At 32.3% G+C, this 52590-nt stretch overlaps 1 protein-coding gene across 3 annotated transcripts; it reads right to left on the bottom strand.

Moving 5' to 3' along the window:
* Positions 1–19359: 19359 nt before the first annotated feature.
* On the bottom strand, positions 19360–45648 carry LOC148626211 (uncharacterized). 3 transcript variants are annotated; one of them, XM_088570006.1, is made up of 15 exons: positions 45483–45648; positions 43831–43866; positions 42602–42664; positions 40782–40859; positions 38151–38207; positions 37514–37573; positions 35412–35495; positions 34488–34991; positions 33259–33298; positions 30278–30351; positions 27949–28260; positions 25489–25604; positions 24799–24958; positions 22175–22294; positions 19360–21523 (listed from the first exon to the last, which is right to left on the bottom strand). In XM_088570006.1, the coding sequence occupies exons 2-15, from the start codon at positions 43859–43861 to the stop codon at positions 21375–21377; spliced, it is 1848 nt and encodes a 615-aa protein (XP_088426132.1). In that variant the 5' UTR covers positions 43862–43866; positions 45483–45648; the 3' UTR covers positions 19360–21374. The 3 variants fall into 3 exon arrangements, with proteins under 3 accessions (XP_088426132.1, XP_088426133.1, XP_088426134.1); XM_088570007.1 differs by having other exon boundaries at positions 45479–45648; XM_088570008.1 differs by lacking the exons at positions 42602–42664; positions 43831–43866; positions 45483–45648 and adding an exon at positions 40021–40044 and having other exon boundaries at positions 40782–40841.
* Positions 45649–52590: the final 6942 nt, after the last annotated feature.

Here is a 52590-nt window from a genome sequence, read left to right on the forward strand (position 1 = left end):
TGGAAAAATGAATCACACTTTGTCCACACATATATGAAGGGGAGTGTTTTAGATGTATAACGGTCAATTGAGTTGTTCCACATATCCAAATGTATGGCATGGTTCAAGCTATAGCCAAAACTATCGGTACAATAGTGTATGGAACACTATGGAATCAAAAATTGAAGGGCTATGGAAATGTGTGAACAAAACCAGAATCACACTAAACCACATCTCTCTTCATTGCTCGATAAACCACAGTTCTTAGTTTCGCTGTCGTTGTGCGCTTCCTTTGATTGTTTTCAAATATCCCCTTCTTATTTTGATTTTGAAATCACCAATTCTGTCTCTGCAGTATGTCATTTTAAGAGGACTTCTTGGTGTAGCTCCTGTGCGAGAAAAAGAAATAATAACATACAATAAAAGCAATATCATAATAAAATATTTAAAAAAAGCATAGTAAAAGGTAAACTACTCACTGGTTTTCCGTTAGATACATTTTCTTGTTCATTGCAAAAAGAAACACGTAATTGTTTAATGTGGTCGCTTATAAGAACAGATATCACCCGCTTTTTTTGTGCAAATTTAAAAAACTTACTCATATATACTTTAAAATAATTTCCTGTAATAACGGCTTCAAGCCGCCCATCCATTTCAACTGGTTCTTAAAATAAACAAATAAAGACAATTGACTTCTTTTTTTCTATTTCTGTCTTTAATTAAATAATTTTGAAGAGAAGAAAATAGATGTAAATATTTCAGCTTGAGGGTACCGAATGGTTTTTAATGAACGACGAAGAAACCATCACTTCACTGGGCAGGGTGTCTGTGGCCCCATAACAATATTTATACACATGTTCAGCGAATAGTTGTCCCTATATACCCCAGCAACATAAAAGTGAGAGGCCAAATATTTCTTACTTCGGACAGGCGAAAAAAAATGCGGCAATGTTAAAGTTATTTGGCAGGATCACAATTCCCCTTCTAAATATGGCCACTGTGGAAAATTCTACCTATAACACACCAAAAAATCAGTAAAAAATGTTTTCAGTCACTTGCATTGTTAAACCAGAAAAAAAAAGAAATTGATTATACGTTACACAATTGCGCCAACAAAGGAATACTAGAAGTTAACTGACATGCCAGATCCAGACCAATTTAAACCTACACAAATCTATGTTCCCATGTATGTTACAGCAATCCAAATTCTTCCCATGCGGGGTTGAGAACCAGGTTACAGCGTAAGTAAAAAAAAACCACTCATGTCATGCTGAAAACTGTTTTAAAATATAGAGTGTTAGTTTCTTTGTAAAGACCATATAAACGAATCAATGTTTATACCAAACAAATGATATAGTTAACGATTTGACAACGATATCCCTTGCAAATTGTTTACAAGTACATTTGTATTTGAAAATGAGTTCTTGGCATGTGTTGAGAAAAAATTTGAAATTTTTAACGAGCCTGTGATATCAAAAACCTTGATGTAGTAATTTGTTGGTTTAATAAAGAATTATTTCGTTAAAATACGAAACATTGTTACAAAACCAAGCAAATCGAACCAATTGTGAGATGTTAACCTATATGATGTCGACAAGGGAACTTCATCATTTAAAAACAGTTAACATTATGGAATAATAAATCATTTCTTTTATCGTAAAATTTAGGATCAAGTTTACCATTATTGATATGAATATTAAGATCAAGAAGTTGAAATTCTTTATCATCGATCTTTGCCTTATTAAACAAAAAGTTCTGCAAGATATATACCTTAAATATATATTTAAAGAGCCAAATTTCGTCAAGATTTTTGAAGGTAATATTAAATATTTGTACCAAATATTATTTTGAATGATCTAATCTTATTCTAGCAATAAATTGCGATTCGTAACAATACAGTAAGAGGTTCGCAATAAGTGGTGCACAATTGGTCGCATGGAGATTCAGTTAACTTGACAATAAACGGTATCGCAAAAGCGAACGAAAACATCATCAAAAAGGAAGTTCAGTGTTATAAGCAGGTCTGTAGAAGTCAAATTAACATAGTTTTGTTATGTTTTTTCGTTACTTAAAATGATCTAAAAGAAATTTAGTGTAGGTGTAGTGAATAAGGTAGAACAATAAAAAATTGAACAGATTTGAAAGATCCCGGATGGACACATAATTTATCAAGCACTTCAAAAGAGTTTTTATCACTCCAAAAATAGTTAATTCAATTATTTTCAAACTCTTTGTTATTATCTAATACTTTAAAATTGAATTTTTAATGGTATCGAGCAAACTGGTAAGTACAATAAAAAGTCTGGTGGCAGGGCAATGATTTGAAAAGGAAACATTCATAATTGTAAGTTCGGGAAGCCATTACATAAACCACTGCAATGCTCGTTTATGAGAGAATAAAGATTAAAATCACTAAATTTCTAACTAGTAATGTCTATTGTATTTGTCATATTTCCTTGAGATGTAAACGAAAGATGGTCGAATCAGAAAATTAAAAAAAATGAAATAAAATAGTATTTCTACTCTTGTAAACAGATATTTACATCTACAAAGATAAAAACGACAAAAGCGATGCTACAAAAAAAATTGAAATACTACAAGAGTATAAAGTAAATTAGGATAGTAAAGAAGTTTAAGTGTGCTTTACTCACTTGCGTTTACGTGCACATTTTTCAATTTTTCTACAATTTCTAAACAATTTATTCAATGCTTTTTCTGTAAATGGATTAGCAAAATTATTTCATTTAACGCAATTCAATTAAAAAAAACACAGTCGTGAATTAATATATACGCATTACAAATAGAATTTGCTTACTGAGTTACTCTCCAATATGCCCTAACCCTGAAATTGAGCACATTAGATGTTGCTTTGAATCTATACGATCCTAGCGATTTACTGGACACACGCAAACTAACTTTTGGATATTTTGGGTAATTCAGTTTCTTCACATTTTGTCTGTAAAGAGGTATGAAAAGAGATAAAAATTATGTCGGATGGCAAAAGCGTCAACGAATTCGTAAAACGTTCATTTATAATCCGCGCATTGTTAATTTGTAACTTCTGAATTGTAAATTGTCAATTTGTGTCTTCTGAATTTGAAAATTGTCAATTTGTAACTTGTAAGTGTGTTACTTTCCTTTTCGTGTATTGAAAATCTGTATTTAAAACTTTAAAATACAACATTTCTAACTTCGAGATTCTTCATTTGCAACTTCTCAATTCGTGATTCATTTTTCGAAGTTTGTAAATCATCAAAATATTGTTTTTAACTTCACAGATTTCCAATTTACGAAGAGGAAAGTTACACACTAACAAGTTAAAACTTGACAATTGACGAATTTCAATTTGACAATTTACAAATCAAGAACTTACAAATTAATTTACTTATTAAAAATTAGTTTTATGACTTAAGAATTTAGACCCCGTTGCATTTCATACCAGACGGATCCGATTATGTATATCGTATAGTTCAGAAAATTAATATGATAATGTGTAAGTACAAGGATTTCAAACATGCAATGCAAACACTTCAAATAGGTTAATTATTTAAGCAGTCTTATATCGTAATGTAAATGTTCGTTAGGAAACTGATCTCCTATCAGATATGATTTGTTTCACGGAAACACTTCAGAGACGTACTTCATATTTTTTTTATTGAAATATATTTTTTACAAAAGGGACAAAAACATTTAATTCACACCAGTGAAACAAATTATTCAACTATCAGACTTAGACAATAGAACATATTTTTCAAGCTTCTGGTATCAATGACAATTCATCTTTATAAATATGGAAAATGTTCTGAATGAAATACTCAAAATAGTCATATCTGATACCAAACATACCGAAACTTAAAGTTTTTAGCGTTCAAATGTACTTACATTTTGATATAAGATCTAGCTGGCAGTGTTATATCGTCTATCGTCATAGATCTGTCTACATTTTTGCTTAGGACATATAAAGTTAGGTATTTTTTAATTCGGCTTGTAGCTAAATAACAAAAATATGCATTATCAAATCGTGAAGTACAATATTAACAACTTAAACGAATGAAGTTTCGAACGCACTCGAAAACTAATACATTAATGAATCGTTTTGAGAAAACATGCTGAAACAATTTACTCAAGTTCTTTTATATCATCAAATGAAAAAACAAGCAATATACTTCTAAAGTCTACCTACAGTATGACGTACAAAACTCATTAAATTATGAAGTATGAAATCAGTTGTTTCTGTTAATGGTATACATGTACAACTACATTAACCATTTTTGAAATTCAAATAGGAGTACAATACTTAAATTCCGTGTATACGAATTTTTCTCTTTTCCCCAATCCTTTTTATCCTGGTACCGGATTTTGACTAATATGTTATTTTTCTTCCATTATCCTTTATATTGACATCCGATTACTCATCGTCTAATCGTGTATACTGAGCCGAATAACATATTATTTTTTCATCATTTTCATTATATGAACACTTACTTTTAAAGTGGTTTCACATAAAACGCAAAAAAGACTTCGGTTTCGAATTCCGTGGCAATGCCGGTACAGTAAAAAACCATTCAGAAAAACAGTGTGTAATTTTATGACAAATATAGCCATGAATGTCAGAGCAGAGGTGTTCGAATTCCGTAAAGGGTGCGACCAAATTTGCATCGCAAATTTGCAGCCTTGCATCATTTTTTTGGAACTTTTTTCATTTACATTTATCCATGTCGAAAAAAAATTAACAAGTGCCATTTAAATTTCGATTCCCTTTATCCATATCCCATGCCTCAAACCACAATATCCATTACAATAAACCCAATTTCCTATTGCCCAATATTCCATAAAATGGGTTATTACAACATTTAGATATTGAATAGTGTATGATTATCAAAACAAATCTGGCAGCTGTTTAATGCACTCGCAACTTATTAAGAAATAGTTTTCTCTCTATCTTATACTTTGATAGAAAGTAGTAATTATTTATCTTTTCGCAATGATGCGTGGCAGCAATAGACGATAGCAAAAACACAGAAAACAAAATAGAACTTCTTATTCATGGTTCGAGATCAACTGCCTGTCCCTTACACTGAATTGAAATCCATAGAACATTTATTTTGTTTCTAAAAAGAAATGAAAAACATAATTTTGTAAAATTATACTTCTGTTAAAATCAATATATATATTGTAATAAAAATCACAGATGCTGTTCCAGGAAGCTAGTGTAGACTAGTCACATTTAAAGGTTGATCACGTCTACAAGAACTGTCTACTGAATTTTGATCTAGTTCACAGAAAAAGCGAATACTCTTTCGGGATAGATAAAGCTTGTTATTTTTGTCCTATTAGTTAAAGTGTTTGTATTCTGTATAGATCTCAAGAGTGAAATCAAAATTCGACATTTCCGTTTTACGTACCTGTCCCAAGCCAGGAACCTGTAGTCTAGTGGTTGTCGTAATGTTTCATGTTCATTATTATTAGTCTTGTGTTCTTTCCAGTAAATTAGGTAGATTGTTTTCATTTGTGAACAATTTCAAAACATTTGATTTGGGGCCTTTTGCAGCTCCTGGTGAGTTTTGTTCGTTGCATACTATAGCTATTTGGTGGTTGGCAATGATGCCACATCTTCTATTTTCTGTTTTAAATTGTATGTTTTTTAGAATTGTGGCTACTACTCTTTATTCTGGCGATAAAGTAAATATAACAATGAAAATATTAAAAACTATTGATTTTTAAATAGAAATTTGTATTTTTTTCCTAATCAATTCAAACATAATTAAATACATACTAGCTAGACCTTGGTTCCCTTAATTACTCTTTTAACCACAGTTCATATTTGGCATACCGATTGGCGAGTTCTTTGGAAACCCAATAACCGCATTCTTGAAAACTAATAACCATTGTATGGTATGGCATTTAGGAAGTGCAGTCTATGGGAAGCTTTATTTTGAACTTTTAATGCTAGTTGCAATGTACATAATCAAATATTGGTGCTTGCATATACTAAAATAGTAGAATGTAGGCAACAAATTGAACGAAGGATTTTTTATTATATCGTTTATTTATAGTAGGAACTGAAAACAAACAACAGTTTTAAATGCACGTGTATATTAAATAACGTGGCTGCAGTGAGCATACAAAGTTAATACAAATTTTTCGAATGTAGGTTTCTGCTATCATGAAAAAGATACTTACGTTTGTGCGGCATATAATTTGATAAACATTCAATGGCTTAATGATATACACATAATACAAAAGCAAAACCTTTCATGACACAATGATTGTGGTAAGCAGAATTTTATACCCGGGACTAAGTTGGCATGGTGAAAAAAGTGCAATAAAATATAGAGTTCATGCTAAGGTACTTAGTTGAACTCTGGCATGACCTTATTTACTTTCAATCTCTGAAAATCGTGTAAATATTTCCAAACTGGTATTGGTGACCATTGCAACGAAAAATTTTAATATTTACCTATTCTTATTCTTCACTACAAAATAGTGCAAAGGGAATTGATATTAAGACAAGTACAGTTATTTGTACCATGAAATGTACAAGTAGGAAAAACTTGTTAATTATGACTACAAAATTTCAAGTCTGAACATTTGCTTATTTTAATACCTAATTAAAACAAAATTGCCAACGGCTCTGAAATTAAAATTTATGTGTAAAATTATACCATTGATAAGACAACCAGGAGAAATGAAATAAAAAATAGCATTTACAATTTATTATTAGCACGGCAACAAAAACGACAAAATTTAAAAAAGGGTTATATTCGTTCATACCAGTTTTTGGCCTTGTCTTTCAATTAATGACTCATTATTAGGTTAATCAACAACTAACAAACTATGAAGTAGATAAAAGGGCCATAGCCGAATAAGGATGACGATATCTGACAAGAAAAAAAAACAGAATACCTAAATAGAACCGGCAATTAAGTATGTGCACCTTTGGTATCAAAGAATGCTCAAATACCTTTTGTTAAACAAAACCACCAAGAGAGAACGAGGGTAACGTTGGAAAGTCACTGACTTTGATATGATCCAACGTAGAATAGAGGAGAGAATTGGGGCTCTTATCTTGCTCAAAGCCGCATTTAAGCTGGTCCATACACATTCTCATAATCCCCACGACTTATGCACATATATCAACAAAAAACATCTTTAAACATTTAATATATACGAAAAATCTGTTTATCATATCACATGAAGGTTTCGAGAGCTCGTTGTACATTGTTTAGTCCCTTGCTGTGATATTCGGTTGACTCATTACGCAGTTACCTACCTTTTTTTACGAAATTCCGAATGACAGAGTTTCTCACCAATATCATTCGAACCAAGTTCAATCAATAAATAAGTGCGACAGGTGCATATCTTAAATACTTATCGACTGGTGATCGTGGGTCAATACCATGTCATTCTACGTATCCCTTTCCATCTGATATCGACCCTTTGTACTGTTTACCAAGATTTTGCCCCGTGTTCTGTAAGTCAGTTTGGGGTTGCTGGACTGTGTGAGACCTAGGTAATACTCTTGTGTTTAAGGGACGAACATTGTATATGATATTCAATTTAGAGCTCTCATCGTGCTGCGTTTGTCCTTCTGTTCGATATGATCTAACCGGATGGAAATGCCGGGACACAACTTCTTGCCTTGTTGACGCTTGCCGAGCTCGTTTACCTCCATTAACAATTTGTTGATACTTGTGAGATTCAGTGCCGGGGTATTTCTCTTTATGAATAATTGCTTTTTTGTGATTGGATAATTGCATTTTTTGTGATTGGATAATTGCATTTTTTGTGATTGGATAATTGCATTTTTTTGTGATTGGATAATTGTATTTTTTTGTTTATTGGTATGGATTATTTTGACAGTTCAGAATAATGTTATCCTGATCAAATCGTAATCGTTGAAAATAAAAGATAACACAATGAAGTCGCCAGACCAGTAAAATTTAAAAAAAAAACCGTTTGCTTGAATTAAATTGGTTTGCTTGAATTAAATTGGTTTATCGTTAGAAAAGGTGCAATATATCCTATTAATGAAAATTTCAGCTTACCCACTGAAATGAATATTTTGTTATTATGATCACATTATTATGTTAAAAAAATACTTAACCCGGACAAACAATTGCAAAATATACGAGATGTTTAAAATTTACATGTTATATAAATAACATCACCATATATAGTTTCATGCAGTTTTTTGGTCCGCACATTGTAGCTGCGTGATTCAGCGAACACAATATGTTGTCAAAATTTTTTAAAGGCTTTAATGGCAAGACTATTCAAGTAGCCGTCTTTTTCGCGAAGTTGGAAGGATTTACCCATTTTAGCTCATTACTGAACTTAAGTTTATGTTATACCTGGGTGAACAAGAGTTTTATTGGTGGAATAAGCACGCCTTTATCACTATATTTTGCAATATTCATTTTTATTTTACCAGTTTATTTTCAGGCCCGAATTCTATATAAACCGAATAAACTTGTTGCTTATTTGCTTATTGTAATGTATTCATTTCAAAAGTACTTTTTACTTATTACTTCGGATCTGTATATTTCAACTGCAAAACTGTAATTAAAAATCACAATTACACTAGACAATAAATTCATACTGCTTTTATTGATCGCTGTGTACTAAAACTAAATCTAATGTAAACAAAATGGTTTTCATCTGGACGAAGGCTGTGTAATTTAAAATAGAAAAAAAGGGAAACATGTCAAATGTTATTCTAAGCTAGTACTTCATGATAAAGATGCAACCAGTCAACGCTTTAACGTTCCGGTGAAACAACAAAAAATTAACATGCAATTATTATAGGAAACTCAAATAAAGGGTTACGTAGAAATGATGCCTTGAAAAGTCGCATTCCTCCATGTTAGCATTAGAGAAGACATTAACATCCTTGAATTTGTTGAACAAAAGCGTTTTTTTTCACCTCTATCAGAACAATCTGATAGTCCGAGACACCTCTACTGTTATATCTAGCAGGACAGTTATTGTACCCAACTTATTCAAACAATTATTTTAAGCTGGACCAACTTTGGCTTATGGTTGTTTCTTTGGCTCTTATTTGATTATGGCAAGACAACGAAGGACTTGCATTGTGTTACAACAAAAAAATAATAATTCCTTATGTATTGTAACCAAAACGATTTCTTTTGGACAAACGATGGCTTGAGCATGATTTATTGATGGTTTTGAATTTTAAGTATTTTTATACACTAAAAAGATAAAACGTTGTCCAACGTCACCTACACTGACTAATGAACTTAATCTACGAAGCTTTCCGTAAAGCTATCATTATTCTTTTTAGAGTAAAATGAGACCTTGATCGTTGAAAATCAAAACAATTTCTCATCGTCCATATTCCACATTTGTCCAACAAAGAGATATTATTGATCCAAACATTGACGGTCAAAATAATACTGGTAAGATATTTTAAGAGTAATCAAGGAAACCAAGGTTATAGCGGTAATCAAAAGAATGCAATCCAGGGACAAAGACCAGACATGGAAAACAGACATACACAACAAAGAACATAAAGTAAATAAAATCATACATACAAAGTAACAAAAGCTAATGAGCAACTCGGACTCCACTAAAAACTGGGAGCATGGACCAGGTGCACCGGTAGGGTAAGCGTCTTCTGCTTTTCTAGAAACATCCACCGAGTTGCTCATAAAAAGTCAAATCCGGAGTAGACAGACGAGAAAAGGAAAACTATGACGCTTTGAATAAATCAGTTTTCATGGTGAAGATGGATACACCATAACGATCCACGAGTTCATGATGACGACCATAAAACTTCTGTAGTGATGACTTCAGTCTTGTAGCAACATAACTCTGTTCCAGAAACCTATTTGTTAGAGTTCTAGTGCGATAAAAAAAGTCTGCGTAGTTTTGGCAAGCTCTGGCATAACGTATGAGTTGTGATATGAACACTCCATACGCAGGTGCTGAAAGGATGTTGCAACAGATGAAAGGAAAGTTGACAATTCTGAATGAAAAGTCATTACGTTTGTCATAAAGTTTGGTCAATAGTTTTCCCTTATCATCGATTTCTAAGTGTAGGTCAAGATATGAGGCTGACCTTACAGTGTCTGTAGTATCCTTCATCTCAAGTTCTTTGGGGTAGATGAGATGTATCAAATCCCCGAAATTAGGATTGTTTAAGGATAATACGTCATCTATATAGCGGAAACTGAGATTAAAGGATCTAGCCAAACGATATTCTTTCTTTCGGATCAAATCTTTTATAAAGTCAGCCTCATAAGAGTGAAGGAACAATTCAGCAAGTAAAGAAGCACAATTTGTTCCCATTAGAATGCCGACCGTTTGTTGAAAAACACGTCCACCACACTGGACAAATATGTTGTCGATTAAAAATTCCAGCATTTTGAAAACATCTTCCTCTGTATATTTAGAAAATGATTTGGAATTATTTCTTACAAAGTATGAGGAATCTCTACCAAGAACTATATATTTATATCTAGGTGTACCATCTTTTTGGAACAGCTGCACAACATTCTCTTAAACAAAATCATCAAAAAATAAAAAAAGCACATATTTATATTAATTGTATTCAAACCTTGATCCTCCGTCGGTCCTACATTGAGACCACTAGTATTCTTTCAGTATTTTAAATTAAACTCCATTCCTATATAATTTAATTTCAGAAGTAACATGCTTTCTGATTGGATAAAAAAATTTTGCCATCATCTCATAGACCAAATTTTGTAATGTATCTATTAGTTCATAAACTTTTTTAAGGATTTACTCGTTGCATTTTAATTTAAAATTAAATCATAAAGAATGACTTTTACATGTTTTGGCTTATTTGAAATAACCTCAATGTCCATGGTGCGAACTTAGTGAGCGCCATGTGATTGATGTTATTTTTTTATAGACCGAAAAATATAGAAGTCATTCCTTAAATATTATGGGTAGTACTATACGGCTTTTTAATATAGAAAACAGAAAAAGAAAAATCAAAATAAAATATGCAAATAATTTCCACGGTGTTTATTACAAGTTGGCTAAAGTGTATACTAGTAGGTAGTAAAGAAATTGTGCCAATATGACTTAAAAATCACCTTAGAATACTTTCATTTTTAAAATCTAAGTAAATATGCAACATTAACAGATATCGCAACATTGCATTGAATGTCAAATGTTTCCAAGTGTTTAGTATCTGCTTGTATTTAATTTCATAATTTTATTAAAATGTCCTTACTATAATAGTCATAACCGTCAGTGGAAGATTCGAAAGGGTATGCAAGGAGATTTGGAAACTCTTAATCAATAGTCATTTACTTTGTCATTAATCATTTTTATCTAGGTGTATCTGATTCGGGAAAAAATACGCTAGTGCATTTCGAAATGTTGTTTTTTAAATCAATGTTTGACCGCATGTTGAAATAAATATTCGATCAACTTTGGGCCAATCAATTTTCCATGTCCATCTTAGATAGACATTGGTATAATATACATGGTTTGTCTCTTTAATACCAATGTTGTCTCTTTTTGTATCTACAAAGCTTGGCCAACATTGGAAATCCAACGTTGGATCATCTTAGATATGTGTCCGGTTGAAGTTCAATCTTGTTGTGCGTTTTAAATGGAATCGAAACTTAGAAAATGGATTTATGGAATCAACCTAATTTAAAGATGGGCATAAATAAAATGTCATAAAGTTGATCACTATCAAACAAAAAATCTTAATTTACCCCAGGAGACATGTTTAATCTGTCGTGCTTTTTAACAATTAAAAAGTTTTAACAAACATGTCCAATGTTTATTGCCATTTTGAAACAGGTAAAACTATATCTAGCTTCAAGCATATCAAATATTGTTTCGTTCTGCAGGAACGCATATCTCATTTATAAAATTATCATTTTTAGCAAATTCGTAAACGAAGCCACAAAATTTATTACAGACATATTGAGGGGTCATGCATTTCATACTAAATATTGTGTATATAGATAGTACAATTGTCATTTCACTTCACTGATGGTAGAATATAATGTTTTATGTTTGCCCTGTGTAACTAAATGCAACAGATTGCATCGATCCAGTTTACCTCTCATGGCGTTGCCTCGGCTAAATACATCTATTATCATATTTTTTTACTGAAAACCAAATGTTTCTTCTATTCATACCTTTTTGATATTTATGATCTGTTTAAACCAATATAACTTTGATCGTTACTTAACATGTCCTTTGAAATATGTTTTTCGAAACAAAACAAAACTATACATTCCATTTTGTTTTAAAAAAAACTCTTTTTCATACACGCACATACATGAGAAAACTTCCTGAAATATTATCTATTGTAAACCTGTTTTATCTTGCTATATGATAAGAAAAAATTCAAATGAATAACAGGTTAAAAAATCAAATATGTAAAATATGCCTAAATTACTTTGGAACACATTGTGATATAAAACGTCTAGTTTCAAGTACTTTCATTATTTTTTTCGTTCTGCATGTCTCATTTATAAAATTATCTCTGTAGCCACAAAAAGTGCAGATAAATCAATGGGAAATACTTTACGAGACGTCAGAACTCAACGAACATACGACGTTATTTTTACGTAACAATTGTCATTTTTGTAAACAGATCTGTATTTTGGAGAAAACCTTATACTAATAATTGACCGACCAATTTAAGAAGCTTAAAGTAACATATAGTAACCAAAATACAAAGTAACAAAAGTAAATGAGCAAATACGGAGCTTGAACCAGGTGCACCGGAAGGGTAAGCATTCTCTGCTTTTCTGCATCCACCGAGTTGCTCATAAAAAGTCCAGTCCAGGGTAGAGGAAAGAGGAAAGGAAAATTATGATACGTTGAACAAATCAGTTATCATGGTGCAGATGTATATGTACCTCGATCCACAACTACCCGTAATTTTATGATGCAACATGACATAAAATGTGAATAAATATGCTATTATAAACAAAATCTGTGTATTTTTGCTTTTTTATAATGTGAGTTTTCAACATATATACATAATCCTTTTATATTGAGTGACAATAAAATCTTAATTTTACCATTTAAAAAAAAATTACTGTTTTGTTACATAGTTAAGTTAATACGAAATAATAAATATATAAATGTTAGTGTTTTTGTACTTAACATGAAATTCGTTTCATGTATATCTATTGAAGAAAAATATTACATTGTTTCGTGACTTAAACTCAATCCAAAGTAATTTTCATGATAATGTTCTATCTATGAATTTTAGTACATTGTACTTTACTCAGTATAGTTTTATTTTGAATGTCTTGTAGAAGTACAAAAATGGATGTGATGCATCATTGGAGATTCCAAATAAACCAGCAATATAGTGTTTCATATATTTAGACAATAACTCATTTTGTTTTGTTATTTTGTTTTGACTTGATTCACAACAAAGTATTTGGGAACCGTCTTTGATGTTTGTTTTCACGATCTTGCCAAGTATTTGTATTTTGGCATATTTAAATTGTCAACTGTTCACGCTTCTGACATGTTACTGATTTACGTAGCTACTAGCTAACTGTTTCCCTCACGATTGCATTATCCTGTTGTCTTTGTAGAAATTATACAAAAATTTAACCATCAAATTGGCGTTTGGTTGGTAAACTAAGTTGTTCATGTGTCCATTTAATCAGAGAAAACTACATTTTATTTAGAATTAATATGAAACTTTGTTTTCAATATGGACGGGAAGGCGCTAAAGCAACTTCAAAAACATTTTGGAGCATTTTCCAAGAGCTGTCCGATATGAGGAAAAAACACCCAAAGCAATTTCTATGTGCATACCTTAATATCAATAGCCTTAGAAATAAAACTTGCCTTATAAAAGAACTTCTTCAACGAGGTACTGTTGACATATTTACCTTGCAGAAACAAAAATTGATCATTCTTTTGTAGACTGTCAATTCAAAGTAGACGACTACACCTTGAGCTGACCGAAATGCCAATGGTGAAGGAGTGGCCGTGTATCTAAAATCAGACATTGCTGGTGATAGAAAGAAACACCTTGAATTTGAGCAAATAGTCAATAGGTATAGAACTTAACAACAGCAAATGGTATATTTGTGGCGCATATAAGCCACCGTCAATGAGTGATAGTGTTTTCTCAAATGACTTTACAAAATACATGGATAAAATTACTTGTAACTAAGATAATTTCATGATACTTGGAGATATGAACTGCGATATTCTAAACATAGAAAAGAGTTCACCACTGAAAGACATATGTGATATTTTTTTACCTTACTAACCTTATTAAAGAACCTACATGTTTTTGTAAAGGGACAACTTCAAGTTTGGTAGATGTTTTTCTTACAAATAGACATAAAAATTGTAGTAATACATGTAATTTTGGAACAGGCATTAGTGATGTCCTCAATCTAATTGCCTTTCAACTCAAAGTAGAAATTCAAACTTAAGTGAAAACTAGTAAATTTTATAAAAGTTTCAAAAATGTTGATAGTGAGCATTTTTGAAGAGACCTATAGCAGTCAGATGTCGACAATTTAGATTATACAAATGTAAATGAAGCATATGAAGTTTTTAATAACAATGTCATGGATGTATATAATAAGCATGTGCCATTGAAAAGGAGAAATATTGTAAGAGCACCAGCTCCTTTTATGAACCGCAAATTGCGGCAAGCTGTATTTAAGAAAAGAATGCTTCATAATGTGTTTAAAAGCAAAAGAGACTCTAAGTCGTGGGAAAATTATAGAGTAATTTGGTAAATAAGATCAAGCATGAATCTGTAAAAAAAGTATTTATTTTGGTGTACTACCAACCATCTCATCTTTATGAAAGAGCTATTGAATCTCAGATATGTGACTTTATTTACACCAGATTTAACATTTTCTTGTCTGCTTTTAGAGCTGGCTACAGTTGTCAAGAAATTTTGATCAAAATTATTATTGAAGACTGGCGTAAATCTTTAGATAAAAATAAGTTCACTGCTGCTATATTGATGGATTTGTCAAAAGCGTTTGATTGTCTAGCGTATGATCTGCTCCTTCTGAAATTGAAAAGCTATGAAAATGCCCTATCTTTATTAAATGGCTATCTTAAAAACAGGAAGCAGTGTGTTAAATTGGTTCCATATGCAGTCCTTTTTGGACATCTATAAAGGGGTTCCACACGGGTCAATTTTGGGGTTGGTCCTTTTTATTATCTTTATTAACGATATATTTCATTTTGTCTCGGAAAGTGACTTATATAACTATGCTGATGACAAGGCTTGACCTACGCTTAGAAATCGATGGTAAAGGAAAATTATTGACCAAACTTTACGACAAACGTGATGACTTTTCATTCAGAATTGTCAACTTTCCTTTCATCTGTTGCAACATCCTTTCGTCTCCTGCGTATGGAGTGTTTATATCACAACTCATACGTTATGCCAGAGCTTGCCGAAACTACGCAGACTTTTTGAATCGCACTAGAACTCTAACAAATAGGCTTCTGGAACAGAGTTATGTTGCTACAACATTGAAGTCATCACTACAGAAGTTTTATGGTCGTCATCATGAACTCGTAGATCGTTATGGTGTATCCAACAGCACCATGAAAACTGATTAATTCAACGGGTCATAGTTTTCCTTTCCTCGTTTACCTACCCCGGACTTGACTTTTTATGAGCAACTCGGCGGGTGTTTCTAGAAAAGCAGAGCACGATTACCCTACCGGTGCACCTGGTCCATGCTCCCAGTTTTTAGTGGAATCCGAGTTGCTCATTTACTTTTGTTACTTTGTTTGTATGATTTTAGTTACTTTATGTTCTTTGTTGTGTATGTCTGTTTTCCATGTCTGTTCTCTGTCCCTGGATTACATTCTTTTGATTACCGCTATAACCTTGGTTTCCTTGATTACTCTTGCAACTTAAGTCATCGTGACTTCGTGGATATTGGCTAACATCCTCCATCACAAAAACGTTACCAACAAAATTCCTCCATATTTCATAAACAAATCCATACCAATTATTTCATATTCCTATATTTCACCCATCGCATCCAAAATTTTCAATTATTTAAGGCTATTGCAGAACCTCGAGATTGAGGACTTCAAGGCTAAAACACCTGACTGTTCTTGCAAAACCTCTCCATTCAAATATAGTTCTTCTGGTCACGTCGTAACGGGAGATTTAACCATTTTCGAAAACGAATCTCTGTGTAATATCCTTTCTAAACGTCCCAAGTACCGTGAACCGCCCTCCATAAATTGGAATTATAACTTTAAAGTTCTAATGGATGCCGTCGAGGACTATGTAAAAAAAATGGATAAAACGAGAAGAAGAAGACATTGATTCTCTGTCAGAGTGATTAAAGGCCGTGAGGTCTTTAATTTTGAAACGAATGAAAGTTTTAAGTACGTCAATGAGTGCCACGGCTACATCAGTTTTCAAAGACCCCGATGTAGCAAAAACATTGTCTACTATACATGACAAATATGTTGTCGTACCAGCAGACAAAGCCCAAAACAACATTGTTTTTGTCTGCAAAACGTTTTATATCCAATGTGTATTATCAGAGGTAGACGTAGAAATAATAATAGCAGTGATAAGACCTATACTGCTACCACTCTCTCCAAAGAAGAGATAGTGGAAAACCGTAAATCTGTGCTATCCTCGTTTGGTCTCTCTACTTAGGACGATGACCGTGATTTACCGTCTATGTACTGGATTCCTAAACTTCACATGAATCCATACAAACAACGTTTCATAGCTGGATCTGCAAAATGTATCACCAAACCTCTTTCAAAACTTTTAACTTCCATACTCACAAATGTCAAAGAGGGTCTGCAGTCCTAGCACAACACTTGTTACTCCCGTAGTGGTATTAATTCAATGTGGATGCTGAAAATTCGAAAGATCTTTTGGAGACAATCAGTTCAAGACTATTATCTGAATATAATAGCATTAAAACCTATGATTTTTCAACACTGTATACTTCTATTCCCCACACTCAGTTAAAATCCAGACTTAAAAACATTACACATCGTTGTTTTTCCAAAAAGATGGTACACCTAGATACAAATATATAGTTCTTGGTAGAAATTCCTCATACTTTGTAAGAAATAATTCCAAATCATCTTCCAAATATACACAGGAAGATGTTTACAAAATGCTGGAATTTTTAATCGACAACATATTTGTCCAGTGTGGTGGACGTGTTTTTCAACAAACGGTCGGCATTCCAATGGGAACAAATTGTGCTCCTTTACTTGCTGTCTTGTTCCTTCAATATTATGAGGCTGACTTTATAGCTGGCCTGATCAGAAAGAAGGAATATCGATTGGCTAGATCCTTCACTCTTAGTTTTCGCTTTATAGATGACGTATTATCTTTAAACAATCCTAATTTCGGGGATTTGATACATCGCATCTACCCAAAAGAACTTGAGATAAAGGATACTACAGACACTGTGAAGTCAGCCTCATATCTTGACCTACACTTAGAAATCGATGGTAAAGGAAAACTATTGACCAAACTTTACGACAAACGTGATGACTTTTCATTCAGAATTGTCAACTTTCCTTTCATCTGTGGCAACATCCCTTCGTCTCCTGCGTATGGAGTGTTCATATCACAACTCATACGTTATGCCAGAGCTTGCCGAAACTACGCAGACTTTTAGTATCGCACTAGAACTCTAACAAATAGGCTTCTGGAACAGAGTTATGTTGCTACAACATTGAAGTCATCACTACAGAAGTTTTATGGTCGTCATTATGAACTCGTAGATCGTTATGGTGTATCCAACAGCACCATGAAAACTGATTAATTCAACGGGTCATAGTTTTCCTTTCCTCGTTTACCTACCCCGGACTTGACTTTTTATGAGCAACTCGGCGGGTGTTTCTAGAAAAGCAGAGCACGATTACCCTACCGGTGCACCTGGTCCATGCTCCCAGTTTTTAGTGGAATCCGAGTTGCTCATTTACTTTTGTTACTTTGTTTGTATGATTTTAGTTACTTTATGTTCTTTGTTGTGTATGTCTGTTTTCCATGCCTGGTCTTTGTCCCTGGATTACATTCTTTTGATTACCGCTATAACTTTGGTTCCCTTGATTACTCTTTATCATATAGCAGCAATGATCTACAAGATATTGCAGACACTCTGGAACAGGAGAGTATTATTTTATTCAAATGGTTTTCAGATAATCATATGAAAGCCAATCCTGAAAAGTTTCAGGCTATTGCGATTGGCAGTAAGACTCAAAAAGAGAACATAACTTTTAATTTAGACGGTAAAGATATCCTCTATGAGGTGAGGTAAATCTAATTTGTATAACATTTGATTTTAAATTGAACTTTAATAGCCATATCTATGTAAAAAGGCATCACAACAATTAAATGCATTTAAAAGAAATGGATATCATCCAAGTAAATTTGGTAAACTTACAATATATCATTCTTTTTAGCCAGCAAATTTCAAATGTAATGAAAGCTGTACAAGAAAGTTAGAAATGATTCAAGAAAGAGCTTTACGCTTTATATTATGATGCTAAAAGTACATATGAAGAGTTGTTAATAAAGTCTAAGATGCCATCCTTAAGAGTTAGACGATTGGGATTTTAAGCTATACATGTATATAAAATAATAAGCAAACTTACTCCTGTATACTTACATGATATGATAACTGTTAAAGAAAGTTCTTACTCTTTCAGGTATGCAAACTTGGCGAACACACCAAGAGTAAACACAACCAGGTTTGGCCTGCACTCTGTCAGCTATGGGGCAGCTAAACTGTGGAACCAACTTCAAAATGAATTAAGAGGGGAAATGGGACTTGATCAATTTAAAAGTTTGATAAATAAGTGGGAGGGAAAGGAATGTTCTTGTTCCTTTTGCCAATAGTTTGGCTTACTCAACTGAAAGGTGCAACATCATCTCCTTAAAATCTTTCAATTTATTATTTTAATCTTACTGGCATTTTAATTTTAATGCTTTTAGCTGCATAGTAGCATCTGCTTTTAAATTTAGTCTGCATTGATTTTATTATAGTGCTTTTTGTGTGTTTGATTACTTGCATGTTATTTATAATTTGTATGTAATGTTGCTTTAAGTTAATGTGTATGTCTTGTGTTTTATTTATGTCAATTTTAAAAGCTCTACAGAGCTTATATTTATTGTTTGATATATCGACTTCAAGTTTACTTGACTTGAATAATCAAGGCGTTACAGAAAATTAGAAAAAAAATTTAAATGAAATAAGACAAAAACTATTACAAGAATATATATTTTTGTATGCAAGTTTTAAGACAGCAAATGTTAAAATTATATGAACATTCATGTCTACTGACTACTTCTTAAATATTAAACACATGACTGTCTCTGTTTTAGTAAGACAATAACAAATAGAGTTGAAAACGATGTTCCAATCAGCATGTAATTTATTTTAAAAAAAATAATGCAAACTATCATTTACATACAAAGAAAGATAATTAACAATTAAAAAATCAGCTAAAAAGGAAGTAAGTTCCTTCAAAAAACAATCAGCCTTTAAAAAAGCCATTATAGAAGTACAATAAGTCATGATTTTGAAACTGATATAAGTATAAACATATGCATGACTGGGTGCAGAAAACCCTAAAAGTAATAAGGGTATGGTAATGAGTAAGCAATTTGTCATGCAAAATTATCAGACTTGTTAATGTGGGCAATTTTTCAGCAAATGATGCTAATCACACTTGCAGTACATGTAGAGCAATTTTATTTGCCAATAAAATAAGTTGGTAACGAAACTAATAAAAAAAACTGTTGTTTCACACCAAATTGGAAGACTGTTTTTAAACAAAATAATGAATACTATAAATTAAATTTAGACCTATAAATTTGGTGTTCTACCTGCCTCTTCATTAAACTGTTCCATATAGAACTGGTAATATTTTTGTTAGTTAATAACAAATAATGTTAAAAACAATATGCCAATCAAAATGTCATTTATCAAAAAATGATACTATTACTGACAAATGCAAAAACCAGTTAAAATTACAATTATCTCCCTCCAACACAGCTAGATGTACAGAATATAATTCAAGTAGAAGAATGAAAAGCGGTTTCATTTTTATTACTGGCATTCTGATTATCATAATGTTTTCAAGTTTGTTTATCCTTTAACAGTATTACTGCTGCCATGACAAACCTGTTCCACTTTTTTAGTTTTAAAAACAGTGAAACCTGTTTGAACCAAACTCTAAATGATCTGAAAACCGGTCTAAACAAGAACTTTTAAAAAGTTTATATTTCTTGAAAAGTATTTTGAACCTTGGTTAACCAAACACCTGTCCAAATCGGAAGTCCAAATGGGATTCAGTTTAAACAATTTTCATTGTAATACATGTTAATTACATATATGGTCATAAATTTAGCAGTAATAAGTTCTTGTAATTGTATAGGAATCATTTCATAATGAGGTATAAATAGTAATCAAGGAAACCCCAGATTCTAGTAGAAATCAAAAGAATGTAATCCAGGGACAAAGACCACACATAGAAAACAGACACACACAGCGAAGAGTATATTAAAATAATCAAAGTAATACATACAAAGCAATAAAAGTAAAGAAAATTTTCATTATTTAAGTGGAAGTTTCTGTAAGAATCAGGCAAAATAGAAAAAAAACTGAAACGTACATGTCAAAACCCACAGATTTGACAAGATGATTTCACTCTAGGATGCTTTCCATATTTGATAAGTCCATTTGATCTCTGCCTCAAAGGATCTGAATATTCATTTTCAGTGCATTTCAATGAAACCATAACTCAGTTTACCAACATAATGTAAAAAATCTTGCCTTTATTCTTTGATTCAGATGGGTCAACTAGTCAAATTAAACTTTAAAAACGGTGGGTTATTTCTTAACATGTTTAACCCACTACCTGATTCTTACAGAGACTGACAAGAATACTGACATGTGCGAGCATTTCGTAGATACTGCATTTATCTACATCTTGAATAGAATAGAACCAACACCATTTCAAATTACAGAATGGGCTCATAGCATGTGGACTTAAAATTACTTGTTGTTATGTCATGTGAATTTATTTTCTTTAGGTGTAAATGTAAATACATCTGTGCAAAATCATCATTTAGTTCTGTCTTCTTAACAAAAATCGAATTCCACATGTAATACACATTCAAAATAAAACAAACACATAATCCCCCCCCCAAAAAAAAGAAATAACAAAAAATATATATCCAATGAAGTTTACTACTGACAAGTTACATATACTACATGTACCACTGACTGTTTGTATTGTTACTGATCATATGTTAGTACAACGATGAGCTTCTATTTCTAAAATGCCAAATTTTATAGTAAGTTATCAGCAGATCAAACGATGTTGGCATTCCAGGAACAACTATGAGTGTATTTGATCTGCATTCATCAAAGCAAGCCTTCACCACTAAGGTGTGTCACTTGAGTGTGTCCGGGATTACACCGGGATTCAACTACACAAGTAATTAATTTATCTGTTTTTCCATCATTGATATTTTGTACTTGGTAATCTTTGTAGTTATCCTTGTCTTCATTTCCTATTTATGAAAGAAAATCAAACTTGAGTTTTTCATATTGAAATACATAATTTCCCTTCTTGAAAAGAGAAATAAAAAATTTGAAAATTGAGATTATTTTTCTTAATCTTACTAAAATTTAAATACAAATAAATACATTAAGCCACTTTAAAAACAAACAAACCAAAAACAAGTAAAAAACAAGTAAATTTTTTTACAAAACCATGCTAAGGCAATGCCATATTTACAAACGCAAACCATGGCAATCATGATGTTTTCAAACAAGCAAACTATGGCAAGGTTTTTTTAAAGGTATACCAAGGCAGTAATGTTTTTGCAAAGGTGAACCATGGCAATTATGTTTAATATGCAAAGGTGAACCATTGAACTGATGTTTTCAAAAAATGGAACCAAGGCAATAATAATTATTTAAAGGTGAACCATCGCGATGATGTTTATACAAAGGTGAATGAACCATGACAATCATGTTTGTACAAAGGAAACCATGGCAATCATGTTTATACAAAATGGAACCAAGGCAATGATGTTAATACAAAGAGGAACCATGGCAATCATGTTAACTGAGGCAATGATGTTTTACATAAAGGAACCAAGGCACTGGTGTTCTTACACGTGGGAACCAAGGGCAAGGATGTTTTTACATATAAATACCTTTTAATATACAGCAGATAGCAAGAATGACAATTACTATAGCAATTGTGATAATTCCAGTAACTATCCATTTGCCAGCTGTGTTTTGCTTGTCACTATGGTTGGATGGTGGCAAGCATTCTACAAGAAATTAGAGAATACTGCATTGTTTATTATTTATCAAATTTCCATTATAAACCATGAACTTTTGCAGCAAAAAGGATATACAGTTCTATAATTTATTGACAAATATTCGAATATTTGCCTCAATAAGATCAAAGCTAAATTCAAAAGTGTGCAAATACAAGGATTTAGCCTTCCATTATGGAATTTAGCCATGCAATATGGCTTTTACCCATCCAATTTGTCATATTGGCCTTGTTGAAATCCATATTGGCTTAGGTCAATATGACATATTGGACTAATCAATCAATAAAAACATTAATGCATAAGGTTTTCCATACTGGCTTACTTACTGGTCCTGGGCTAGCAATATTGGACTTCGGTTACGCCTCAGGGCCAATAACAGAGCCAATATGGAAAATCTTTTGCAATAGTACTATAGTATTGACTTTCACTTCAATTTAGTTAGTTTCAATTAATATTATCTCATTTGTTGCAATATTGAATTTAATTATAAATAATGTAGTAAGTTTCTCCATCAAAACTTTTAATTTTGAACATGAACTAAGTGCACCAGTAGGTTAAATGTCCTCTGATTTTCCATGAGAACACAGTGTGAGTGTAGTGAGACAAATTAACATATGCAGGAGCAGATTTAATCAAAGTAATGTTTCACTTATTTTGACAAAGAGAAAAGACAAGCCATTTTGTTTATAAACTCTGTAATTTGTTTTGTTATGAAGTTTTCTCTTCTGATGATTGTTTGAAAGAAAGTCAGGCTCATTGAAACATTCAAATGGAATAATGTCATCTGCTGTTAATCTTTAAAGACAAAACACACTATTGTTTATGCGCATTGTATGGTGCAAACTATTATATCCTCGTCAATTTGAGACGTCGTTTTTTGTGTGAAATTCGCGATTTATCTCCCTTCGACCGTAGAAGCAATATGATGTCGAGATTCAAGGGCCGCTTTGGAAAATCTTCCGTAAATGCCAAGCGTCCATCGGTATGTCCGTCTATCCTACACAAACTCAAGACTACAATTTCAGAACGGATTCCGAGGAAACTTATACCAAATGTTACTAATACTTAGACTTTGAAAAAATGATAATCAGCATTGTCCGATAAATTTAGAGGGAGTTATGCCAATTTGTTTACCAAACATTTTAGCAAAGATCGGACGGGAGGTATGGCCCAATGTTCTTTTCTTGGAGAATGTGAGCTAGTTTTCCTTAGGACAATAATAGATCATGCATTTTTATTTCTTGAAAATTTCAATCCTGAATTTTCATTTCAAATTTGACACAAAGTACGCCACAAGAAGACACACACAAACTTGCACAAGTACACTCTCTTACATGTAAAAATGTGTGATACTTTCTTCCTATTGTTTAGTAAAAAATATTACTACTAACTGTTGAAACGCTCCACGTACATTTGTAAATCTTGAACTTTAGATCCTGATAAGTCATTCGCTATTGAAGTATTATACATAAACATTGTGGTACGTGTAACTTAAAATATGAAAAAGAATTATAACATGTTCACGTAAAGAGGCACAGTCATGCAACCAGAACAGTTTTATGTACATATCGCCTTTTGCCCAATTTTCTGTTCTCTCCAGTCGTAATTCTTTTTGTCTTCTGCTTATTTCAAGTTTTGTATTTACCATTTTAATATTCTATTTCTTCTAAAGACGTTCCATTGCTGACTATGACATAACGTCATCCAACATAACATTTGGAGTAGGAAAAGACCAATAACCAAACAAAATTCTGCAGAAATGGTACACAAATGTGATTAACTTTATCTGATTGGTGACCCTCACTTTTTAAAGAGTTTATAACATCAGCTAATGGATACCTTTTCCGCAAAGTTTGAAAAAAATCTTAACGTGAGAAGTATTTCAGATTACTGTGAATATGGTTCAAAAGTTATTTTTCTTTTGGCGGAAAACAATAAAGGGTTCTTTTTAGCTGACAAAACTCATTGTATTTTGTTTTTAATGTCTTATGAATGAAATACAGACTATTTCCAATCTACTGGTGTATGGCATGTGTCGTTCGTAAAAATATTGGCAAGATCAGAGACGTCTGAATTGAATTCGGAAAATGACAAAAACTCCCGATTTTACGAATATCTGAACTGCTATATCTTTGTTAAAAGCAAGGTGACCTATAATTTTTAGAAGCTTATTTCAATGCCTATATACTTGAGACCATTCCATTAAAATTTCACAAAATTCCTAACATCAGAACTGGTTAGTGTGATTTGTCTTTAATAAAATAATAAAGACTACCTAGATTCAAAATCATACTGGGTTTGAATTAGCAAATTTTGTTATTATACTTTGTCAAAAGTTTGACAACATATCTAAATGAGTGACCTTTGAGATTTTTCAGATTAAAAATATTATTACCATAGGGGAAAAAAGATTACTTTCCTAGTTAAAATCACATGCAGTAAATCCTATTAACAAGATATTAATTTGGCATTGCCTAAGAAATTAAAATAATTACCAAAAGTCATCATCCCATTGAAGGCATCATATACAACACTTTCATTCGCCAAAATGCAGGAAAAAGTTGCATTTTCTGTACAAGGCTGGATGTCAAAACTGAATGTTATTTTAAATCGACCATCCAATTTTTTTTCCTGCTTCATTGTTGTTGTCAATTTCTGAAACATTAGAAAGTTAATGTATAGTATCAACATAAAATTATGGCTGCTTTGAATATCAGTTCATAACACAAAGTAAGGGAACACTTTGAAAATGACATACATGCATAAAATGAATTATTAAAATTGAAATCATCTAATTTCAATGAGTCTGTTTTTATTTCTTATGCTATTTTGAATGTTTTATGAATGTGTACAGATATATTTTTAATGTACAAAGATCAATTAGTGATAGATTATCAGACGTATAATATTCATGTTTTTCGGAATATGACAACATTTCTACATTTCACATTTCTAAAAAGGCTATTGAACCAGACTAAGTCAAGTCATGAAATTTATAAAACGAGGATTACAATCCAGAAATAAAAAAAAAAGAGGAATTAATGTTTTTACTGGGCTAGGCCCAAATTTTGCACAAAATTAGCAGAATTGTAATGCCAAATGGAGGAGTTCCAAACCAAGGAACTCTTCCACTGGATCTGCCACAACCACGAAACCTTCCTACTTTTATATCAAACATGAAATACCTTTCCATTCAGTTTACAAACTGGCAAAGGAAATATATTGTCTATTGTCATGTAAACTCTTTTGACTTTGTTCATTATACTGATGTCCTTTACAATGTCTTTACCACTTGGTCTTGCTAAAAAAGATAAAATTACCGTCTTAAAGTCTAGTAAAAAAATAGGCACATTTGTACATAATTGGAACTCTTCAGCCTTTCTAATTACATAAAAGAAATACCTTGAAAGGCAATAGGTGGAAGAATCTGTGCAGAATTTGACCGATCTGATTTAAAAATTATTGTTTTTCTGGTAGAAATTTTTACTTTTTTCTTAACTCCTTGCTTTGCGCTAAAAATTCTTGACAGAGTAAATGTTCTTTATTTCTAGTGATATATAACCATTTGTTATAGCCCCACATGGTTGATAGAACTATTTTGACTACAATTCCGGCAAATTTTTCAAGAAGAAATTCTCCTTTCTGCATTCGAGGTTATTTTTAGTGTAGCGGAAATGAATGAGTAGTTCCAATTTGTACAAAGAAAAAGAAATTCATAAGCAATCAAGGGAGAGCAAAATCCTTGTCGCATAATACAGGTGGTCAATATACAGAGCTTTCAACCCAAAATAATGAAAAAAGTAAGGCTGGGGATGTGCTGGAGATTTTTTTGTGAAGACATACATTTCTGTTTTAAAAGAATCCTGCATGAGCTCAATAAAAACCTATGATGTTCACTATGTATTATAAAGTACATTATTGGCAAACATTGAAAAGACTGCAAATTTTACTAAATTTTTAACGGGAAAAAAATTCCGGATTTCCATTTTTTTTGCTAAAAAATTGGAACTCATAAGATTTTCTTCTTAATTCATATGATGTGTTTTTTAGGCTTACACTAAAATAGTAAGGATTTGCAGCTCTGTCTCCATCACTTAAGAGTCAAGAAAGTTATTTTTTATTTTGCTGTGCAAGATTTCCTTATCTTAAAAATGGTTCAAGACAGGACACATGCATAAACATATTGCACAACTGGTGAACATCAAAGTTTTAAATTTGTACAAACAATATAAATTAATATTATTTGAGCCCTGTGCAGGTCCGGGTGTCAAAAGAATAGGCCTGCAGCAGTGCTAAGTTTGTCGTAAAAGGTGACTAAATAGTGCTCAGAACCCTAGTGGGGGGCTAGGGCACTCTGCCCATAGAGCAACTGGGATGTGTGCTCCAGGTGGTGAAATGGGGTACCCCTGGCGTGTTACATGCTGGGTTTGTCAGGCTATAATACAGAAAACCTGACCGCAAACCATAGTGGTGCACCGTGTTGGGAAAGATGCCATGTTCCTCGCACATTAAAGAACCCTTCTGTGGTATTCTCTCGGAGTAGGAACCATAGGGCTCCGCTACAAGAGGCTAAATTACCCGACCCTACCCACCTCTCCCTATTTCCAGTGGCAATCAAAATTTGTCAACCCCATTATCCTTGTGTCCCATCCCATTTTTCATTTCATCATTTCATGTTCATTTTATCATCCACTTCATGTTCATCGCCTGAATATACTGAAATAATGCTGCTCGGGTGTTAAACACCAACAATCAATCAATCAATCAATCATAATATTATCTGAAATATCAAATAGCATTTCAAGTAAGAGTTATGCAAAAAGTGATTCATTGGTGAAAAGCCTACATATTTTTATTTTTAGTATTTTGTTTAACTTGCCATAGTAAACAGAAAGTAACAATCGGTTTTTCATATAACTCGTGTTCTTAGGAGATAGAAGTCATATAGAGTGCACTGTAGATTTCAAAATTAAGGGAGATAATTCTGTAAATGACACTCAAATACAATAAAATCTATTGGATTTTCAATGTTGATTATCTCCTATAAAGAGCATACAGAATGGAATGAGTAAATACACATTTCATAATATAGACCCATAAGACAACTTAATTTATAAAGTAAAAATATGTAGCCTTTTTGGGGTGTATCACATTTTTCAGATTTTGCACAATTCTTACAAAGACAACTACTTAAAAGCTTTAACAAGAATAACCGGTAATTGATTACTACATTCAGTTTGTTTATCTAGTGGTGCCTTGAGGTGACCTTTATTTTACAGCTGGTTGTGATGTATTACTTGCCAATATATATGTCATGAACAGCTGCAAAATGTAGGTCATTTCAATTAAAAACATTAAATTTGAAAACAAAATCAAAGTGAAAAAAAGAACTTAACAATAGTTTTTCTCATGCACGCAAGATTGGGAAATCTTAGAAACCATTGAGTAAAATATAACAGTACTTAGGGAACAACTTAATCTTACCCTCATGAGTCTGAGATCTCCCTATTTTGCACTCACACAGGTATTAGATTCTTAATGCCTTGAAAAAGAGAAGTTTGTAACATTTATTTCAGCTTCTCTGAAACTGCACTCTTTTAATTTTGCATGACTCTTTATATACAGACCAGTAGTTAATCACTTACATACAAATTCATTTTCTGAAAAGTTCAGGACTTTCTGATCCCAGTCATTCCCATTACTGCATCTATACCACATCCCCATGTCAGACATATTCAGGTTGGTGATTGTAAGATTATACTGTGTAATATTACCAACTGTTTTAATATTGGCATAAAACTTTCTATGATCACTTGTGGTGTTCTCCATTGCAAGTAATTTGTGTGGTCCTCTATGCCATGATAATGAAATTACTTCATTTCCAATTGTACACACCAGGGTAATGTTTTCTCCATATACCACTGGCATGGATGTTGGTATCCACTGAACGTTTGAACCTGAAATTAAGTTTTTAAAATTTTTTTCAACAAAAGAGTAGAATCAGAAAGAGCCAAAATCTGCCTAATCTCAGGTTAACATTAAGCTTGCTGAAAATATGTGTTGATATTCAGTGTTTCATGGCAAAATATCAAACTACCTGTACCTGTTGTCAAACAAGTTGTCTTAGAGTTGCATGCTGCTGCAAAATAGCCACAGTGCCAAATATCTTAAAGACTATCAACTCATGAAAACTATTTTATAGCAGGAAAAAGTGTCCGTAACCAAAACTTCTTTCTTGGATATAAAATAATCAAATTTGATAATAAAACTAGAAGCCCTGTTTATCACAGGAGCCCCCGCATCATTTGTTAGTAATTTTTTTTTTTTTAGTAAATCAAATGTGCATGTAAGACACTAATGTTGCCCCCGCTTGCTAGATTTGCCAAATTAGGAACATGTTTATTTTTGTATGAAGACATGGTTTACAGATTCAGAAATCCTTCCAAGACTTGTGTTACTCATGGTCTGGGGATCAATTTGGGGATCAGAAATTCCTAAATATATGCATATATACATATTGCATCCTGACCACATAGCGTCATGAAATTCTGTTTGGTAGTGTCAGACTAGTTGTGATGAGAAAAAGAGGACCGATGGACGTATTAATGGACACATAAAAATGTTGATACCCCCATAACAAATCCCTAACTTTGTTGCTTGAGATATATTTCTGACAAAAATAACAAACACCCAGTTCCGTAATATTTCATGAAAATCATGATCCTATGACCTTGCACACCATCATTATGTGTAGAAACATCCTGCAAAAAAGATTTTAGATGAAGAGATTGCCATACAAGCCATACAGCCCTATTTCTGATGAAAATGACTAAGTCTAACTTTCAACAATTTCCGTAATATTTCACAAAAAATCAAGATCTTATGATCTTGCACACCAGCATTATGTATAGAAACATCCTGCAAAAAATATTTTAGATGTAGTTCAAAAACTACAGAAAGAGACAGCCATACAAGCCATATAGCCGGTAGCTATACAGCCCTATTTTTGACGAAAAATAAGTAAGTTTAACTTTCACCAATTTCTGTAATATTTCACGTAAAATCAAAACCCTTTGACCCTGCACACCTTCATCATGTGTACAAATATCCTGTAAAATATTTTAGATGTAGTTCAAAAACTGTATGAGGAGATAGCCGAACAAGCCATGATCCATATATTTCTGATGTAAAATGACAAAGTGTTACTATCACCATTTTCTTAATATTTCATGAAAATCAAAATTCTTTGGCCCTGCACACCTTCATCATGTGTATAAATAGCCTGTAAAATATTTTAGATGTAGTTCAAAAACTGTACAAGGAGATAGCCGGACAAGCCATTGATCCATATATTTCTGAGTGAAATGACTAAGTGTCACTATCACCAATTTCCATAATATTTCACGAAAATCAAAATCCTTTGACCCTGCACACCTTCATCATGTGTAGAAATATCCTGTAAAATATTTTAGATGTAGTTCAAAAACTGTACGAGGAAATAGACGGACAAGCAATGATGATCATGTGTAATCTGGATGGACGAACAAACGGTGCGACCGATGAACGGACAAATAGGGGTAAATTAATATGCCCCCTGACAGTTTGTCGCGGGGGTATAAAAATATTTTATTTCAGTGGCAGATCCAGAAATTCATAAAGGGGTACTGACTGGCATAACATGGGCAGCTGCAATAATAGTCTAATTTTCACAAACAATTAACCAAACTTATCAAGCATAAGGGGGAGCTGGATACCCTGTTGTATCCTAGGGATATTTAGAAAAGATACACCGAAAGTTAAACAAGACTCCCATTCTTCAGTTCAATCTTCTCTACAAACTCCTTCTTCATGAGACTGACACTTTACAAGGAATAATAGTTTTAGAGGTGAAAAAAGGCAATTAAAAGGTAAAAATTCCTCCCTGAATTATTTACAGTGTCAATTTTTCATTTCAGTTATTTTTAATGGTAATACCAGTTGGCATCCCCTGTGTCACTGGAAGACAACAGACAACAACTAGTAATGCTGAAAACCATGACAAGTTTCCCCTAAAAAGTAAAAAAAAACATAAATCATCAATACTATAATATATTTTTTACATTTCGCAATAAAAATCAGTTTGTTATCTATTATTATTAAAAATCAAAAAAAATTGTTACCTATTACTTATAACAAGTATTGTTTGAATTTAGAACTAGAAAAACTGAGACTGGAAGCAAAGCTCCCTAAAGGTTACCTCCCATTCCATTATCCACTCCAGTAACCATATCATTAAAATATACATGTAACTAAGAAATCAAACAAGCAGATAATCTGATCTGAAATCAAATCTTACCATATGGCTGTGATTACAAGTGACAAATGAAACAGAAGGGTTGGCAAATAATGGATATATGAGGGGTTAAAATAATGATAAGCTAGAGGCTGTAGAGAGCCTGAAGTGCTCACTTGGTCAAAAGTAGTCCTTTTAGCTATCTGACGCTGAATTCTTCACTTTACTGTACTATTGTCACAAGAGACATTTAATCGAAAGAGTGTATCTTAGTTATCCACCCATTTGCATAATATAAAATAAATCTCTCCTAGTCATTTTTTCACTCTTCAAGGACAGTAACTCCATCATTGATCAACAGATCTTTATGGAAACTACACATAGATTGTTAAGTATATCCTAACAAACATTCATGCCATGTTTGGTTACAAACCATCCTACTAGTAGTCTCAGAGGAGAAGACTATCAAAGTAGAAAATGTAACAAGAGGCTCCCAGTAGCCGGAATTGCTCATCTTGTTAAATTTTTGCCTTTTAAGGGCAATAACTCTAAAAAGGAGTTGTCAGACAATTTTGACTCCATTTGATTCAATGGACATGTTTGTAAGCCTTGTAATAAGGATCATTTCAGCAATTGAAAGCTATTGGCTAAACCTAACAGATTTGGAGATGTAAGCAAAAATCTGCTGTCTGACCCCATAGTTCTATTTTTAGAAATGGCAGCCATGTTTTTTCAGAAATCAAAAATCTGTCATTTCGTTAAGGATACCCTATAAAACAAAAATATCAACTTTCATTGAATTCTGTAGAGCATTTTCTGAGGAGAAGATTTTTTTAAAGTAATAACATCATAAACAGAAAAAACGTCCAAAAGGGCAATAACTCCAACATGGGTCAACAAATTTTCACCAAAATTTGACCACAGATAGATGCTGAATATTTTTACCCCCACTCCCTACCCCGTCAGAGTTTGGTTAAACCTAACCGTTTTGGAGATATACGCAAAAATGTGCTGTCTGACCCCCAAAGTTCAATTTTTAGTAACAGCGGCCATGCTTTAAAACAGATAAAAAATCCAAGCAGTCATTTTGTTAAAGATGCCCATTAAAACAGCTACTTTCATTAAATTTTGTAAAGTAGTTTCTGAAGAGAAGATTTTTTAAAATAACATTAAAACTGTAAAAAACATCCAAAAAGGGCAATAACTCCAACATGGGTCAACATATTTTCACCAAATTTTGACCAAAGATTGATCTCATCATGCTGAACACTTTCATCCCTGTCAGAATTCGGCTAACCCTAACGGTTTTGGATATAAATGTGAAGAACTACTGTCTGACCCCTATGTTCTATTTTTAGTAACGACGGCCATGTTTTTCAACGGATCAAAAATCCTCATACCAGTTCTATGCACAATACCCCAAGAAACATTCATACCAAGTTTCCTTCCAATTAGTCATCTGGTGTCATGGGAGAAAATTTTTGAAAGAAATAACATTCAAAATAGCAAAAAAATGTTGAAAAAGGGCAATAACTCCAACATGGCTTAACATATCAAAATCAAAATTTGACCTCATATAGATCTCATCATGCTGAACACTTTTACCAAACAAAATTTGGCTAAACCTAACGGATTTTGAGATGTATGCGAAAAACTACTGTCTGACCTCTACATTCTATTTTTAGTAATGGCGGCCATCACAAATCTCTACATCAGTTCTATGCAGGATACCCCAAGGAACATTCAAACCAAGTTTGGTTCAAATTGGTCAAGTAGTTTTAGAGGGGAAGAGTTTTGAAAAATTGTTAGTGACGATGATGGACGACGACAGACGCCAAGTGATGGCAATAGTTCACATGGCCTTTGGCTAGGTGAGCTAAAAAATGGGAATAAAATTAATTTCATGACCCATAAATCATTCATCTGTCTGGATCTTTCTGAAAATTTTTGCATTATTCTGGAATTTGACCCCTATGGTTTATTTTTAGTTACAACGATCAAACTTTTTACGTAAGGTCAAAAAATTGTAATAGATGTTCTATGGAAATTTTTGTTTTGTTTTACATGTGTTTTAATACGTCAAGTAGTTTCAAATGAGAATATTTTCAGAGATGGAAAAGTAAAATTCGGATAAAAATCTATTTCAGGACCCATAACTCATTCAATTGTCAACAGATTTTTCTGAAAATTTCAGAATAGGTCCATCTAATCATGCTGGACAATCATACCCACTGCCTGAGTTTCTGAGTTTCATTGTTTCTGAGTTATGTATAAATTCTGCAATTTGACCCTGAGAGCCTATTTTTAGTAATGGCAGCCATTTGTTTTGCCAATGCAAAATTCCCCATACAAGGATTGTTAAAAATACCCTAAGGAACATTCATGCTAAGTGTGGTTACCATTTGTTGAGTAATATTAGAGGAAAAGATGTTTGAAAAAGTTACCAGGTGACGACGGACACAGATGACGGACACATAGTGATGGCAATAGCTCACATTGGCTTTGGCCAGGTGAGCTAAAAAGAAGAGGGTATATTCATTCCTTTATACTCCTTTAAAAGCATAAACAAGTTGGATATCAAATTTTGTTCTTTATCTCTATTGAGTTTTTGTTGATTTTCAAAGTTAAAGATATATATTTTCAAAGTTCAGCATTTTTAACGCTAAAGTAATAAAAGTAATACCTCATATCTAGATGTTCTTTTTCTCTTGAACTCCTCATGTCTGTAATATAAATCAAAATATCAGAAAAGAAAGAATTTTTCTTTAAAAAACACAATATATTTGTGAACAATGCTCAGTTATTGATACCCTCACTCCCCCATGAGTGTGAACGATATGTGCATATATCACTATGTATTAAAGACCATAAAAAAAAAAATTCAGATAAAAATCTTAAATAGTTGTAGCACATCTTCATAATCTTTTCAAGAATATGTGAAAATTTCATTACACTCCATTCAGTAATGTAGGAAGAGTTAGGGATAAGAAGAGGATACCCCTCTGTGTAAAAAAGTATTGAGTTCACTTCACAAGTAAGAGGTATAATAGTTCTACTTTGTACCATAAAAAGAAACTAAAATAAACTTTTCTCAAATATTTAAGTATTGTTTTTAATTTTGGACTATATTATGCGAAATAAACGAAGTCGGAAGTTAACGCTTCATGAACCACAAAGCTATTAATGAACAAGCGTAAACTACCCCAGAGTCGTTCATGTGGGCAGAACATGGTTAAAAATTAAAAACAATTCTTAAAATTTAATTTTCTAATTGATTAATTAAGATTCGTTCCTTCATCAAAGCATTACATTGAATTGCTGACAGCATTGATGTTAATGGCGTCCTAGTACCAAGTTCGTTTATGAAAAATTAAATTTTTTGCCCAGATGAGAAATAAACAATCAAATTAAATTATTAAACAATTATATAAAAATATCACTTGAATGATCAATACCTTGTACATGCAGTTCCCAAATTTCCTTCTAGTAATGATTTATTTAGATATTAGGTGTAGGTTTTTGTAAGAATCAGGCAAAATGGGAAATATCAGAAACATGCATGTCAAATCCCCATCAATCTGACAAACAATTTCACTCATAGATGCTTTCTCTATTTGAAAAGACTATGGTTTGATATCCGCACCACTGAATTTGATCAGAAATATTTAAATAGAATGTTAGAATAATGAAGTTCCTGACAGAGTTATCTACCCTTGAAATGTTTATATTCAGTGCACTTCAATGAAATTATAAACTCAACTCAACATGATATAGAAAATATGGTCTTTTTTCCCTGATTCTGACAGTGCAAATAGTGAAATTAAACTTTCAATATAGTGGGTTTTTCATACCATGTTTCAATCACTGCCTGATTCCTACAGAGACTGACACTTAATCATAAATTGAGTATACCTGACTCTCTCTTTGAAGTCCTGGGATTATCTAGACATGGTTTGACTTTCATCATTGTATGACGTAGTGGTGACTGACGCAGCCTATCAGTTTCTTGCCCTTCATTTGCTTTTTGCCTCTTTGATTTCCCTAATTGATTGTGCTTTGACGAATCTTCGTTTGTTCTAGTTCTACAATGCATGGAATCTGGATTTTCCTCCTTTGGTGTGCTTGATACATCATATTGTTGCCCAGACTGCATATTTAGGTCATTCAATAAAGTGTTCAATGCAAAAATTTTTTTAGCAAAACTTATTAAGTCACAGTAGATGGATAAGAAACTGTCATTAATTTTTGCAAGAGATATACCATTATTCTTTGGATTGTTATAATCTTCTGTACCAGTACATTGTGAGGATGTTTGTTGTCCCAAATTACTTTTATCAATAGAAGTGGAAATGTATGTATGGCTGTATTTCTCATCAGCATATTCATTAGCATCATCAGCTCCATGCCCATTCTTTTCTGTAAAAATAAAACAATCAAACATTATAACAAGAATGGATATGGTGAATATGCCAGATAACAACCCCATCAGGATGAAAAATGTCAACTCATAGGTACCCATGTGTCTTCAATGAACAATGAGATACATGTAAACCTCACACCAAAGGGCAGGCTGCAGCTGGTCGCAAAACATCATTACACGCAGGTACAGTGAAATAGTTGCCCTTATATACTCCAGCACCATAAAAGTAAACTGAAAATGAAAACACAAAACATACAGAGGCTAGAAATTCCTTACTTGGGACACTGGCCTGATCACAACTCTCCCCCTTTTCAATCTGGCCACTGTGGAAAAACTATGTCACTAATTGGATGCATTTTTTTTTTGCAACAATAAAAATATCACAATAATTTCTGGCTACATAGTATATACTTTACCATTTGCTTCTTTTGGTCGAATATTTCTTTCTTTTGGCTCCCATTCAATTTTGAAGCAAACCTTGGTATCCAAGTCAGTAACATCTAAAACATATGTTCACAATTTTGTTTGTGAATTTATCGAGAATAACTAGTGGTTGATTCTTTCTTTTACTGTTTTTAAGTGACCTAAACTGATGTATCACATGCCTGATATGTCACGATCAGCTGTTAAATGCAGGTCATTTCAATTCAAACATTTAATCAGAAAACAAACTTGAACGGAGAAGAAGAATTAAACACCCGCTTTTCTCATACAAGTTAAGGAAATTTCAGACACCCTTAGGTAAGATGTACCGGTAATATCCATTAGTTCTCTAACGAGGCTCTGCCTCGTTAGAGAACAAATAAATTTTTCCTCTGTGGCGTCTGAGATTTCCTTATCTTGCACTGATACAGGTGTTAAAATTCTAAATTTCTCTATCTCTCTTACATGACAAGATCTTTGAAAAATATCCATCAAAACACAGCAAGTTATTGTGACATCAGATCTTCATAAGGGTTTTGAATGAAAATGATGTCATGCAACAACAGTGTGTAGTTGCATTACTAAGTGAGTTGAAAAACTAAATTAAAAAAATATGTAAAAATGCAGTAATTGGGTTACCAATTAACAGAATAATGATAAGTTACTTTCGATTTTAATACTGACAATATCCAATCGAATATCTCTACTCCTGCCCACATGCTTGTTGAGATATTCCATATGATATTGGCAATATCAAAATCAACAGTTATAACTATTCTATATTTATCTCCCTTTTAAGTCTTCTTAAAATAATGATATTCTTTCATACACATCAACATATGATGCCTACTTATAAAATTCAATCTTAATCCAATCAGCAGTTTAGTAGGAGTTGCACTTACAAAATATGGGTACACAGATGGATGGACAGGCAGGGGTGTCCTATATATCTTACATACCTTGTTTTTAGGGGATTAAATAGTCACTATATTTTGAATATAAACTTCATATGTGTAAAGTAACAGTAATGGTTTTTATAAAAATCTGTGAAATGCATTGATATTTGAATTTAGGAAACTTATTTTTTTACTTTAATCAAGTTAACTGAACAATATTCAAACTAATTCATATTTTCTAAAACTTCATAAAATAAATAATAAGAATTTAATAAGAAAACATACAAAAGATCAGAAAGTTGTAGTAATGCTAGTATATGTGGAAGTTTATTAAGTAGCAGTCTTTGTAAGAATCAGGCAGTGGGTGAAACATGGTATGAAAAACCCATCATTTTGATATTGTAATTTAACTATTTGCACAGTCAGAATCAAGGAAAAAAGGCAATATTTTCCATATCATTTTGGCTAATTGAGTTATAATTTCAATAAAATGCACTAAAAATGAATAATTCAAGGGCAGATAACTTTGTCTAAAACCTCATTTTTTCTAACATTCTATTGGAAAATTCCTGAACAAAGCCAGTGATGCAGAGATCAAATAATTGCCTTTTCAAATAGAAAAAGTATTCTTGAATGATATTACATTGTCAGATTGGTGGGGTTTTGACATACATGTAACTGATTTTTCCCATTTTGCCTGATTCTTACATACACTTACACTTAATTCTTGAACTAAATTCATTACTTTTTTAATATAACCTCTAATTATGTGGTAATGATGCATTTGTTATGTCAATTGTTATATTTAGTTTTTCAGCATGTACAGTAACTTTCACTTTTAGTTTCCATCATTTTTTATGTGATGCTGGATATTATATTTGGCTTCTAACATATTCTTTTACTATCTGTTAAGTTTATGTCTATATATCAGATTTTTTTCACCTGCTAATTTTGGAGGAATACATGTATGTCAAGTAAACATATTGGCTGGTATCAATTTTCATGATTATTTTAAAATTAGTGGTTAAAAGTTTGCTGTTACTAATTTTTGTCACTATGTTACAACATACTCAAAACCACAAACATAAGAGCTATTGCAATGACTAAAAACACTATTTAACATAAAGTGGAAAAAGACAAGTCATTTTTTTTTCTGTTTTATTTTTTATATACCGATACATGTACATATTAATACTTGCCTTTGTCTTTTCCAGTCACATGCACCTGTGCTGATCGCATCCAATTGTTTTCCAACTTTTCTGTTGACATAAGAATATATTTGAAGTTAATATAATCACATAAACACACATACAGGTATTTACATTCAATATTTACCGTTAACCAATCTTCGAGTAATCATGCACCATACTACACACTCCATTGCAAAATCATTCATGATACAATATTCCTACCACGAAGGAAAACTTAGGCCAGTGTTTTTCAAGTGGACATTGCTGGCGGACATAGGAATAGGCCCAAGGAGCAATGCACCCCCTCTATTAATTCAGTTGCAAACTTTTTTTTAAAAGTGTTATAATTCTTTATCTGAAAACATGAATAACAGTCAGAAAATAATTCAGTTCAATGAATAAGTATGAGAATTAGTTATATGTAATTAGTATTGTATTACTAGGGCAAGTGAGTATGATTCGTATTGTTTTTCTTTTTTTAATTTTGGACAAGAATGAGCCCCCTTTTGTAAATATCTGAAACAGCCATTTGATGAGTCTTTGTTTCTCATTTAGCGAATACTGTAATTGCTTCTGACTGTTACATCCTGACAATGATATCGCTATATTGTAGATTATTTAGTTACTATGCTTTTACACCACTGACCTTTGATTCTTTCATCATACGAAGAGAAGTAATCAAAACAGTCAACAAATTCTTCGCCTAAATAAGATAAATAAATAAATTAAAAAAACAAATACAACAAGGAAAAACGAACAAAACGATCTCCTGAACGAAATTCTGATTCATGTCAAGAACTGAAAAAAAAAACAACAAAAAAATAACTAGGATTTACTTGCAAAATTAGAAGCTTCATTTGGATTATCTCCCTTTTGTAGTAATCTGACAATAACTGAATTCATTCATGCGTATCTTTATATGATGCCAAACCTTCGTTAAATAAAATTTGATAAACAAAACACTTGAATGGTACAGGAGAAGTTGTGGTTATACAAGGTTTTAACATGGATTGTAATAATCCTGAATTTGCAGTATTTGAATGATAAACATTGCTTTTTGGCAAGATTATAGAACCAATAACTTACTATGTTGATAATACTGAACAAATACTTTAATATTAATCAATACATTTACATATATATTTAAACTTAAATGGTTGAGGTATTCCAAAAAAAATTTCAGGTAAGTTTTCAATGTAAGGGCAACAAATAATGTTTGTTTCCTGTTACCCTACCTACCCTAGTTGTTTGTGCCTACCTTAAAATATTATGACATTGGGCTCAAGCGCAGTTAAAGTTTAGATTGTTTCCCCAGTAACTCAATGTAAAATGATTTTAAAAAATAAAATAATTTTCCTACCTACCTACCCTATTTTTTTTCTTGCCGGTAGAAGGAAAAAAAGACTATTATTTTTTTTAAATACTTAAAAGTACAAAATTCTGTAGATGAGCTCAATGTTAGAGGAAGCACAGATAAATAGGATATTTTAAGGCTCTAAATGTAAAATAGGAAGCACTCAATAAAAGCATTTTTGTGAAGCAGTTATTTAAGTTGCTGGGATATAATAATGTAAGTTACAGTGACAATATGATACTCTATTTATAAGATGAAGATGCACACGTTGTCATGCTAGATATATATACCCCAACTTATACAGAAAGTTGATATTGGACAGCACCTAAAATTGCTTAGAACGTATTTCCATTTATTTATGAATGAAGGAAAAGATGTGATTAAGAAATAAATCTAGGAAACTCCATTTTATCAGTTTTACAATGAGCTGGCCATTTATGTTGTAGTTGCACCCCCAGCAATAGCGAGGGGTTAGATAAAGATATTAATTACCATACCATGGTAAAACAATGACAAAATGGACTTTCCATGATTGATTTCAATTCTAGTAGGACTAGTTTCTTCATAATTTTAATAGACTAACCCATGAGTTGCACGAAATGTCGGTCATGTGTTTATCACTTTTTAACCATGGCTGTGGTCTAAAGAGCTTTGAAGTGTGTCATATTAGAATAAAAGTTTCAAATGTCATGAAATCACAATATGACACTTGAAATTCAGTAAGTGTCCTTAATAAAGTAGTTTACATATAAAGTGACATAAATACATGAACATTAAAAAAATGCCAAAACATTATTTTTTTAAGATTAGTTGCAATGAACAAATTAAAAGAAAAACCATGCAAAATAAAAAAAAATAATATTTATAATTTGTTATGCTTATCAAAAATACTTACTTCAAACTTTGTAGTTTTACCATATTTTAAGGACAAATAATTGAATCTTAAAACTACCCCCCTCCTCCCCCTTGTCACCATCTGTAGTACGTTTGTATTAAACTTATTGTTATAGTTATCATTTTTATCAGTGACCTAACTAATTAGTTATCATTTTTACCAATAACCTAATGTAAACAACACATTACATGCATGTGTAGACAAAACCAAAGGAATTACCATTCTAAATACAAACACACTAATCAGTCTAACAAGAAGTTCATTTACCTTACTATTTTGAGCAGGAAATGACTACAAAAATACAATCTTGAGTGAAGCAGATATCTTTTTTTTTCATTTGTACATTTATATATACATGTATGATAGTCTGGTGCTAAATTTTTCATTTGTACATTTATATATATATATATATATATATGATAGTCTGCTGCTAAAGATGAGACGGTTTTTTCTCTTTTTCAAAGAAATTACATGATTTTCAGCTTCAGACTTCAGTCATTGATATATACATTTGTAATGCTAATTAACTAATTGCTTTTAAACCAATTCATGGACTGATTGATTGATTTACGTTTAATGGCCTATGGTAGAAATTTCATGCAATTCAGTACAAGAATGTTTAATCAATCAAACAGACCATGTTCTGTACACACTGAGATGGATTTTTAATGTGCTAGCTCACAAAAGCGACAGTCTGCAGGTAAGCATGTAATAAGGCAGAAAAAAATAATGTCTGTTTCCTGCTATCCTACCTACATTAGCTTTTTGTGCACCCTTAACACTGTATGTCCATTTTGGCTCAAGGACCTTTGAAGTCTAGATTGTTTCCCCATTTAAACTCAATGAAAAATGTTTTCGAAAAATAAAAAAAAACATTTTCCCGACCTACAAAATGAACCTATTCCATTCATGCTGGTAGCAGAATACACAACTATTTTTTTGCCTAACACATGAGAAACATTTCTAACACATGGGAAACATTATTCAGAATTTCTGTGTGTCATATGCTATTATAAAATTGACAATACCTTTAATGTCGCTGTTATCAACAGTTACAGTCTCATACTTTAGTGGCAGCTCTTCAAAACAATCAACAAATAGCTCATCTGAAAATAAGAAAGAAATCGTTACAAAAACTGCTTATTGAACTTGCAGAGACAGAGCATTAACGACGCATCATTAGAAGAAAATTGTTCACTGAAAATGATGTATATAGTTTGTAAATTATTATTTGAACTGTTAAAATAGATGCAGAGCAAGTGTTTTGCATATTCCTATTTGCATGCAGCACCCACATAACAACCTGGCAGTTCATTTTCAACTAAGTCGTTATTAAAATGCAAATACATTTGTAGCTCCATTCCTCATCAGCGAAACCTAAAATTATCATATAATGTGTATACCAGGAGCAAACAGCAAAATAAAACATGTTCCAAGTGTAATACCAGTAATGAGGGGGTTTACCTGTCTTTTAGGATAAACTTTTTGCTCAAACTGGTGAACAAATTTATTTCTAAAACTTATAATTAAGATATCCAAGAGCAAATGGTATAAGGAAAAATAGAGCATTAAATGAAAATTGATACCCTTGCCATGTAAAGGTAAAAAGGGGTATTGCAAAATGTTCAAAACTGCCTTATTCAAAAACCATGCCTTGGATTTTTCAGAAAATTATCCTGAAACTGTATTTTGTGATACTGAAAAGTTGTGCAAAGTTTCTAAAAAAATTTTGATCCATTCTCATGTAATCATGAGAAACCATACAGGGTGGACAGATGGACACACTTTTTGAAGTGTATCACATAATACAAATATACCTCTCCACTTCATAAAACAGGGTAGAAAAATAACAGATGAAATAACGAGTCAGATCTTAAACTAACCCTTATAAATAAAAAAAAAAAATTTTGTAAACATGGAAACTTGAGAAGGGAGGTAAAAATTTTTTCAGGATTTTCTGAATCGAACATTTTGCTAGGGTGTAAGTTTCATTGTCAGACATCTCTAAATGCCTTTAACTACTTCAACAACGATATTTTAGCATTGCAAGCATATTCTGAAAATTTTGTGGGTAATTTTGACTGTGAATGAGGGAAAATTACAGATTTCCACATTTACACTATGTAAAAAGGATTCACTGAAATACACCCAGAAAATCAAAGAATATATAGACAATACTATACTAATGTCATACATATTAACTACCAGTAAAAAATGTACACGTGTAGGAATTTATTTTTGTATAAGAAAGTCATTTGCAGTCAAAGAGTAAACAGTTTGTAACTCTGGGCAAATTGAAAAAGAAGAACATTTCTTGCTTCGAAAAGGAAAGACAAAATCTAATGAATACAATAAATAAATTAATCTTTGGCTTCATGAAACTTAAATCTTTATCTAAAATAAATGTTCTTTAAAATAGCAAATCAACAACTATGAGAATGTCCTCCATATTTGTATTGAATTGTTTTAAAACTAGAGGTACAAGTCTACAATAGCCAAGTCCAGGGTAGGAAACTTACTCAAATTCTAGCCAGTCCTGAATACAATTTTTCAATATATTTACTATATGGCTACATGCAGTTTTGTCAAAATTAGCCAACCCTGCCAAAAATAAAGCCAGTCTCAGGCTGGCGGGCAGGCTACTATTTCTTACTCTGCTTCCCAAGTCATGTAAATTAACAAATATATACTGTTTAATTATCAGTCATCTGTCATAAGTTTATTGCAATATTTCTATCTTAACCATGCACTGTATGAGTTTGTGCTAATAAAAGTATTGTATTGTATCACTATAAATCTGTATGTACATTAGAAATAGACATGATAGAAATAATACTTTTACACAAACCTTCCTCACTATCCTCTGTATGCTGTTTCCATAGTGGACTGCAATTATCCAATGATTGTTGCTCTAAAAAGATATAGAAAATAAAAGCTATAAACGTATTTTTAAATATTGGCAAAAAAATATTACCAAGCATCAAATTAGACGGATAATTCAAAGACAAAGAACTACAATAACATGGCAAAAACATGAAAACAAGACAGCACACAAAAAACTACATCACTTGCAATACCAACTTCTACAAAAATCTCTGAGTGACATCAAAAGCTCTGGAGGGGTACGTAAGCATATTGCCAGCAGCACCCATTACACTGCAAGGTGAATAAAATTAAACAGAGTTTTTCAGCAGTATCTTCTGATGTACTGTTTGTGCCCATGTGTGTGACACACCTTACAGTAGTGTATAAGTTTCTCCACAATGTCTTTTGACTGGCAGTTTTCAATTTTGTTCAGCTAAGACACACCTTCTACTAGTGTTAATGTATAGTTGATCCTTAATAGGTACTCTCCTTGAGACGTTCATGTTTCCCATTTTAGCGTTTGTGCATCATTTATCGTGCGTTTACACATTATTTTGCATTTGTTTAAACACACCATAGGAGAGTTTGTTTAAATGCACATAGAAGCATTTGTTTATTTTTATACTTTTATTATTTTCTTGATTTACCAGTTATTTTTACGTATTTTGCTATTATTAATTTATATTATTTCATTAATTTCATTTTCAAATTTTTCTGTCTTCATTATATGTCAATATTGTTATTTTTTCGTCATTCGTCTATCGTGCATTTAAACACACAATATGAGCATTCGTCTATCGTGTGTTTAAATGCATGCTAGAAGCATTCATTTAAATGCATGATAGGAGCGTTCGTTTAAATGCACGATAGAAGCATTCGCTTATCGTGCATTTAGTGAGCATTTAGCGTGCATGCGGGAAACCTAAATATCTCAAGGAGTGTATTACTGAGCTGATTACTATAACATGTATAGGGCTCCCCAATAGTTGGTAGGGCCCTTATTATACATCTTCTATTATACAATGTACCAGAAAACATATATTTAAAATATAGAGTTAGTTTCAATTATTTTAAGTAATCAAGCTTTTGATTTGAAGATGCAAGCATCCAGCAAGCATGATAAAATGCAAATTTTAATACTAGAGTGAAGAAATCTTCGATATCTTTATTTGAAGGAGGATCAATTCCTCAAAGGAAGTTAATTAGTCTTACCTTCACAACTAGATCTCTTGAGGCTCAACATTGTAACTGAAATAAACAAAACAAAGAAATTCTCATCTATTGTGTGCAAGTGCCATATACTGTATCTTTCTCCAATTCTAAAGCGGTGATTAAAATCCCACTTTTAAACACTATGTGGCGATTTTTCTGGGAGATTTTTCTCTCATTCTACATTTTTCATGTTTTCTATAGATTTCATGGGAGAATAGTTTCTCCTTCAGCCTACTCTGGATACATATATCTACACTAGTTCTAGATGTATCTAGATGTATTTTAAATACTTCTCAAATCTCTATGGTAAAATTTAGATTTTAACGTGCTTGCATGTTAAATTCCTAATTTTAGCATCTCAAGTACTAGTGAAGAAATAATTCAAACCACTCATTACTGATAAAGATAGAGATGCATCTAGAACTAGTGTAGATATATGTATGTACATTGTACATGTATAAAGGGGTTTTTTTTCTGATTGAGACAAGTGCCTGTGTTAAATTGTATAGCTAACATATACCTTCTGATGTGAAAATACTATTGTTTGTCAGATACCAATTTTCATGGTTTTTGTGGGTATGCTCTTAACCACAAAATTTTTCTTCGAACAAAAAGGGGATTTCCATTGATGTGGATACTGAAAACGTTAAAACCATGAATTAAGGAATCCACAAACTTGTATTTCTCCCCTTATCCACAAAAATTAGTATCCATGAATTAAAGTACTTTCCCAGTAAATCAAGCTTTTCACAGGTAAGGAAACTTATCTAATAAAATTGGAAAAAATACATGAATATATACCATTAAAGGTCTCAAAAAGGATCTACTGGTAGATGAATTGTAAAGGTCATGGAAGGGTTACATTTGGTACTAGAAAAACATCTTGTCCTTCCAGTATGAAAGCTTACAAGGCTAATTGGTTGCAACATGCTTATTTTGAAAAACCTTGCTGTGTGTTGGTGGACTATATATAGAACAAGGAACAACTAATAAATGAATATGGAAAGTTGAGAACTGAGTATTACATTGTATAGGGGAGAAATACAAGTTCATGGATTCTTTAATTCATGGTTTTAAGGTTTTCAGTATCCACATCAATGGAAATCCCCTTTTTGTTCGAAACAAAATTTTGCGGTTAAGAGCATACCCACGAAAACCATGAAATTGGTACCCGACAAACAATAGTATTACCCTGTAAACAATGTCCTGTGTTTTTTTTTTTGTTTGAGGGTCAAACCCTTAAGGATATCCCCACCACTTCTGGATGAACCCATAAATGCATAACAAATGTCAAGGCCACTATGAAGAAAAGAAAGCCCAGATAGTACCAAAATTTACACTACAGCATGTGACACCCCACCCCATGCTCGTGTTGTAAGCATTTGTTTTTACTTTATGTTTGGTGTTGTTTTTATTGCATGCAAAAAGTTAAAAAAGTAGACTGAGTGTAACACATAACAGCTGATTTTAATCAGATTGAACAAAAGGTCGGGTTGACATATCAATAACCAAAAAAAATATAAATAAAAAAAAAGAGTAGGGTTGCAAGGTCAGAGGGAATTCGGACTACCTCCTATCCTTTTGCCGTTTTGGGATTAAGTCAATCAGTGTCCGGAGCTATTTTCTGATATGTATATAATAACCATACTTGCCAATGTTTTCAATCAAGTAGTATATAAATCCTTGCTTCAATCAATGTATTGTCTTCGCTCAGGCACAGTTTTCTCGCGTAGAGTTCTATAAAACAATTCGTCGACTGGTAAATAAATCATCCGACCTAACATCGACTTAAGGATGGTCGTTTTCGATTAAAAATAGGACAAGGAATTCCCAATTCATTTGGGTACCTGTAAAGTGCGGAAGGAAAAAAACGAAACGAACTAAAACGAAACGAAATAAGACGTCAAAAAGAATTATACAGAACAGCGATAGGCAAAAAAAAAATAAATAAAAAAAAGAGGGAATATTTATAAGAACCAATAAAATAGTCCAAGCTAAATGTTACTGTTTTGCTTTTTGTCAGTGCCATTGTAATTTTCCATTTCATATTTATGTCTGAAAAATAAATATTAACTTATACATGTACTAGTTTTTTTTTAAAATATTTATATATATATAATAATTGGCACTAAAAATCTATATTGACATAAAAAAAAACATGATCTGCAAGACCAATTATCCTTTAAAACAACAATCCTTTCAGATACTTTCAACACTTAGTGTTCAACACACAAGCCGACACCAAAGCCAACAAAACACACAAAAAGTCATCACTTTATAACACAAAAACTTCAATTTTCACCATAAAAAAGGAACAAAAGTCATAAAAAAATCATATTTTACAATCCTAAAGTAATATTAAGAAATGCTCTCTTAGTTGGTATATTTATAGCATTATTTTGAAAAATTCAACAATCCTTATACAAAAGTTAACGATACTTGTATACAAGGATTGTTGGCAGACAAGTTAATTGACCCAGTGAAACATATATGAACGTTAAGGGAAATTAAGATAGATTATAATTTAAGTTATACAAATTCAATTCAAATTTAACTGTCTTGGATAGTCGTAATTTGTTTCTTCTTTAAACAAAGGATCCGGACTTATGTGAGAGTATAGACACCAAGGGGCGTTGCTCAAGGATATATATCATTACATTCCTTCTCGGGCATGCATGTCCTTTGTCGACCGAAAAGATTCGTTCGCTCATAATATGAAACAAAACATTTTGAAATAGGAACATTAAACATGATAGATAACGAAATAAATGTAACATTGAGTATGTTCGGTGCAAGGTGGACACCAAGGGACGGGGCTCTAGGATATGCATGTTTTAATCATGCATGCATGTAATTGGGCAGAGAGAAAAATATGTATGCAGTTTTCAACATATAATCTTTTATCTACATTTTTGCTTAGTTTTTTTGTGGCCATGTATTCTCTAAGTAGATATTTGACATTCTGAAGGATTATTTTAAAAACATCCATACCAATTGCATGATGATTTTTGTTTACTATTAATCTTTTGATAAAGAGAAATATTTCAAAAGATGTTCTAATCAAGAGATTGCGTGTTCTCTGACATGTCCGCTTGCTATTTATTGCTGTTTATACTATAGAAAACTAGGCATAGTGTAAACAGCAATAAATAGCAAGCGGACATGTCACAGAATAGGAATAATAACTAAAATATGGAAACAAAATGATTTAATGATATTTTTTTAGGAAAATTTAAAAAAAAATCCTGGCCCCAAGTGCATGTGAGTTAATTAGATGCCATCAACGGAAAATAAAACGAAATAGCCTGGAACCGAAAGGACAGCTTTCCCAGTCGATAGCTCTGAGAAAAAGAGTGATGAACATTCCGTGGTAGAAGAACAAAATGATGACCGGGTAAATGAGATTCCTAGTATTATTACAGGCAATTTTATGTATACCCTGAATGACCAGAACTATTACCGAAGCCACTAACATGAGTCCAATGTCAATTGGAATGATAATATACACAAAACTACCCTCAAAGTAAAACGAGACAAAGCACACAAAAAATGTCAAATTTTCTATAATTCCTCTCACCAATACAACATCTAGTGAGTGTGGACAAACAACTGAGCCGTAAGAAAGGGGTCATAATTCCTCCATATTTAGAGGGCTCATCAGAAAAAAAGTTCTAAAACGAACTGTACTTTACAATGTGAAAGCAGAGAAACCGTACGACCTTGTGAGCAATGCAGTAGTACAGTATGCAGAAAAAGGGGGTAAAGGTAACTTATATCAAACTTTTTGAGAAAACGAGAATTTAAAGGTTCTTCATTCACAACACGTGTTAACATTTCTGAGAAAGATACCTCGAAAAGGTAGGCAATGATGAATATTTCTGGCCTGACGGCGTCTATTAGCCCCAATATATACCATATAGCAAAACAAACTGGTCATGATCATCATGAGAATAAAAAGCAGTTGTTTTCATGCAACTATTTTATATTTCGGTTGCTATGCTGGATTATGAGAAATGCCATGTATGGCACAGATTATTTACAAACTTGATTGCAGAATTCTGATATTTGTCATTTTACCAAACACTGGCAAAAAGATACAAGTATGAGTTTTTTTTTTACAAATTTTGCTTAAGATTTTGATATAATTTAATTTGAGATAAATACTGTAATCTTATTGGTTAAAATCATTTTGTTATATCTCAATGGATAAAAAAATATTGACATGCCCTTATTCAGTTAAATCCAGACCTACTTTTCATGTTTAAAGATAAAAATATATTTTAAAATTAATTTATAAGAATTGGCAATAATAAAAATTTTGTCTATTGAAAAATATCATAAATTTTCCATATGCATTTTTTTGTTTATTGCACTTTGCACATGGAAAATTTGTTATTTTTTAATAGACAAAATTTTCAACCACTAGTGGTGTATGTGAATTATGAAGTTATGAAGAATTTACTTTGAAGAACTATATGCAGAGCAAGTTGAACAAAATTTTGATAACAATATTAGTCAAAATGTAAAATGCATGTTCGCTGACAAAGTGCGAGGTCGGACAGTGTTGTGGGATTGGAAGAACCTATAACTGTCTAAGAAATTGATAATCATATCCAAACTCTCAAGACTAGAAAATTTCTTGGACTAGATAATGTCATCTACCCAAGTTAGGGTTTTGAGTCCCCCCTCGTTCGGAGCGAGAGTGGACTCAAAACCCTGACTTGTGAGGATGAGATAAAGCTAGCAATGAAAACATAATATCTTTTGTAATGTTTGTGCTTGCTCTACAATCTTTTCTTAGAATATGAATTATTAATCACCGCTTTCTTATCGCCATGGGACAATAAGTCCACTTTACAAAGAAAATAACAAGGCAAAGACTGATCTGTGCCGTAACTTGAACATTTACTCTTAGTAAACTATTTGAAAAAAAATTCCTCCGACTCGTATCCAGACCTTCTTGAAACTAATTACAATGTGATCCCACACTCTTTCCAATTCGCCTTTGTGAAAGATCATGGGCTATTCCTGCAATTTATACAATTAAAGAAACAGTATGATATTCTATTGAAAGGAACTCTGTCGTGTACGCAGTATTTTTTAATACAAAGAGAAATCTTTTGATCGAGTGTGGCAAGACGGACTACTATATATACTGAATGTCGTAGGTATCTGAGGAAAGTTTGGAACCTTATCTTCTCGTCATAGAAAACAGCAATTGCTCATGTGCAATATAACGGTGTAACAATTCAAGTCTTTCGTATATAACAAAATATAGGACAAGGGGAGTTCTGTCAGCCTGACGTTTTGTTGTTTTCATCAATGACCTAATTTATGAATTATTGTCTACAAATTATGGATTTTTTAGTTGGAAATTTCCAAATACCGTCAATTCTCATAGCTGACGACACAATACTAATTAGTCCTTCGGTAATAGTGCTACAAAGAGCAGTTTTCTGATGTTCAAACCAAAGAAGAGAAACAATATAAACGAAGGAATCATTCCGCTTAAACTTGGTGGCATGATTATCTAGAGGAAGCAAAACATCGCTTATGCTGGAACATTGGTAGAAACAAGAGAACATTCTAACAACGGTACAGCAAACGCCGAGAGTATACTTAAACAGAAGCTACATTCACTACATGTATTCAATCGGTGTAAATTCAAGAGGAATAAACTCTTTAACAAACTGCACACTTTGGAAACGGATTTTATTTCCAACAGCTTTATTTGCGTATGAAGGTTGTGGTCCCATCACTTCTCGAGAAAAGCAAATGATTGATGTGTCTCAAAGATATTTTACTCGATTTATGCTTCGGTTTTTTAAAAGGGGTCCTTCCGATACGTGTAATAGCAATGTAGGTCTGTGGTCAGTTGAAGGTTACACTGATAAAAAAGACTATTGTTTTCTGGTAGACTTTGCTAGATCTACATACACCCACATATAGATGTTCAATCTTCGTTTGTCCAAAGTACTAACAGATGAATGTAGTAAATTATCAATAACATTTGAATTTCTTCAACTTCTAAGAAAATGTGACCTGACACTGTTTCTGGAGAACTGTCTTTCATACGGCTTCTTAGCAATCAAAATACTATGGAAGAAAATTGTGAATCAAATCATTGATATTTTTTTAGTAAAAAACAGTGGCAATGTGCTTTGGAGCGCCCTGATGATTTGAAACGTTCTGCAAAGATACATACTTGCTTAACAAGACATAGACTCTTGTGACTTGCAGTAACTAAACCTGCTATAAATGATGGGTTTGTTGATGAGTTTTAACACCGATAATGCAAGGAGTCCGACTATGTTCTCTATGTACTTTGTACGCATTATATTTAGGCTGTCCATACCTACTCCAAATACAACGTGAAATGTTTCATAAAACAGTAGACATCATCTTATCCGTATTCTTCTTCGGCCAAGAAGATGACGATCTGGTTATATCGACGCTTGGCACCAGCAATGCAAGCTCTGAATTTGGATATTTGGAGTTTCTCTATGTATCTCATTTCAGAGTATATGATTAAACTACACGATAAGTTCAAATATGACCTATATTGTAATTTATAAAATATTTTCTGAGAGTGAGACTTAGGTTTTTTTTTTCTTTTTTTTTTCTTATCATTATATTTATATTACTGATTGACGATAGGTATATTTTCTCTTGTACTTTTCATCCTTGTGTAAATATACTTTGATTTATTTAATGTTAATATGAAAAATAAGAAATCTTCAAATTTGGAGGAAATAAAGATAATCAATCAATTACTCATACAGGTGAAGCAGCAACAAACATTCCCCAAAGTTCAGACCCATACAATGTACAAATGAATAGGTTTTATTGTATGACCTTAAACGTGTATTAAGGTTGGTATACTAGGACAATGATTATATATATATACTAAGCCAAATAACTCTGTAACTTAAAACATGCTTTACGTGATGTTTTATATAAGTCATCTTTATATTGCTTAATTTACTAATAATCGTAAATGATTGTCTTAAAACAAAGACAAGAAATGTTTGGACACCCAAAAATAGTCCATGGTATGGTTGAAAGGAACTTGTCTGTAATGCAAAGATTAAAACGAAAAGGAAGCATATATCGTTATCCTAAATCCTTAATATGGCCAGACCAATTTCTATGCGACATTGCAGTATTTTGGACCACTGGAGTACGTGTATTTATATTTTTTTTTCAGCAGCAGCCGGAGTCAAAGAATTTTGAAAATTTACATTGTTAAGTAATGGGGAAATATTGAATATTTCATTTGGTCCATGGCTGAGTAAATTTGTTTTTGCTAAAATTTGGAAGAATTTTATATATTTTTTTCAAAATAATCCCACCCTCAGTATAGAATTGGTGGGGCCTATTAATACAACCACAACCGTATAGACTAGGTTTGTGGATTTTCCATCATTTATCATTTTGTTCTACGATTTGCACGAGAAAGAAAAGACAGACATTTACAACGGAGCATTCAAGTTAAAATTACACCGTATTTACAAGTTTAAGATATTCGCTTTTTCTACTCTCGTCACATGTCAATTTCTTTGTCTATGCAACGTGTCCAATGACAGGCCAAAAATGTTCTTACACGAGTCTCGATTAATGAGTTAACTGCATAAAATATGTGCCGTATTTCTGGGCGTTGATTAACCACGTGCAACTAACAGTAATCACCCTGAAAATTCCGTTACTATGCTGTAACTAATTCTTAATTTTTTGTATAATTTGAATGTATTAATATACATTGTCTTACAAAGATGTGGACCTGCGTACAAAAAGTTGGATTAAATGAATCATTGTTTCTCCGAACTTTACTGGGCTACTTTTACATATCGTGTTGCGATTGACTATTTCACCCGATACCAATACGGTCACGTGTACCTGTCTGTTAACGGCTGTCTGTCAAAGAAAAACAACGAAATCTGAAGAAATGATGACGTATTCGCTTTACTTTGGAACATCATTAATGCTCCCTTGTCATGTCAGTTTCTTTGTCAAAATCAAATCAAAGTTAATCTTACACACACATATGTATATAATATTAAGAGTCTTTCTATTACAGCCGATATGCGCCTGTCTTACACACTCAGAAGATGTTAGTTATTAGTGTGCTTGACTTTAAAGTTTATTTTGAAGAAGTGTCATCGCTCTGTTTCCATGGATTTTTTTCTTTTGTTAGGCCTTTCAGAGCTCACTTGAAGGTAACTGTACATGTGTTTACACTTGTTAAAGACCTTTTGGTGACCTCTGTAAGTATTTACTATTTTTATAAAGGTAATACAATGGTGAATTTGTTGTGTTTCAAAATATCATTCATTTTTTATGTAATACATGCGAGAGTTACTCCGCTTTATACACATTTCTTTCAATTGAAACCCGATTCATCTGCTCTTAATCCGAAACAACCAACAAAAAGTAAAAAAAAAAGTTATACATACTACTAATAGAATCAAAAAGTAAAATTTATCTACATGTAATTATGTACTAAAAGTCGCATGAAGTTACTTAGTCGTTGACAGAGGGATCAACAATTTCTTCTGTAGTATTCATCCGTTGAAGCTGTAGTGAGTACAGTTTAGTGCTTATAACCTTGTTTGTCAAAAAATGATGTAAGAATCATATAGTATCTTGTAGACCGATTACAGTGACACGACTGAAACATCTTGATGTTGGACATAACAATCAAACTGATTGGCTAATATTTCTATTGATGGAACAATCAGACAGATTGGCTAACATTTCTAT

This window comes from Perna viridis, chromosome 2 (assembly GCF_037379345.1).
Source record: "Perna viridis isolate PV_CMFRI_1.1 ecotype Kerala chromosome 2, ASM3737934v1, whole genome shotgun sequence".
Classification (NCBI taxonomy): Eukaryota; Metazoa; Mollusca; class Bivalvia; order Mytilida; family Mytilidae; genus Perna; species Perna viridis.

What these genes read in the sequence shown, in the direction of transcription:
- LOC148626211 (XM_088570006.1), bottom strand. Translation starts at nt 43,861, where the DNA reads ATGTTGAGCCTCAAGAGATCTAGTTGTGAAG. An exon ending in TGATAACAGCGACATTAAAG is followed by an intron (nt 38,208 to 40,781) that starts GTATTGTCAATT and finishes TATCTTATTTAG; the next exon opens with GCGAAGAATTTGTTGACTGT. An exon ending in GACACAGGGGATGCCAACTG is followed by an intron (nt 28,261 to 30,277) that starts GTATTACCATTA and finishes ACTTAATTTCAG; the next exon opens with GTTCAAACGTTCAGTGGATA.